Raw genomic sequence first — 67,912 nt, 5'->3', positions numbered from 1 at the left:
TTCCTTCCCCACCTTTTCCATTTCATTTTCCTCATCAACTCATAGAATTGTTTTGTTTGGAACAGACCAAGTCCAATCTGTATTAACTCTGCTGAGCCTGGCGCTAAACCATGTCCTTCAGCACCACATCTCTGCATCTTCTAAGCACTTCCAGGCATGGGGATTCAATCACCTGTTTGGGGAGCCTGTTCCAGTCTCTCTCCCTTTCAGTCAAGAAGTTTCTTCTGATATCCAACCTAACTTCCCCTGGTGCAACTTGAAGCCTTCATTTCCTTTCATCCTATTACTTGCTATTAGGAAAAAGAAACCAACCCCCACTTCCCTCCAGCCTCCTTTCAGGGAGTTGTAGAGAGCCAGATGATCTCCCTCAGCCTCCTCTTCTCCAGACTGGACACCTCCAGTTCTCTCAGCTGCTCCTCACCAGACCTGTTTTCCAAACCCTTCACTGTTGCCCTTCTCTGGACTGGGTCCAGCACCTGAAGATACTTCAGTGGGTGTAAGGACCACATCTCCTGGGCCACCTTTCTCCTAATTCCTACTTGCTCTTGGCTCCATTCCCTTCCTTGTCCTTTTTTGCCATGGTGACTATGCCAAGTCTTTCCGGGCTCATTCTCCACAGTTATTCTATAGATTGCTCTTTATTTGTCCCTTTCCCTTGGCCTGCCTCTTTAACCTCCTGTTTTCCTCCTAACCTCCGGTTCCCCTTTCACACTCCTTTCCCACACAGAGCCAGGCTAACCAAAACCCCCTCTCCACCGCCTCGGAATGTCCCTCAGAGGGGCCTCACCTCCACTATCTCCTTCTTCTTTTCTTTGAGGACCGTTTTCTCCTCAACTTTAGCCTTCTTTTCTTTCACTTCCTGTATGCACGATCAGAAAAACAAACACACACAAAACCGTAACAAAACATCCCAGCGACCAGCGGCGAGGCAAGAGGCTGACGCTTAAACAAAGAGGGTTTAGCGGAGACGCGGAACAGGAGGGAGAAAACACGTCAGGCTTTATTAAAGCTGCCCGCCCTGACAAAGAGCGAGCGGCGAAAACGCGCCCCGGCTACTTGCGCCCCGCACACACGTGGAAACCAAAAGTACGGCAGAGTTTACCGCTTTTAAAGCGAGACCCTTGTCGGTAGGATCGAGGCGTTTCCGGCCCCCCCTCCCCCCGCGGGACAGTGGCTGAAGTGCCCACACAACTCTCCGCCCTCCCGGGGGCCCCGCCGCGCCGAACCACCGCTGTCCTAACGGCTCGGCCGCCTCCCGTCCTAAGGCGGCGGAGCCCATCCCCGACCCGCCTCGAGTCGAACCCAGCCGGCCCCCGCCAACGGCGGCGCCCCCCGCCGGCCCGGGCAAACCTCAGCCGCCGCCGTGGAGCGAGCGGGGCCGCTGCCCTCCTCCGCTCTCCCCCAAGCCTTATCGGGAGCGGGCCGGCTGCCGGGATTTTGGCGGGGAGGCGTGTGCGGGGTCTCACCTTAGCGCTCAGCTCTGCCGGCGCCTCCTCGGCGCATTTTTCCGACATCCTGGCGCTGCTAGCGAAGAGGCCGGCGGGAAGCGTGCGGGAAAGGCGAGAGGGCGACGATCTGTGTGTAGAGGGGAAGCCGTCAGCGAGGAAGCGCAAAGTCCCAGCGATCCACAGGCGATGGGCTCTCGCTCCGGGGGCTAAAGTACCAGGGTCTCCCGCGGTGGGTGGGGGGAGATGCCGGAGAAGGGGATTTATACACCGCCCGGTGACGAGGAAGGAGGGACCTGGGGAGGGAGGGGAGAGGGAGGGGAGAGGGCCGCGCCACTAGGAGCGCGGCGGCTAGAACAATGTGCGCTCGGCAGGAGCCGCCGGCAGCGGGGTTTCACCGCAGCCCCCGCCTCCTCCGTCGAGGCTAGCCGTGGGCGCGAAGCACGAAAGGTCCACTCCACACCTTGCGGCGAGCCGCGGGGAAGCCAAAAGCCTCCGCCCGCTGCCCCTGCAAGCGCGGGGGAGGCGTGTTGTAAGGACCAGACACTACTTTGGCTGGGATCATGCGACCTTCCCGCCTGGAATTTTCCACTCCCGCTGGAAGCGCGACCGGCGCTGGGTCTGTTCCCGCCCCTCGCCGACGGGCGGCCTGCGCGGGAACCGACGGGCGGGGCGACAGTAGGGCCGGGGCTGTCTTTTCCCGCGCTCTGCTCGCGGGGGGGGGCAGGGAAAAGGGGAGCCCGGCTGGAGCGCGCGTCCCAGTTCCCATATTAGGAGGGACTAGGGAGTGGGCGCCTGATTGGGTTATTCAAATGAGCTATCTGCCTGGCAACAGGTTTTCTATTGGCTGTCCGGGGGGGTGGAGTTGCTGGGGGGTGTGGGGGGAGAAGGGGTAGAGGAGGCGCTGCCGCTGACACGTGGGGCGGTGAGGAAGGCGTGCGAGGGATGGAGGCTCTTAGCTGGTGACGGTGGCTGGCACTTGGCTTGTGCCTGCGACCTCCTGTGGGGTGCGGCCGGCCTACACTTCTGTGGGGGCTCCCTGCGGGGTGTGTGGGTCCTGGCTGGCGGCCGGGACCTGTTTGGAAGCAGGGGGCGTTGTGTGTATCCGCCGTTTAAAGCGAGGGAAGCCGCGGTGCAGTGAGCGGGGCCGCGCCTCAGCTCTGGTGTTACTCCGTGGTAGGTGTTAGGGAGCTTTCCTCTCGCTCCTAATCCTTGACAGTGACGCGCCGCAGCCGCCCGTTGCCAGCCCAGGTTCCGAAAGCGAGGTGGGGCTGGAAGAGCTGCGGCTCGGCCAGGCACCATATGGTGCGCAACACTGACCCCTGTTGCCTACCGCGGTGCCCGGGCCTGCCTGCCGCGGAAAGGGAGCTCTTCCTGGGTCCCCGCTGACCACAGGTACCTTGGTGGTGCCTCTGGACAGAGTTCGGCACTCTCAAAGCACTCTCCACGCGGTTCGGAGCTTGCTTCACATCAAAAGCCCTTTCTGCAGGCTGTGTCTTGCAGCTGCAGGGATTACTAACTAAACACATGTTCCTATAGCCATGCTTCAGATCGTTGCTTATCAGCTTGAGCAGACCGGGAGAACTAAATTCTGTTTTCACAGAGTCACAAGAGTGGTGGGGGTTGGAAAGCACCTCTGAAGATCAGCTAGTCCAAACCCTGTGCTAGGACAGGACTGTCTACAGTAAATCACCCAGGAACACATCCATGGGGGTTTGGAATGCCTCCAGCGATGGAGGTGAGGAAGATTTCTATTGTCCCACACTTAGTCACAGGCACACAACACAAAATCTGCATGCACTTGCAAGCCTGCATGCAAACCTGAGCGTGCAGGGAAGTACACAGCCATTCCCAGGCATGAGGAGAGGTTATTTAACTTCTGCTTGGAAAATGTCTTCAGGCGTGCAAGCCCTTCTTGTCCTGATACCAGCTCAGGGTCTGTGCAAAGTTGGGTGCTCTGAGCTGAATGCAGTGTGTTTCAGTTTGAGCGTTTCACAGGCATCGTGGCACAGGGAGAGCAGTAAGTATCTCCTGAGGGAAAGTGTGGAGGAGATTGGGGAAACTTCACTCTGTGTGACAGGGAGGTAAGAGGTCCCTGCTTTGTCATCTTGTCTCCTCTGCAGCTACAGTTGCTCCTCTCGTGATTTGACTTATCTGCATTCTCAGCTACATGCAGTACACACTGCCTGAAATTGAATTTCTGGAACTACACCCAAAAACAGGAATCAAAACTATAGAGTGGCCAGATCCTGTGCCTCGCTGCTTCTGCTTATCAGGAGACAGCGGGGCTCGTAGCCCTTCTGTTCTCTCTACCAGTCCAGGCTTTTATCCTTTCCCTCACATGCTCAAGTACTGAGAATGCAAACCTACACCAACGTGCATCCCTTGGCAGAGGCACTGTCACATTAATGCACAAACAGGCCTGGGCACCACGGCCTAGAGGGGAGAAAGCAGGGATGGTACTCAGTGCCTTGCTGACACGGGTAGCACACCCACAGACACGCACAGACAAGCAGCTGTGCACGGGGAGTGTGTGTCCAGCAGCCTGCACTTCTACCAACTACTCTGTTGTCTGTCATCTCTCCCTTCCAGTAGTTCCAGTGTGCAGCCTCAAACCTTCCTTTCCGTGTTCCCTACCATAGCCACTTTGCAGTTTTTACCTCATCTGTTGCTTCTCAACGTTTGCTTCCTGCCTGTATTCTTGGCAGCATGGCTTTCACCCTGGCCTCTCCATGTGACATCCTTTATCCCATGTACACCCCCTCTTCCATATGCCCTGTTTTGTCCTGCTTGTCTCTATCTATGCTTTCCCCATTAAATCCAGTGTGAAACTCCTCATCCCAACTCTTCTTGCCCTCCAGATCCTGCAGGTGAGATTCCCTTAGCTTCTAGTGTGCAGCTGCTTTGCTTAAGACCTGAGGGCATTCCTTAGCAGTCTCACTTAATTCTTCTTTGTGTCTTCTTCTGCTCCATCTGATTTGTACCATTCCACATTTCATCTGCTGGATTGATGTGCACGTTTTCTTTGCTCCCCTCTCCCATCTGTGTTTTTCCCTGTGTGGCAAATGTTAGTACAGTCATTGGTCTGCAGATGTGAGTCCCTTTTCAGTATCTTCTGCAATCTTTGCCTTGAGCTGCTTTGCCAAGTCAGCAGAATGTGTTCTGTCCTTTTCAGACTCTTATGTCCTTGGGCAAAATGAGGGCTGTGCAGAATCAGAATCGTTGGGGTTGGAAAAGACCTTTAAGATCACTGAGTCCAACCCTTCTCTAACTCTGCCGTGCCTGGTGCTAAACCATGTCCCTCAGCACCACATCTCCGCCTCTTTCAAACACCTCCAGGGATGGGGGGGATTCAACCACCTCCCTGGGCAATCTGTTCCAGTGTTTGAGAACCCTTTCAGTCAAGAAGTTTCTTCTAATACCCAACCTACACCTCTCCTGGTGCAATTTGAGGCCATTTCCTCTCATCTGTCACTTGTTACTAGGGAGAAGAGATCAATCTGCACCTTGCAGGCGATCCTTGAGGTCCCTTCCGACCCTGACAATTCTATGATTCTATGATGCATATTTCTCTGCTTCCAGCATATGCAGCATGCCCCTAGAAGCAAACACTTAGGCATTTCATTTTCATACCTTGCTATTCTTGTCACTGTGCTCTGCTGGGGGAGGCAGGCGTGACCCATGCACTTGAATCCCGTTACCCAAACCACCAGCAGTTCGGTGCAGACTCCAAAGGAGGTAAAAGCCTGAGCTGTATCTGGGCCAAGAACTCAGAGAATCACAGACTATTAGGAGTTGCAAGGGACCTCCAGATGTCATCCAGTCCAACCACTCTGCCAGAGCAGGATCACCTCAAGTAGTTGCACAGACACGTATCCAGGCAGGTTTGGAGTGTCTCTGGAGAAGAAGAAACAAAGGAGCAGGGTAAACAAAGGTACAAGGAGCCCCATGCACATCTCCCATTGCATGTACTGAGAATTAGCCACTTTCTGTCATCAATCTAACATGGCACCCCAAGCAAGCCTTTGAGCTTTCCCTACCCTCCCTGGTGATCTCCAGCAGCAAGATCTTTAAGCAATGGCAGATCAATTTGAGTTCTCCCTGAAGAGCAGCTGGGCTGCACACTAAGCAGCTCCCCCCCGGAGCAGGGAGGCTGCTTAGTGTTCACAGATGTTAGGCATTTAGCTTAAATGAGTGAAGTTTTAACTAGAATGAATCACTTGGAGGTGTAATGTGGAGTGCTGTAGAGTACTGTTTGCTTAGCTGGACTTGGCATGGGTAGCTGGACTTGGCATGGGTAGCTGGACTTGCTGTAGCCCAAGGCCTCAAGCTGTGAACTTCCACTTAGATTTACTGCACGTGAACCTGGCTTGGGCAAAGCAGGGCCTCCAGAATCTGCCGCCTAAAGCAGAAAGGAAGGAGTCTTCAAGGCTCCACCATCAACAGCAGGTGCAACCAGGCAGTGCCATGGCCAGAGACAGTCAAGTAGTTCAACAGGGAGTCAGAAGATGTCAAACCAAGCTAATTTTCTGGACCCAGTGAGGAACAAGAAGGCCTCAGTTTCAAATACTATTATTGAACCCAGGTGTCACGTGAGGGGCAGGTGAGTGACCAGGGTAGCATTGCCCAGGGATTTCTTTGTTCAGATGAGAACTCTGTGTGAGGTAACACTGCTGCTGTGGCACTCTGCCTGAGAGTCTGCCTTGGGAAACCCAGGACTGGAACTGAGGAGCTCACTGCCCCTGGACACCTGGACAGAAGGTGATTGAGTTGGGAATGAAAATGCTGAAACTGTGAAATCTTGGTGATGTAAAGGATGAACACATGGGGACCTTCGGCCATAAACACATCCCTTAGCCCTAAACATGCACTCTTCTAGACACAAGCACACCTGGGACTAGGAATGGATCCAGCCACACCTGGACTCCTCTCTCATAAGGAGTTCAGAAAGCAAGGGGAGTCCATTATGAACCTCAAGACTCAAGGGGAGGGTCTCCTTTACCTTTCCACAACTCCAATCCCCATGCAAACCATTCCAAATCAATTCTAACTTGGTGTTTCCCTTGTCTCATTCCTCCCTGCAGTCAGCAATGGTGAACCTTGTCATCCAACTCTACATCACACTTCTACAAATTCTCTAAGTCATCTAAAACACTCATCTGCAGCGTGAGGGGGCCTGGGGCTTCTGTTTCTGTGGCAAGCTGAATGGACTGAGCCATTTTCCAAGCAAAAGAAGAGAACAAAACTGTGTGCTTTAAAAAAAGAACTGTGAAATGAGTCCTAAGTAGTAACTACAAGAAAGACTTTGGGGTGCTGGAGCTGTGTCCAGAGAAGGGCAGCAAAACTGCTGAAGGGTCTGGAGAACAGGACTGGTGACAAGTGTGTGAGGGAACTGGGGTTGTTTGGAGAAAAGGAGGCTGAGAGGAGACCTCTCCCTCTCTACAGTTCCCTGAAAGGAGGTTTTAGGGAGGTGGGTGTTTGATTGCTCCATAGTAACAAGTGACAAGAGGAGAGGAAATGGCCTCAAGTTGTCCCAGGGGAAGTCTAAGTTGGCTATTAGAAGAAACTGTGACTGGAAAGGTTCTCAGACACTGGAACAGGCTCCCCAGGGGGCCTGTTGAATCCCCATCCCTGGAGGTGTTTAAAGAGGCAGAGATTCGGTGCTGAGGGCTATGGTTTAGCACCAGCCTTGGCAGAGCTAGAGAATGGTTAGACTCAATGACCTTAAAAGGCTTTTCCAACCAAAACTGTGATTCTGCAAGTGGTTCCAAAACTCTTCCAAACTGTTTGCTCAACAACAGGAAAGCAGAATGTTGTGTATTTGTATTAACTCTTCTCAGATTTCCATAAATACAGTCAAGAAGATTATTTGTCCTTACAGTGGAGCTAGGCAGATCTCAGGATGCAGAGAGAAAGTGTCTGAGTTCCTTTAGGTACTTTATTCATGCTGCTCATCTTTCTGTCCCGTCACCATTAAAAATCCTGGCAGATAATCAATTTTGTTGTTCTTTCATGATGCTGTATGCTGAGGCCAAGAGGAAATAATGCCCATGCAGTCTGGAGGAGAAAGGCAGAGAGGTGACAGCTGGTGACAAACTCCCCAGGAGCCAGCAATGGTCACTGGCAACCCAGAAGGCAGCTGTGTGCTGGGCTGCATCCAGAGCAGGGAGAGCAGCAGCACAGGGAGGGGATTCTGCCCCTCTGCTCTGTTCTGCTGAGACCCCACCTGCAGCACTGCCTCCAGTTCTGGTGTCCCTAGCATACAAGGGACATGGAGCTGCTGGAGTGGGTCCAGAGGAGGCTGTGAAGATGATCAGAGGGCTGAAGAATCTCCCCCATGGGGACAAGCTGGGAGAGTTGGATTGAAGCTTGAGGAGGGCAGATTGAAACTGGAGATTAGGAAGAAATTCTCTCCAGTGAGGGTGATGAGACACTGGAACAGGTTGCCCAGGGAGGTTGTGGATGCCCCTCTCTGGAGGTGTTCAAGGCCAGGCTGGATGAGGCCTTGAGCAATGTTGTCTAGTGGAATGTGTCTCTGCCCATGGCAGGGAGTTTGAACTAGATGATCTTCAATGTCCTCCAAACCCAAACCATTCTTTGAATCTATGAGTTGAACCAGTGTCAACTTTGCAGTGGGAGATGGCTTCCTGAGGCAACAGTTTTAAATAAGCCTGTGGAGGGCAGGGAAACAGGTTAGGGAACACCATGAGAGGAAGCAAGATGAGTAAAGGAGTGATGAGGTGTAACACAGCCTGTCAGAAGACTGGAGAGAGGAAGGATCTTTTCAGTCTTGATTTCTGAGAGCCTTTCTTGGCTCATAGGGCACAGATGGAGGTTGTGGTTCCCACTCAGTGTGGCAGACCTTTCTGGCAGGGGCAAAAGATTCTGCAAGCAATGGCTGCTGTGCAGTGCAAGCTGCAGCCACCACGAGCCAGCTCCTGCATCCCAAATGTGCATTGCCACGTCTGAGGATCACAGCAGAGCTGGCCTTCACTCGGGGTGAGCGGAGTTAGTCAGTGGGTGGTGGTTACATAAGGGGCACAGATGAAGGGAAGCAATGTGGACAATAGCTGTGGGTAGCTCTGACTTCTGCTAGCGAGGATTTCTTTGTCTTTGCAGGCACCCACGGGGGCCCTGCCGCACTTGGATGCGTTCAGAAGCTGCTGCTGTCTCCTGGCCAAAGCAATTGGTTCCTGGTGATGCCATAACTTTTGGGTGTATAAGGAAACCCTCAAAGACTCCAGTTGTGGAAGACAGGCATTATCTTATTGCCAAGCTGTGCAAGTTTGGGTGCAAGGAAACACACGGTTGAGGTCTGGCCTGCCAACAGGACAAGGTTTCAACTTCTGAATTCCTCAGTACATGCAGATTTCCTGGAGATTAGTCATGCATGGGATCGAGTGCACCACCAGCAAGCCTGCAGATGGCACCAAGCTGAGTGGTGCTGTCCATATGCCAGAGGGATGGGACGTCATCCAGCAGGACCTCGACAAGCTGGAGAGATGGGCCCAGGTGAACCTCAGCAAGATCAAGTGCAGGGTCCTGCACCTGGCTCAAAACAATCCTCATTATCAAATAGAGGAAGTTAGATGAGATTTAGATTGGATGTTAGGAACAAGTTCTGCACCCTGAGGCTGCTGGAACACTGCAACAGGCTGCCCAGGGAAGTAGCTGAGGCCCCATCCCTGGAGATATGCAAGGTGAGGCTGGACAAGGCTCTAAGCAAGCTGATCTAGTGGAGGATGTCCAGTCTGACTGCAGGGGGGTTAGACCAGATGACCTTTGGAGGTGCCTCCCAACCCAAACCATTCTGTGATTCTATATCCCTATAATTTCCTGGGGTCTTACATCATGTTCTTTAGCTGAAGCTCAGTACTGAGTTTATACAGTTTGCTGGGATTTCACAACTTACTTTCCTCCTTTGTGGTATCTGAGGATGGCCTGACCCAGGCTGGCCTGCTTTCCCTTCAAGGTAGCAGAACACCCCACACACACTCTGCATGGCCAGAACATCACTGGCCTGGCCCTGCACAGTCACTCCCTGTCAGCAAGGCTTCCCCTCCACTCAGATGAAACCTTCTGCACCCTTTGAAGCAGCAGCTAGCAAGGCATTTTTTTTCAGCATACCATTTGCCTTCACCCCATGGTGCTCAGTTTGCTCTTCAAATGCTTCTCCTTTGGCTGCCCCTTCGGCTGCCCACGCCTCTAAGGGCATTGGGGATGCCTGGGGTAGGCTGCCTGGCAGCAGCCAACAGTGGGTGGGAGAAAGTGGAGTTGAAGGCAGTGGAGCCATTTTTCCTGCTTCTATTTTGCCCTTCCCTCATCTCCTGGCTGCCTGCTGAGCTCCTTCTTCCTTCCCTTACCCCTCCAGCACAACCTGGGCAGCTTAAAAAAGAAAGGAAGGAAATGGAGAGACTTAGTCAATGGCTTTTACTCACAGTGAGAACAGAAGCAGCCTAGAGAATGTGACAGGAGCAAGATGGGACTCTTGCTTTTCATTCACACTTCCACGTGCTCTGTTTCTCTAACCTAGCAGATGGCCACCCCCTTGCTGCACAGCAGACGTGGTGAGTTCTGTGCAGAAACCTCTTCTCCAAACAGTGCAGTGACACAGCTTCTGCACACCTCAGAACGGTGGACTTGTCCATGTCCCAGTAAAAGGTTGCATTTCCAACTCCCTCTTCCAGGGTTTTCACACAGCATTTGCCACCAACACAATTCTTTGGAAGGTAGATTCCCCCCAGATTTGCTGAGGTGGTAGTGCAGTCTGGGGTGACAGGGCTGCCTGTAAGGCTACAGAAGTGTCCAGTGTAAGAGTCACAGCCTCAGCCCTTAGTCTCTTCAATTCCACCTTTTGGGTGGCAGGGCACTTGCAGAGGAGCAGCACTGAGGACAGAAAAAGGATCTGCAAAGCAATAGTTGTTCCAAACACCATTCTATTCCTCCTCTAGCTCTGTGTTTGGGAGGCAGCAATGCCTGACTTAGCATTTAGAAAACACTGAGGGAATCCCAGCCTCCCCAGCATATTCCAGGAGCTGAAGGATCACTGGTATCTGGGGGACAGCAAGTAATTTCATTCTAAATCTGGGGATAAAAAGAGAGGAAAAAACCCAAACCAACACAAACCCCACCAAGAGATGCTTGTGTTCTTGCCCAAGAAGCTCTTTACCTGCCTTTGAATCCTGACACTTGAGGTCAACTCCACAGACTCCAATCAAACACAAGTAGAGCCTCAGTGCAGAGTGAAAACACCCCAAACAGGAAAGGCTTTCCAGACTGGAGGCCTTTCAAGGACAATTAAAGGTTGCAAAAGAGGCAACAAAGAGGCTGAGGTTCTCAGAGGCTCTGTATGAACTTCTGTGCTCACAGATCAGCTCTGAGCTGGCTTCAGCAGATCACTTAGGAACAGTCTCCCTGAGGAATGCTGCCCAACAGCTTTGTCAGTGCTTAGCCCATGCTCTGCCACAGGATCTGTCTGCACCTCACCATCCTGCACAGCTTCCATGCTGTGGACACTATTTTCAGCCTCTGAAAAATGCACTTAGTAGATAGGACGGGGCCCAGCTGAAGAATCTTCTGCACACACACAAGCATGGATCTCCAGTGAGAGGTCTCCTTTCTGCACACCAAGCAGCTTCTGAGACCTGCTGTAGCAGGAAGGATTGCCAAGTTCACTATGCACTCCACCACCTAGAACATGCTGTCAGGTCATTTTCTTCTGTCAGACTCTGAAATCCAAGGACATGGCTCCTGACGCACCCCAGGAGTTCCATTTCTCAACCACATCTTGCAACCTGCTATTTTCAGTCCTCTGGCATGGGTTTAGCCTGGCTCCCACACAGAGCTGGCAGGATGCAACAGTCAACAGAAACACCATTAAGGAAGCGTGGCCCTGGTTTCAAGCTGGAACAAGTCAGTCCACTCTCTTCCTTTTAATCCAGAGGAGCCGGCAGTAGCTTGAAGGCAGCCAGCGCTCCCCAAGGGTGGTGACACAGCCTGTCCCCTCATGCATTTGTGGAGGCTGCCCAACACTGCTCTAGGTGCACACATCGAGTACCTGTGCTGAGTGTGGCCAGCAGGCTGAGGAAAGTTCCCCTCCCCCTCTACTCTGCCCTGGTGAGGCTTCATCTGGGATGCTGCATCTAGTTCTGGGGCCCCCAATTCAAGAGAAACAGGGAACTACTGGAGAGAGTCTAGTGGAAGGCCACAGAGATGCTGAAGGGACTGGAATGTCCACTGTGTGAGGGGAGGCTGAGAGACCTGGCGGTGTTTAGCCTGGAGAAGAGCAGACTGAGAGAGGATCTGATCAATGCTGCTCAGTAATCTAAAGGGTGGAGGTCCTGAGAATGGGGCCGGACTCTTTTCACTGGTGCCCAGTGACAGGACAAGGGCAACAGGCACCAACAGGAACACTGGAGGTTTCACTTGAGCTTAAGGGGAAACTTCTTTCCTTTGAGGGTGCTGGAGCACCGGAACAGCCTGCCCAGAGGGGCTGTGGAGTCTCCTCTGCAGACTTTCAAAGCCCACCTGGACATTGTGATCCCGGGCAGCCTGCTCTGGGTGGCTCTGCTTTAGCAGAAGGGTTGTGCTGGATGATCTCTGGAGGTCCCTTCCAACTCCTGCCACTCTGTGATTGTGTGTGGGTCTGTGAGCCCTTTGAAGCCATCCATTTATGCCAGCACAGAAGCGATGGTCGGCAGTCAGTCAGTCTCCTCTTTTGTTGTGTCATGTGAGCGGGAAGGAGGGTCCTTTGGTCCTTTCTGTCAAGTTCCAAGGGAAAATCAAGAGCTACAAAAGGTAGGCACGAAGCTAATGTCTTTGAGGAAATCAAGGCCTGGAAGAATGTGGTGATCTCTGGAGGTGCTTTGCGACCCCTACCAGCCCGTGCTTCTGTGAGCCGGTGTTCAAGCTTTCCAACAACCCGGACAAGCATCTCCCGGTTTGGCAAAGCGAGCTGCAGCTGTGGAGCAGAGGCAGGACAGCAAAGCCCCCCCTCGGTGCAGTGTGACCACGTTAAAACAATGGGGGATTGGTGGGGGTGGGAGGAGCTGATGCCTCCCCTTGCCCCACGCCCGTCGCTGGCTGTCTCGGTGCAGAAGGCTTTGTGAGGGCTGACCCCGTACGTAATGACTCCTCTGGGAGCGGTTTTCCTGCTCTGGGGGACAATGGCCTCTTGTGACAGAGGCTGTTTGCACTGCTGCCAGCTGCAGCTGGCCCTCGGGGCCGGAGCCGGCCGGGCCCAGGCCTCCCAAGGCGGCGAGCGGCGCTCGGCCTACGACCCTCCGGGCCCCGGGGCGCCTTCGTGTGGCGGACCCTGCCGAGCCCGGCCCGGGGGGGCGGGTGCAGCCCCGGGGCTCTGCCTTGCCGCGATGAGGAGGGAGCGAGGCGGGGGCGCAGCAACGTTGCTGAAGGGCAGGACCCCTGCGGTCGCTGCCCGCTGAGCGGCTGCCGCCGCCGGGCGGAGCGGGGCCGGGGTCGGTGCCGGTGCCGGTGCCGGTGCCGGTGCCGGTGCCGGTGCCGGTGCCGGTGCCGGTGCCGGTGCCGGGCGGAGCGGGGCCGGGGCCGGGGCCGGGGTCGGTGCCGGGGCCGGGCGGAGCGGGGCCGGTGCCCGCCGCGCATGCGCCGTGCGGCAGGGCCCAGCGCAGCGCCCAGGCCGCCATGGGAGCGGAGGCGTAGAGCGGCCCCGCACGCACAGCCTGCTCCTTCGGCCGCCGTTCCGCAGCCACCGGCAGGCAGGAGAAGGGGGTGCGCAGGGCAGGGTCGGGGCGCGGGGCCCGGAGCTGGGAGGGTCGCGGCCTAGGGCGCTGCCGTCAGCTGCCCGGGATGGGGGGGCGGGGGGTGGCCGGCTCTGCCTCATCCTGTCCCCGCCTTCTGCCGCCGCTCTGCTCATCCTGTCCCCGCTTCTCCCCTCCGCAGAGGGAGCCCCAAACCAAGGGAAACATGTTCCGGCTGATGAGGGATGGCGAGCCGGAGGACCCCATGTTTGCCATGTGAGTCGAGCTGGGCATCTTCCCGGGGGGCAGGGGGAGGCGGGGGAGGGGGCTGCCCGCAGACCGTCCCCGGGGGCGAGGGGGCAGCGAGGCGGGCAGGCGACACTTGCCTCCCAATCGCCGGGCTGGGGCCTGCGGGAAATACCGCAGCGCAGCAGCTGGCGGGAGGAAGGACACCGACGTTGGCTTCGGGGAATAACCTGGTTGGCGTTGCTCTGGTTTCGGCAACGATCGAGCGCCGTCTTGCAGGAAAGCGCCGTTTTCAGAGGTCCCTTCCAGCCCCGTGCCGTTCTGTGCGGGTCTGTGATGATTCAATAAAGTAGGCCAAAAGGCATTGCAGCCGGCTGAGGAGGGGAGGGCTGGGGGACCTCACCTTTTCTCTTGGCGTTAAGGATTTTTCTTCTGCAAATGAGGATTTCAGGTGGGGTAGCTGAAAGCTGCTGTGCAGTGTTTGTTGCTGTTCTGCACGGGAAACCATTAATGGAGCTGAGGAAGAACGCTAAAAGTAGTTGTCAGATTGTGAGGAACTGAGTGAGCAGGAGACGAGCAGTTGTGAAATGTGAGCCTCGAAATCCAGTGGAGGGCCCAGAACTCTTCCCAGGATTCCTTTTACTGAATGTTTTTGTTTCTAATCCACAGCCCTCTGATAAAGTCTGACAGTGAAACTTCAGTGGGCAGGCCTTGCCTAAGTGGGAATAGACTGTATTACAATACAGTAAGAGTTTGAGTATGTTAACCACAGCGCTACCAGAAGTATGGTGGAATTTATTTATGTGGAAGAATAAAGTTTGGCTTTTGCTTACAAAATTGTTAACAAGCAAGAATTTCATCATCTGTAAACAAGTCAGCAGGAGAGGAGACCTTGGTGTCCCAGTTAGTCACAGAATGACTGTGTGAGCTTGTTGATGTGGTAGCTATGAGTCTAACTTTTGTTATGGGAAGCATTTCCAGCAGAGTCAGAAAGGTGCTGGTTTGTAGTGAGTGCATTTTTCATTTCAGGAGCTGGCCATGCTTTTGTGGTTATTCACACCCAGAGGGATGAGTGCAGGCTATAAGGTGGGCAGAGAAATGCAGTGGTATTTCTTAGGCTTTTTATTACTGTGGCTGCTGTGTTCTCTGACCATTTTGTCCTGATTGTCCTTTTTCCCTCCTTGCTCCTCCAGCATGTGAATGCCTACAGCCCTCAAAATGGAGGCTGCAAAAGAAGGAGAGGAAGGAAGCCCAGTTAGGCACCCGAGTTGTGGTTCCCTTTGCCTCTTTAGAGCTTCAAAAGCTGCTGTGTTGCCTCAACCTCTTGACAGGTGTCCACATAACATTGTAGGAGGCCAGCAGATGAAGGTGACTTGGCCCAGAGAGGTGTCACACAGTGTCAGGACATCCAGGCCGTTCTGGAGGTTTCAGTCTTGCAGTTGTGTGTGTGCCTGTATATGTGGAGGGCTGACAGGACCGTCTCCAGGACTGCATGCTTTCTGGTCCCATGGAGTGTAGGCTTCTCTTTGCAGCCTGCAGAGCCTTTGTGCACCTCCCTGCACAGCAGAGAAGTGCTCTTGTGGAAGGGTTTGGTTGGTTGACAGAGCTGCTCCTGATGGCACAAGAGGGAATGTGTAGGAAATTCTGACTGTGCACGGACTGCAGATCTGGGAAGTGGCTTTTGTGTGTTAGAGCAGGGAAGTTCTGAAAGAGCTGTGATCATGCTTGGCCATAAAGTGTTAGTGGGAGCAGAACATCAAACTAGTTCTGGACAGACATCAGAGGAACTCTGTGATGTAGTGCATTCCATTACAAGAAATCAGATGGGATCCAGAGGTGCCTTTCAGCCCCAGAGGTCAGCGTAAGGAGCGAGTTCTTTGGAGGCTGGGTTTTCAGATGCACTCCTAGTCAGAATGGGTGGATTCTGTGGGACTTTTGCCTTCTGCTATGCCTTCCTTGACTAGTGTTCTCTCCTGCTCTCCCACAGGGACCCTTTTGCCATCCACAGGCAGCACATGCACCGCATGCTGTCTGGCAGCTTCGGCTTCGGCCCTCTCCTCGGCATCACCGACGGCACCACGCCCGGGGCCCGCCAGCCTGGCCGCAGGGTGCAGGTAAGGGAGGGCTGAGCACGGGGGGGCCTTTCTTAAACTGCCCTTCAGCCTCTGGCCTCCACTGCTGCTGGGTTGAGCACGTCCTTTGCCTTCACACAGATGGTGGACACAGTATCTAAACCAGTGGTGTCCTTAGAATCACAGAGTGGTTTGGGTTGGAAGGGACCTCCAGAGGTCATCCAGTCCGACCCCCCTGCAGGCAGCAGGGACATCTTCCACTAGATCACAGCCTTGTCCAGCCTGACCTTCAATATCTCCAGGGTTGGGGCTTCAACTACCTCCCTGAGCAACCTGATGCAGTGTCCCAGCACTTCCATGGTGCAGAACTTGTTCCTAACATCCAGTCTAAATCAGTTCTCCTTCCAAACCATTGCCCCTTGTCCTGTCACTGCAGGCCTTTGCAAACAGTCCCTCTGCAGCCTGATTGTAGCCCCTTCAGGTACTGGCAGGCTGCTATTAGGTCTGCCTGAGCCTTCTTTTCTCCAGGCTGAACAACCCCAGCTCCCTCAGCCTGTCCTCATAGCAGAGGTGCTCTGGCACTCTGATCATTTTCTTGCCCTTGTCTTTTCTCTGGATGCATGAATACATGGAACACAACTGCATTTGAGGTTGAGTGGGAGGAAAGGAATGTTTTTTCTCGAGGACATAAATCAATACAAGTGAGAGAAATTTAGGAGCATCATCTTGTGTGTTTGTTAGCAGTGATGTTTGGTCTGCTATGAGTCTGGTGGGGTTTTATCTGTTGTTTGGGTCTGGAGGTCATTGTCTGTTCTGTTTTTCTGTTGTCCTGGCAGGCAGGAGCTGTTTCACCCTTTGGGATGCTTGGCATGGTAAGTTACCTGCTTTTCTGGGGCAAATTGGAGGCTTTCCAAATAGTGGCTCCATGCTGAAATTCCTCAGCACTCTGCAAGTGGTCCTAAAATGTAGCTGTCTGTGAGCAAGGCCATCTATCCTGATGGGTAGTGAGGGTGGGAAAGTGTGAGGTGACCAGAATGAGCTCCAGATTTATAGCAATCAGGTGATGGGAGAGGGTATTGAACTGACAATGGAGGCAGCTGAGTTCTCTTGGACCTAGATTGCTGAGCTGCTGTATGACTGAAGGCCTTTCCCTGTGTTTGCCCTCTGGTGTTTTCAGCTAGTCTGCAAGCTGGTTTGGAGGAGAAGATTTTATTTCAGTGGGGAGGGCTTATTTGTACCCGGGCCAGAAAAGAGCCCTCAAGCTGTTATGGCACAGTATTTCATAGGAGCTGGGACAGATAATAGCTGGGAAGAGTACACAGTCTCTTAATAACCTCATCTGTCTGAAGAGAAGCTGCAGTTCTCTTTGGAGGTAATGGAGGAGCTGTGACAAGGAAAGAGACCTGGCCATCAGCAGGCAGAGGTGATTATTGAACCTCCTGTGCCAGTGGTTGCAGATGGAAAACCCACCAGAACACTTCAGGTGAACAGGACTGGAATGAGAATGGCTTTGTGGATGTGAGACTTGGAGCATGCTGATCTCCATCATCTCCTGAAGTAATGTAGTGGAAATAGATTAGCCCAGATCCAGCAGCTGCCCTGCTCTGCAGGATTGTCTCTGTGAAAGACACAAAGCACCCCACAGTGGTAGCTCAGGAAGGATTAATGACTGCAAACAGATAGACTTCTAAGGATAAAATCATAGAATGGTTTGGGTTGGAAGGGACTTCCAGAGGTCATCCAGTCCAACCCCCCTGCAGGCAGCAGGGATATCCTTTACTAGATCAGCTTGCTCAGAGCCTTGTCCAGCCTGACCTTTGGTACCTCTAAGGCTGGGGCCTCAACTCCCTTCCTGGGCAACCTGTTGCAGTGTTCAGCACCCTCATGGTGTAGAACTTGTTCCTCACATCCTGTCTACATCTGCTCTTCTCTCATTCCAAACCATTGCCCCTCATCACTGCAGGCCTTTGCAGACAGTCCCTCTGCAGCCTTCTTGTAGCCCCTTCAGGTACTGGAAGGCTGCTGTTAGGTCTGTCTGGAAGCCTTCTCTTCTCCAGACTGAACAACCCCAGCACCCTCAGCCTGTCCTCATAGCAGAGGTGCTGCAGTTCCCTGATCATCTTTGTGGCCTCCTTTGGACCTGCTTCAACAGGTCCTTGTCCTTCCTGTGTTGAGGGCTCCAGTGCTGGACACAGCACTGCAGGGGAGGTCTCCCCAGAGCAGAGAGGCAGAATCAGCTCTCTTCATCTCTGGCCACGCTGCTTTTGATGCAGCCCAGGCTGCCATTGGCCTTCTGTGCTGCAAGTGCCCATTGCTGGCTCGTGTCAGCTTCTCATCCAGCAGCATCCCCAAGTGCTTTTCTGCAGGGCTGCTCTCAGTCTCATCATCCCTCAGCCTGGACTTATATCTAGGGTTGGCCTGACCTAGGTGCAGGACCTTGCACTTCGCCTTATTGAACCTCATGAGGTTCCCCTAAGCCCAGCAATCCAGCCTGTCCAGCTCTCTCTGGATGCCATCCCATCCTTCAGATTTGCCCACCACACCACTCAGCTTGGTATCATCTGCAATCTTGCTGAGGGTGTCCTCCATCTCACTGCTGATATCATTGGTAACATTGTGTGTGAGTACTGGTCTGCTGGAAACAAGAGGCCACTAGAGGGAATGAAAAAAGCCCTGCAACTTTCAGCTGCCCCAGTAATTCTGTTTACATATTGCACAATTAACCTGTGAGACCTGCTGGCCTAGGGAATTACTGCAGCCTTTAGGTTTGCAAGATTCAAAAGTCAGGTGTCTACAGGGACAAGAAGAGCGTTTGTTACTGTGTTACAAAGAACAGAATCGGCACAAAGGTTGTGGTTTAAATGAAGAGTGAAATTAAGGTGAAGACACAGAACCATGGAATGATTTGGGTTGGAAGGGACCTCCAAAGGTCATCCAGTCCAACCACCCTGCAGTCAGCAGAGACATCCTCCACTAGAGCAGCTTGCTCACAGCCTTGTCAAGCCTGACCTTCAAGATCTCCAGGGGCCTCAACTACCTCCCTGAGCAACCTGTTGCAGTGTTTCAGCAGACTCATGGTGCAGAACTTGTTCCTAACATCCAATCTTAATCTGCTCTTCTCTCATTTCAAACCATTGCCTCTCATCCTATCACTGCAGGCCTTTGCAAACAGTCCCTCTGCAGCCTTCTTGTAGCCCCTTCAGGTACTGGAAGGCTGCTATTAGTTCTGCCTGGAGCCTTCTCCAGGCTGAGCAACCCCAGATCCCTCAGCCTGCCCTTGTAGCAGAGGTGCTCCAGCCCCATGATCATTTCTCTGGACCTGCTCCATCAGTTCCATGTCCTTCCTGTGCTGAGGGCTGTAGAGCTGGACACAGCACTGCAGGTGAGGTCTCACCAGAGCAGAGCAGAGGGGCAGAACCACTTCTCTCCATCTGCTCTCCAGGTTGTTTTTGATGCAGCTTGGGCTGCCATTGGCTGCCTGGGCTGCAAGTGCCCTTTGCTGGCTGATGGAAGATGGTCTTATGATTAGTGCATGTCCTGGGATTGCTTCTCTTGTCTGTGCTGAGTGCTCACACTCTCAAGCTCATTGTGTTGGGAGTCAGACAAAGTACAGTAACAACCTTTGCTGTATCCAGAGCTCTGGAGAGTCAGAACACATGGGCAGTGCAGCTGAGGGAATGGAGAGAACATCAGCCCCAAACCCTGGGATTTTCCCTGCCTTGCAGTAATAAAGGGAAAGGAGGAAGCTTTTTCTTCTTAGGCAGCAGGTTTTTGCCCTTTGCAGGTAGGTTGTGTTCTTTCCTTCTGTGCCTTTCCAAACTGACCATTGTTATGTTTTCTTCTTCTTAACAGGCAGGTGGCTTTATAGATATGTTTGGGATGATGAACGACATGATTGGAAACATGGTAAGAACCCTGCATCAACCAGTCTGTATTGAGGGGAGTCCTGAGGTTGCTCCTGCTCTACACTCTAATGTTTCCATCTTATTTGGGCTTCTTTGGTGTGTGCTGTGCTTGAGCTGCCAAGCTGGCAGAGGCTGCAAGCCTTGCTACATGGCCACCATTCAGTGATGGAGGGCTTGGTCCTGTGTGCCAGGAGGGGAGAGGAGCGAGAAGGGCAGTGTGGGGGCAGGCTTGTTTGTCAAGAAAAGAGGCTGAATTTCCTAGGAAGATGTGTTCTCCAGGCAGATGGACCCATGGGGTGATACTCTTCCTCCTGTAATTTCTACTCACCTTGTGTAGAGATTCAGCTGCCTTCTCCTCTTCCCTCCCATTCCTTCCTTACTCTGTTTCCCATTCTTCTGGCAGGAGCATATGACGAGCGGTGGTAACTGCCAGACGTTCACCTCCTCAACTGTCATCTCCTATTCCAACCTGGGTGACGGGCCCAAAGTCTATCAGGAGACATCAGAGATGCGTTCAGCACCTGGTGGGGTAAGGAGGAAGCTGCAGCAGCTGCCCAGCAGGAGGCTGCCGGTTTTGCTGTGGGTGGACAGACTTCATCTGGTGGCTTGGTGCTGGCCACCCGCAGCACTTCGGCTCTGCAGTCAGTTGCAGTTGGAGGAGTGGGTTGTGACTCACTGACCCGAGCTCGGAGGTCACTGGGAGGAGAGGGGAAGTGCTGGCAGATGAGGATCCGTTTGTCCCTCTGCTGTGTTGCACCTGGCATCTAGGGAGTGGTTGCCGCGGTGGGGCAGGGAGGGGTCAGAGGGACTGCTGGGGCTGGGAGAGGGGCCTGAGGTGTCGGTCCTCCGTCGGGATGTGCCCTCAGATCCGCGAGACCCGGCGGACCGTGCGGGACTCGGACAGCGGCCTGGAGCAGATGTCGATCGGGCACCACATCCGGGAGCGGGCACACATCATGCAGCGCTCCCGCAACCACCGCACCGGCGACCAGGAGGAGCGCCAGGACTACATCAACATGGACGAGAGTGAGTACCGCCCCCGCCCTCCCTGCCCGCTGCCGCCGGCCCTGCCCGCTGCCGCCGGCCTGAGCCGCTCTCCGCTCCCCGGGCACAGGTGACGCCGCCGCCTTCGACGACGAATGGCGGCGAGAGACGTCGCGCTTCCGGCCGCAGCGCGGGCTGGAGTACCGGCGGCACGACGGCGCCCGTCGGGCGGACGGGGGGCGTCTGGCCATCCAGGGCCCCGAGGACTCCCCCTCCAGACAGTCCCGGCGCTACGACTGGTGAAGCCAGAGCAGACCGTGTCGGGGGGTGCGGTACAGCCACCCCCGGAGCCGCCGATGCGCTCCTGTAAGTCTTGGCGAGTTCCTTCCTCCTCCTCGCTGCGCTGGCGCTCTCGGCCGCAGGGGTGGCTTTGCCGTGGCCCCAGGCTCGTGTTACTTTCACCTGTTGGTTGCAAAGTGGTTTTTCTACTTAAGCCAGAGAGCAGGGGAAGGTGGGGGTTAGTCTCTTCTCCCTAGTAACAAGTGATAGGATGAGAGGAAATGTTCCAGGACAGGTTTAGGTTGGATATTAAACTTCTTGACCAAAAGGGCTCTCAAAGACTGGAAGAGGCTGTGCAGGGAGGTGGCTGAGCCCCCCTGTCTGGTGGTGTTTCAAAGAGGCAGAGGTGTGGTGCTGAGGGACGTGGTTTGGTACCAGCCTTGGTAGAGAATGGGCTCGGTGTAAAGGGCTTTTTGAGCCAGAAGGGTTCTGTGTGAATTTTGAGAAGACATCTCTGTGAGGTAAGATGGGAACTGTCGAAGTTAGCTTTGTCATCAGCAGGCAGGTGTGGTGGCACCTTAGCTGGTGGTTGAACACCAGCCCATGATGGGATTTTTCGTGCCTACACAGCAGTTTTAAATGTGTCTGTAGCTGTTCTCTGTGCTGCTCTCCTGGCTGCCACTTAATCTCTTCTCGTTCTTTGGGTTTCCTTCCTCTCAGGTACAGACAGTGAAACTCTGAAGCCTCTTCAAAGCACCACCTGGACCCTCCTCAAATTTAGTATTAACGTCCCTCTCACTTAAGAATTGAAACAAAGCAACTAATCTTCTGCATTGCTCTTCTTTGCCCCATCTGGGTGCTGCAGTGGAGGGGGAGGAATCGCACTGATGTGCAAGGACCACATGAGTTGCCCGTTCCCTTTCTGCTCTCCCAGGGTTCCATCCTTTCTGCTGGTAGTGCTGGGCTTGTCCATCCTTCCTACTCTTTCTGTGCTGGGTGGGGCTGGTTCTGAAAGGTCATGTTTGAGGCCCACCCAGCTGGCACCTAAACACCAGATAGTGATTGGCTCACAGCGTGGGGAGGAGAAAAATAGAAGAAAAGATTCCAGGGTCGAGACAAAGCCAGGAGGGGAGGCTTAACTCACAGGCTCAGCTTGGGGAAACACCAGTTGAACTTCAATGACAAAACCACCCCCAATTTACCAATCAAATCACAGGAGGGTAATGAGAAATACAACCAAATCTTAGACACCCTTCCCATATCCCACCCTTCCCATATCCCTCCCTTCCTCCCAGGCTCAGGTCAGCTCCTGCTTTCCCCACCTGCTGCCCCTGAGTGGCACAGGGGGATGGGGAGTGGAGGGTTGCAGTCAGCTCATCACAAAATGTTTCTGTTGCTGGTTCTTCCTGGGAGGACTCCTCACACTCTGTGCCCTGCTCCAGTGTAGCAGCCCTGCCCCTGGGAGGCAGCCCTCCATCAATTTGTTCAGCCTGAGTGCTTCCTGTGAGCTGCAGCTTTTCACAGGCTGCTCCAGCATGGGTCTGTTCTGTGGGGTGTAGTCCCCCCAGTGATAGACTGTTGCTGTGTGGGCTTCTCTCAGAATCGTGCCCTCTTTGAGGCACAGCCACCTGCTGCAGTTTGGGGTTCTGCACAGACTGCAGGCAGGCAGCTGCCCCACCAGTAACCTCCACAGGTTGCAGGAGAGGCTCTGCTCCAGGGCACCTCTCCTTCTTCCTCACTGACCTCGGTGGCCATAGAACTGTTCCTCTCACATCCCACTGCTCTCTTCTGAGCTTACCCAAAAGGGTTTTCTCCTCTTAAATGTGTTACCACAGAGGTGCTGATGGGCTCAGCCCTGGCCAGAGATGAGTGACTTGGAGCCAGGGAAGCTCCCAGAGAGCCACCCCTGTATCCTGTTGGCCGCTGCCAGCAGATGAGGCCAACGCTTGCAGTTTGTGTTCAGTGCCCTGTGAAAAGCAGAGCAGGGAGTTCTGCTCGAGCCCTGTGTCACCCCCTCACCAGGACAGAGGCTTTGATTCCCCTCCTGCTCCTTGGTGCAGCCGTGGAGAAGCAGAAGGATGTGTGCTAAGGAAAGGAGGAGCAGGTGAAAGGCTGGATCAGCCTGCAGGCCCCACTCCTGACCCCTCTCCGGTCAGCTCCCCCACTTTTTTAAGTTGTGAAACTTGTAACTAGATGTTTACTGAATAAACAACAACCTCTAAAGAGCTCTTGAATCCTCTTTGCCTTCACCTGAACAGTGCCTGTTGGGGAATGCAGAAACCTGAGGTTCGAGGACTTGCTGAGAGGCCCGGGTCAGGGCTTTGTTTCCTTACAAAAATGGCCTTAAAGCCTTCCCCCTGGAGTTACCAAGGGAGGTGATGCTCAGTGGAAGTCCCAAACCCCCACTGGTTAATTGCTGTCATTTGGCTGTACTCTCAGAGATGATCTGGTTTCTCTTGCTGCCTGGTCATCTCTGCAGCCCTGAACTGGGCCTCTGGAATTCCTGCAGAGCCAGGAACAGGGATTGGAAGGAACCTCTACAAATCAGCTACTGCAGCCTCCCTGCTAACAGGACACCTAGAGCAGGCTGCCCAGGACTGCATCCAGGCAGCTTTTTGAAGTCTGACTGCCCCAGCCCTGCTGGTCTCACCATTGCTGGTCCAGGTCAGGATGTTGTTGGGTCTTGGCCCCCTGGGCACACCGTGGCTCAGCTTCAGCAGGCTGTCACTCAGTGCCCCCAGGTCTTCCTCCACTGGGCAGTTTCCTGCCACTCCACCCCAAGCCTGGAGAGTTCAGGGGGTTGCCCCCCCCCCGCACAACCCAGCACTTGGCCTTGGTGAATCTTTACCTGGATGTTGAGATTCAGGAATTGTGGGACCAGGGCAAGAACTGTGCCCCTCTTAGGAACTGCTGAGGCCACACCTTGAGGACTGGGTTCAGTTTTGGGGCCCTCACTACAAGAAGGTATTGAAGGACTGGAGCAGGTCCAGAGAAGGGAAACAACACTGGTGAAGGGTCTGGAGGACAGGTCTGGTGAGGAGCAGCTGAGGGACCTGGGGCTGTTCAGTCTGGAGAAAAGAACAACTCCCTGAAAGGAGGTTGGAGGTGGGTGTTGGTCCTTTCTCCCCAGTAACAAAGGACAGGAGAGGAAATGGCCCTAACCTTATTGTGAGGATATTCCACCCAGAAAGGGGAGAGAGGCTCTGACTTAGGTTGGAATTCCCAAGTCAGTATGAGACAAAGAGACAGCACCACAGTAGCACAGATCTGCACAGCTGTGTCCATAGGTCACTATGGGTTTATATAGATTTATAATATAGTTTTATATATTTTTAAAGAATCCCTTCAAAAACTACCCTCCCACCTAGCAAAACAAATACTAAACAGTCAAAGATGGCAGCTGCAGCCTGGAGCAGAGGATCCCAAGGGTCTCATAGAGCCAAAGTAATTGCTGAGCACCACCCACACTCCTTCCGAGCTTCTGTGATGCCCTGTGGGTGCAAAGGTGACTGACAGGGTCTATGGCTCTTTAAACTGACCTGTCAAGACACAGGGAGGGAAAGAGGAAAGGAGATGGCTATGGTGATGGAGGCTTGAGGGGAAGCAGCAATGCACACACCTGGAAGCTGTGAGTGTGAAATGCTGTGATGAAAAGGAGGGAGACACTGCCTGGGGAGCTGGTAAAGAGGATAAGCAAGAGAACAAACATGCAGGAAAATTAGCTGGCAAGATGGATCATGGAGAAGAGCTCAGAAACATCACACTTGGGACCCTTGCTACTCTTCCCTCCCCCCTCTCTTTCCTCTCCCCCTCCCAGTTGTGAAGGCAGACCCAACTAGTTTGATTTAGACCAAATTTTTGCACTGCCCCGGAGCCTGTGGAAAGAGAGAGAAAAACACCAAATTAATTCAGAGTGGACACTCAGGCTCATCCCAGACCTCCTTCTCTCCATGTACCCAAAGCAGAGCAGCTATGTTCCTCATAACACAACACAAGCAAGGCTTATGAACCCTGCTTTGCATCAAAGGCTGCAGGGATTTGCCCTCACGTTAGCAGCAGAAAAGCTCAACGGAGACTCCAGCTCTGACAATCCCCTGTGCAGGGAGCAGACCCCTGCGGCTGGTAACCCGGGCAGTAACCCTGCTGCTCTGCAACAGTGCTGCCCTCAGTGCACCTCCTGAGCACACAGACTGGCTCCATCCATCTGCCCCCACTCCTCACCCTTTGGCTTTGGAGGTTTTTTTGCTCGTCTGGCGCTGGTTGGTGCCAGGGGCCGGCTCCCTGAGCTCTGTGAGGTGCTGTTCTGGGTCTTGGGACGTGGCAGCTGCAGCTGCTGCTGTTGTCACTTTGATGGTCTTCTTCAGGTTTGCCACCTGCAACAGCAGAGAAGCCAGAAACAGGGAATTTCCAAGGGGTTTAGTCTGGTTGGTCTGGTTTAGCCTGGGAGGTTTTGTTGCTGTTTTTTAAAGCAAGTCCTGAAGTTAAGATCTGCAAGCTTGTGTCAAACAAAAGAGCTAAACCCGAGCCTCCACACTGCAGAGGGCTCCTGATTTAGGACTCTTCCTCAGTCTGGCCCAGGCAACAGGTGATGCCTTACTTGAGCAAAGTCCATACCAACTACAGGGTGCTGGTCCTGGGAATTTTAAAGCGAGGGGCACCGTCTGCTGCACCCTCAGCCCACTCACCTCACTCTCTATCTGCTGCTTCAGTGCCAGCTGCTGCTCTTTGTGCTGGTTGGCCCGGCTCACTTGTTCTTCAATGCCTGACAAGACAACCTCGCAGCCCTGGCACCTGGAGAGGAGACAGAACCCAACGGGCCTTGTAATTGACACAGCACTGAAAGACACGAGCAGCAGACTTCAGACTGGAAGGTGACAGCTACACAAGGCAGGGAGGACACAGGACCCCAAGGCAATAATGTAGCAACATGATTACCTGCAAAGGGGACAAGTAACAAACCAACACTAGGTTAGGAATTACAGAGACAGACTGGGAAAGCCTCCAGCCAGCAGCCAGTGCAAATGTTGCTGTGGCCTCAGCACCCCTCTAGCAACCAAGAGAGGAACTTGGAAGATTACTTTCTGTGGGGAGGGAAAGGGAGGATCAAGTACAGCGCATCACAAAACTAGCCCCAGGCAACACACAGAAGGCTGTGGGGAAGCCCTGGGGCTGCCCGGGTGTGGGCAGCGGGGGCCTCCTCCTCACCACTCCTGCAGCGTGCGGGTGATGGTGCTGAGCTCCTCGCGCCGGATGTCCCTCCCGATGCTGTAATCCACCTCCAGGCGCTGGTTGCGCTGGTCCAGGCTGCCCCGCAGCACGTCCGCGTACACGGCTTCGATCACCAGGTCCTCCAGCTGCCGCACGTTCTTCAGCTGCAGCTGCTCCAGCAGCACCGAGTAGGGGATGCACTGCGGAACCACCACAGCAACTAGCACCGGGCAAGCCCAGCAGCAGGAGAACCTGGGGGGAAACAGGGCCACTACCTTGATCTTGGCAGCCAAAGTGACGACCGACAGGTGCCTCAGTTTGTTCTTCTGAGCCTCTGTGAGGGGAGGGAGGTTTGCTGCTTCGGCTATTGTCGGGAGAAAGAACAGGGCAGAAGGATTGATGTCCCATTTGCCATCTCCCAGCCCTGCACAGAAGCATCTACGCCCTGCCCATCTCTTAAAGCGTCTGCACACCAACCCTCCGAGCCAGCGATGCTTTGTCTTGCCAAGCCATCCGCATTAAGGCCTTATCTGGGCAACCTCTCCTCCCCTCAGCCTCAAGACATCCTCCCTATCTGTCCCTGTGCCTCATTTACGCTGGCCTGCACGTTTCGGTGGGTGTCCAATTCTTTCCTCTCGCTCCTCAATAATGTCTTGTCAAGGTGTTCCTGGAAATTCCCCCTACTGCTGGCAAAACGTAGCACCAATTATTGTCAGGTACCCCCTGGGCTCCTGCCTAAACCACCACCAGACATCTGTCGAGCCCTAGCGATGGAGGCTGATCTCTCGCTGCGAAGTGGAGAGCCATTTGGCCGAGGCTCTGCAAAGCCTGGCGGCTCTGGCACGTTTTCCACACCGAGGACCCACATCACGGGGAAGGGAAAAGGCCCCTGCACCGCGCTGTGCCCCCGCCGCCCCGGGGTCCCGCCTCACCCAGGTAGTCCGCGTAGGTGCCGTAAGCGAAGATGGTCAGGAGGCGGAAAACGGGGGAGAACTCGCTGTCGGCCAGCTGCGGGGACACAGGGTCAGGCTCTGCGCTGCCCTCCGGCCCGGGCCTAGGGCAGGGCCCCGGTAGGCCTGCAGCCCGGGCCGGACCGCGGGGATCGGGCTGGGCCGGGCCGGTCTCACCTCCCGAACGGCGGGCATGTCCAGCAGCTCCCCGAAGACGTAGATGCCCGGGGCCTCCAGCACCTGGTGGATCAGGCTGGCGAGGGCGGCGCCACGGGCCGCCTTGGCCAGCAGCAGGAACTGCTCCTGGCTCTGCCCCGTCACCTTCCCTTCGGCCGCCATGGCGCTACCGCCACCGCCCCCCGCGGGGCTCGGGCCCCGCCGCGCTCGTCCTTACGCAAGGCCCCGGCCCTGGCCGAACTTCTCTATGACACTGCCGTGGCAAGAGCGGCCGCTTCCGGGTGATGACGTTTCCGGCCTCACGGCCCCTTGCCCGCATCCCACTGGAGCAGACAGCGGCAGGGCCCGCCTTCCCCGGCTTCCCATTGGCCGAGCAGAAGGCCGCGGGGCGGGGTGGTTTTGACGCCAGGTCGCCCCCTGCTGGCCGGGGTGGTTGCCACCGGCCGGAGTGGCGCCTCGTCGCCTCGCCGGGGCGCCGCTCGCCTTGGCCGCTCGTCTCCGCTGGCGTGGCGGACACAAGTGCCGGGTGCCCGCTGATGCCTCACCCTGAGCCGTTCCGTGAGGCTCTGGGTTCGGTCTGGCCTGGCCAGAGGAGGTCTGGCGGGGGCAAGCTGGGTCTCCTGGACGAGGTGGCCACCCCTCAGGTGGGCGTCGCCGCCTCCTCTCTCTCCAGCGGGCCCGGGCAGGGCTACAGCCCGGGGGGTGTGAGTGTGCCCATGACCCTGGCGTCGCGGCGACCGGGTGCCTTGGCCTGGAGCAGAGGCTGGGCGTGCCCAGGCTGGGGCGAACTGGATCGTGTGCAGCCTCCCACCGGGCTGACAGCGGCCCCTGGTCTGTCACCAGCTCTGGCTGTACTGGCCACAGGCACCAGCCAGCTGTCATCTCTCTTTTCCAGCCCTGTTTCCATGCCCTGCCCATCTCCCCACCAGCACCTACTCGTGGTTCTGTTCCTCACCACCCATCGTCAGTCATAAACCTCCCCTGAGCCACCCAGTCATGCTGAAATGTGTCCAACAAGCAGCAGCTCTTACATGGTCACAGATGCCACGTGAATATCCGTGTATTTAAGGGTCTTTCCATACCTTTTGGTGAACATCTGTTCTTTATCCATGCACTACATTAACACAACTGATCAGAAAACATACAGGCACTGCATTTTTCCCCTGTTTCAACAGCATTCATACCAGAATTAGAGGCACAGAATACCGTGTATGTGCCTACACATCACTCCGCTCTGCTGTCACACCACTGAGATCTCACTATTTTGGGCAGTGTTTTAGGGAATATGGAAATGTTAAACATCTTATGTTGCGAAGCACCATCCTTAAGTATTTAAGCTGTGCATTGCTTAAATCCCTGCATGCATTTGCTCTCCTACTGCATCAATTTTTATGAAAAAAAATTGCTTTACTAGCTGCTGAATCATTAACCATCACACTTGTCAAGGAATGCATCCCTGGTGCAGGCAGGGTATGGCCATAAAAAGACAGTTTAAACACTCCTTGAGGATAGAAATGTTTATGGTATACGTTAAGGAGCTCTTCATGGCCAAATGAGTTAGGGTAATGTGATCAGGAGGCATCACTGAGGGCACACTTTCCCATGCTAGGTGAAAAAGCTGCTTTTACAGGGATGGGACTCAAAAGTGAGGGTCATTTTGTTAAAAACACAAAACACCTTCATAGCTCTTCTTGTATTGTATAAATCAGGTTGTAGGCAGAGGTGAGTTTTGAGGGGGACTGGCAGGAATGCAGTCAGCAAAGACTTGTTTCAATAAGCATGAGCAAGCTTTTGGGCCAAGAGTTTCCAGCCCAGCACCAACAGGGTTTCCAGTCCAGCACCAACAGAGTTTCCAGCCCAGAACCAACAGAGTTTCTAGTCCAGCACCAACAGAGTTTCCAGCCCAGAACCAACAGAGTTTCTAGTCCAGCACCAACAGAGTTTCCAGCCCAGAACCAACAGAGTTTCTAGTCCAGCACCAACAGAGTTTCCAGCCCAGAACCAACAGAGTTTCTAGTCCAGCACCAACAGAGTTTCCAGCCCAGAACCAACAGAGTTTCTAGTCCAGCACCAACAGAGTTTCCAGCCCAGAACCAACAGAGTTTCCAGCCCAGAACCAACAGAGTTTCCAGTCCAGCACCAACTTCCTCACAGATGGCTTCTTCAGCAATCAGGGATGGTTTCCCATGAAAGCTAAGGAGGCAACACGTTGATGGAGTCCAATATAGTGTGTGCAGGCAGCATGGCTTTAGCATGACAGCTTAGTGCTGTCAGAGCAAGCTTGCACTCCCAACACGTGGCTGCCAGCCAGAGAACTGGTCTTCATCTTGGGGATCACTTTAGAGCATATTAGAGGGCAGCTTGTGCTTGGCCACCATTCTGTAAGTGTAATGTATTGAAATAAGCACAGCATCCTGAAGTCCTCATCTGGGTAAAAGTCTACATTGGTTAAGGTTCTTGTTGCCAGTACCAACAACTCTCTTCTCATCACTTGCTTTGACTCTAGTTCTCACACCACTGCTGTGGCTGAGTTGTAGAGAAGGCTCCTTTGGGCAGCTCCAAACACAGTTTAGAGTACTGCTCTAGACACAATTTTGGAGCTAGAAAATACAGCCCATGGTTGTCCTGGGAAGTTAGGGCATTATGCCTCCTAGTGAGAGGATGGTCCAAGCTCCTTGAAAAGCCATATGCCTACCCCTTCTCAGAGTCAGCCCCTGAGGCTCCTTCAGTGCTTGGTCTCCATGCTGAGGCTACCAACAGAAGAAGGAAGCAGTATGGACAGCAATGGTCAGTGTGGAAAACCAAGTTTCTAATGTTAATGGTCATGCCACTAGAGTTAGGTGGAGGTCACACAACACTAATTCCAGGCAGAAGGAACAAAATGCTTCTGAGTGTCTGGGCCAGAGAGGCAAACAGATGCCCTGACAGGGGAAGTCTTTGCCCTGCTCTGGCAGAGCAGATATATAGGTGCTCTAATGCTCCCTTAGCTTTGGGATGTCTCAGTCTCACTTGCCTCAAAAATCTTGAGCTGAACAAAAAGGCTTCTCTGAACATCTTCTGCTGGGGGCACAAAGCAGTGCTGAAAGGCTATCTATTAGTCTGTATTCTCAGAGCTAGCAAGACCTGGGCTCCTCCACATAGGAGGATGCAAGGAGATGCAGGGCTTACAAGGCTGGGTCAGAGCTGTGATGGCAGGTTACAAGGCAGCAGGAGCAGGAGGACTGTCTCCATCTTACTTTTCCCTCTCTGTCTCTGCAGTTAGGTCTGATTCCCCATAGCCCTACACCTCCTCCCTTCACTTAGGCCAGCACAGGGTGCATTCAAATCAGGTTCAGACGTAGCCTTACTGATTTGTAGTGGTTTGTTACGCTGTTCCCCACCCTCTCACCAGCTCTTTCTGTCTCAGTTTTATCTCTCTATTGATCTGTTTCCCTCACACTCCCTGACACACTTGCTGCCTTTCATTATTAGTCAGATAAAGCCAGGCAGCCCAAGCATCCTGGCTACATGATGCTCTCTGTCCCTCTTTCTCCACCCCAACCCTTAGGTCCTGTATTTGTGCCGGGTCCCCACATGTTTGTCGGCTCCTTTATCCTGCATAGAGCTAATAGGAGGACAAAGACCAAGAAAGTCCTTTGAATGAATGAGCTGCTGAGCACTCCAAATGGGAAGGATGTTGTTTTCCTGGCATGCGTCATCCCTCCCGAGAGCACGTTGCTACATTACCTTAACTTAGCAAAGCCTTTGCCTCGTCCCCTGATCTGGGAGCCGAGGGTTGGGATTAAATTGCAGACTCCTGGAGGCATGAATTCCCATACTTCCAATGTATTCACAAAGCAAACGCCTGCCTTTATGGTCACAGGGAAACTGTGAAATGTGATTTTCATGTAAACTAAAGAGCGGAAAGTAGGAGGCGAGAAGTGCAGCTGAAAGCTGTCTTTACAGCATTTCATCATCTTCAGATAGATCTGGTGACATGGTGACTTCTGCAGTGTTATTGCTGAATGTTTAGGATTTCTGATCTCCCTGTAACAACCTCTAGCATCATCCCTTTCTCTGATCTTGCTCTGATCTTTCCAGAAAGAAGCTTCCATTCTCCTCGTGATGTGAATCCACCTTCTTTCCTATGTGCTCGCTGTCCCACTTTAAAGCCTGGAGCTCTACTGCCTCATCCTAGGTTTCTCTCTTTGCCACCACAGAATGCAAATCACTTGTCAAAACATTGATGACACTTTCCTCCCAGTCTTTCTCCAAATGTATCTGAGCTCACATCTTCTGAGGCAATTTTTCACAACTGTGTGTAGCACAGGCTCCGAGACAGAAACCCTGCAAAGGACAAAGGAGGCCAGGGTGAAACACTTGGATACCAACATGATCCAGAAGCCTTTTAACCCTAGAACTCACGCTGGGCTAATGCACACAGGTCATGATGCCTGTACCTAAGTTACATGTAAAGGCAGCCCACTAGCACCTGCCTACAGAGGAGTTTACAAAGCAGGTAACTGCACGGAGACTCTTCTTCCAATCTGCTCGCACAGCCCTCAGTATTTTGCTGACCATGAACTGTCTTCCAGACAGGCCTCCGGTCATGATTCAAAGACTTCAGAAGACAGAGGATCTTGCACTTCACTTGGTAGTTTGTTTCTGTGATTAATCACTCCCCAGTGACTGGCCCTTGTTATTCTTTGCCGGAATACCTGTCAGACTTTTCTCCAGGAAGGAAGCACTACCGCAAGCAAGCCACGGCTCATTCTGCTTTCTGGTGCCTCAAACAGGTTGACCTCTTTAAACTACTGAGATCTCCAGCCTTCAGATCTCCTTTGATTCAAAGTTATTTTTAAAATATAGAGCATGAAGGAGCCTGCAGTCTTCCAGCACTGGACTCAACGCTGACACAGGCAGAGGTTTAATCGCCTCCTCACGTCTCTTCCTTACTTCTGCCTTTGCACGGCCAGGAATCACTCCACATCCATTGTTGCAGCCTGGCTCACTGGCCTGGTGTTGGGTTTTCAGCCTGGTTTTCATCCTTTTCAAATCACTTCTCTTCAGGACTGGAAGTTCTTCTCTGCAGATATTGACTTTTCTTCCCTCCCCCCCTTCCCTGTTCATGGTTGTACAATTTGCTCTCAGCTCTCCTGTAAGAAGTTTTATGAGGATGACCACCAAGTGCAGTAGGTCATTCTGTGCTGCTGCTAGCCTCATTATTTTTAACCCTGTAACAATATTAGTGTCCTCAGTACATTGTGGCACAATGAGCTGCATCTGCTCACTGAGCACTGAATAAAGCAGTGAGTCATACCTGGCCCAGGGCTCGTTCCAGGGCATCCATGGAAGGAACACTGCCACTCAATGGCAGGCTTCCGAGGATGACCTCCTTTGTGGTCACAGGTGGTTAAATGGAGTTAACCAGCTTGCTGCACTTCCTGCTCTGTGGGGGGTTCTCATTAGCATGCTTTGGGATATTAATGCTTCCAGAAGCCTGGATAAATCTAAGCCATCACTTTTTCCAAACAAACTTGCAGTCACATCAAAGACTGACAAGAACAAAACAAGTTCATGCAGCAAGGTTGGTTTCCTCCAAACCAGGCAGATTGGCATTAACTGGAGAATCTCATGTGAGCTCTTTGTTGCTTTGCCCAGAATCTTTCAGGTCTTCTGTTTGCTCTTTACAAATACTGGCACAGCACAGATCTCTTCCAGTCTTCTGGGATGTCTCTGATATTCCAGAGTTTATTAACTGGTTGTTCATTGAACAGTAGGGCCAAGGAAACTGGGTCCTCTATGGATTTATTTCCTATACTTCCCACTGCTGTGCCTTCAGCTGGGGTATCTTAAGGCACCATTTCCACAGTCTGCCACATCTTCAAGTCCTTGGTCTGCAGTCTATGTCACCAGGCTTCTCCTCCATCACTCTGACCTGTGCAACCTTCCCTGTATCACAGAACGTTAGAGGTTGGGAGGAACCTCCAAAGATCATCCAGGCCAAACCCCCTGCCAGAGCAGCATCACCTAGGGCAGGTCACACAGGAACACATCCAGGTGGGTTTGGAATAACCTCAGAGAAAGAGACTCCACAACCTCTCTGGGCAGACGGCTCCAGGGCTCTGGCATTGTTGAAATGAAGAAGTTTCTCTTCATGTTCACATGGAACTTCCTCTGCTCCAGCTTGTCCACATTGCCCCTTGTCCTATCACTGGACACCACTGAGCAGAGCCTCCCAACACTGCCTGTCACATCTTGCCTCCCAACACTGCCCTTCATATTTTCATCAACATGAGTGAGGTCACCCCTCAGGCTCCTCTGCTCCAAGCTAATTCTTTGGCCTGCTGGCTGGATCGCTCTGGTCTGTGGGGTTTTGTCCAGCAGCATGTCTATGGGCTTTCTTCCAGCACAGGCACTGACAGTCTCTCCTCTGCCAGGCTGCCTGTTCTGATATCACTTATTGGAGCTTATTTACTTTTTAGACTCTGGGCCTTTTGTCAAACCCATGGCTAAAAGACAGCCGGACAGGCAAAGATCTGCAGATGGCAGGGCAACCACACAGGGCTGCCTGCCCTTAGGAAACAATGCTAAACCGAGCAGCAGTGGGGACTGCTGGGTGTAAATGGTCTGCACATGGTGATTTAAAAGTGATTCTGCCAGAGGGCAGTGACAGTCTCATATCCTGCCCAGGTATGGCCAGGTGAGGAGATCATTGTCCTCACACCACACACACCGATCCTAGTCCAAATCCTGGCCAAACAGAGATGCTTTTTACATTTCCATTCTCTATCACCCTTGTTTTAACTCCTTCACAGTACCACTATAATACTTAGTGTCACTCTGGTATCCTCGTCCCACAGCTGCCCAGCTGCTCCTCCATCAGCCCACCTGATTCCATTTCTCTCCTCAAATTTCCCTATAATTCCACATCAGCTTTCCTCTGAGCCCACCCCACCCAGAGCACCTGAGCTCCAAACCAGCCATTCCTTTCATATCATGTCAGAGTGATGCAAGAGTGACATCAGTCCTTGCTCTTGCTGTCCCTGTCACCTCGATGACTTTCCTGACTGTCCCCCGCATCTTCTAGGATTTTCTTGGTCCCTCCTGCCTCCTGCCTGTTCTCTTTTCTGTCACTGGCTCCTTTTGCTTCCTTCTCTGGTTCTGCTCTTCAGGGGGATTTTCAGTGTTTGCGTCATTTGGATTTTCGCCCTTTAACTGACCTTTCCCCAGTTGAAATTTCTCATCTGTTTTGTGCTTCCCAATTATACTAAACACATTTGTCAGAACTTGAAAAGGTCAGAAAGAGCCCATGTGGCTGATGTAGCCCCTTCCAGAGCTTTCTACCTTCCGCTAACCCCAGGTGAGAAGGCAGGGGGGGAAGCTCAGAGAGCAAGGCGGGCTGAATGCTGGCCCTGTCCCCAGCCATGCCTCTGCCGGTGGTTTTGGGGTGAGTGTGTGAGGGCTCACTGAGCAAGCTCCGCAGACATCCTCTGTACAAGTCCCATAAGGGCTAGGGATGAAAAGGCTGGAAAATGTGACCAAAGCCTGAATAAGCTGGGATGTAAAGCCCTGTGCATGAGGGAGACAAAAGGCAGGGGGCTCAGGCGTGTACATGCCTTGTGACACACAATGATGCTGCGTCTCGCACAAACCCAGGCTGTGACATCTCCCCCCAAAGCACTGCCCTCCCCTGTCCCGACCTCCCACAGACCTCAGTGCAACCACCTCCCCGTGCCAGTACACATACCCCGACGTTGCTCCTGAAGGCACGAAACACCTGTTGACTCTCCCAGACACGCTCACAAAAACACACCCAAGGCTCAAAGGTCCTGGCATAGGAACGCTCAGCTCAGCCCGGTTCATCAGGGCGGGAGCTCGCAGCTGGCCTGAGGCAGCACAATGGACTCAGCCCCCCCAGGTGTCTGTCCAAAGTTGGCAGGATCTGTTCCAGGCATCCTGCCGTGCTCGGCTTTGGTACTCTGTGTCCGTTCGTCACCTACGCCCATGCCCGATGCAGTGCAGGCTGCTTTACAGCTCAGTGCTATCTCTGCTATTTGTTGCTGGGGTTTGGGTTTTTTTTTTTCCCAGGGTCAGGCACAGTTTTTCCTCATTGCTTTATGATGAAAAGTTTGATTGTTTCTGAGGATCAGAGGAAATTACTTTCTTGCTCCCTCATATTTCAGACCCTGGAGTGGAAACTGTCTTTCTGTCATTGACTTTCTTCTCTCGCCCGCTGGTTGCTCAGCTGCTCCCTTCTGATTTGGACTCTGCTTTCTGGTTGGTGCTTGATGGTGGAGGGAGATCTTCCCTGTGAAACACACGGCCTCTCAAAGGCACACCGACTTCTTTCTTCAATTCCACTGCCACATCCCTACACTTCCAGACGCATCCCGCTGATCCCTGGGCAGAGACACGCTTGGGGTACAGCCCCAAACGACCTGGGCGATCCGTTGGTGGGCAAACTCACCTTGGGCAGATCCCCCTCATTGCTCCCACAGTACCGTGTGCTCCCACCCGGGCCACGCGTGGGCGGCTCGGCTCTGGCCATGAGCCTCAACTGCACCCGGCTGCCCGCCCGCCCAAGCTGTGCCCCCTCGGGAGCATCCCCCTGCTCCTTCCCATCTCCCACACCCCTCCGGTACCACGGCTCACAGGGGTACCCGGGGCCCGGGATGACGGATGCGGGGATGCAGGGATCGGGAGGCGGGACCGGCGTGGCGGCGAGGGGCGGCCGTCGGGGTGACATCTCCCCGAGGGGACTGCGGCGGGGGTAAGCCCGAGGGAAGTGGATTCCGGGGGGGAAGCGGGGGCCTCCGTTCCTAAGGACGGACCCGTCCGGGGGTGGCATTCGCCGGAGCGAGCTGGAGCGACGGGTCCCTTGGAGACACCCTCTCTCCATGGCAACCTAAATCGCTTCCTGTGAAGAGCCCGAAATAACCGAGGAGTCGGGGGAGAGGAGCGGAGCCGAGCCGAGCGGAGCCGAGCCGAGCGGGCAGCGGCGGCGGGGGGGGGGGCAGGTCCGGCGGACGGCGGACGCGGGGCTGCGGGAGCTTAGCGCGGGCGGGCAGGGAGCGGGAGGAGCCTTCGCGCCCGGCTGCCGGGGCAAGAGGGGTTCCCGGGCCGGGGGTGGGGAACCCGTCCGCTGCCTCCCACCCGACTCCCCCAGTGCTTCCCCAGGGCTGCAGCGGGGGGCACGGTGCCGGACGTGCCCGTGCCAGCAGTCATGGGGTTAACGGGAGGCAGCGAGCGAGAGAGACAGAGACGGAGAGAGAGAAAGAGGGGCTGGACCAGTGCTCGGCAGCTGTTTATTTCAAGGCATCTCTCGCTCCCTCTCCCTCAGCCAGGGCTCAGCCTCGTCAAACCTTCCTCCTCCTCTTCCTCCTCCTCTTCTTCCTTCGTCCTGGCCATGAGAGGCACGGGTAGCAGCAGCTCTGCTCCTCCATCCCCCTGCTTCGCCGCCCCGGCTGTGCCCCACTCGTCTCCCAGCAAGGTAAGTTCATCCTCTCATCCCGGGCTTGGGGGACGGGGTGGGGATGGGGCTGCAGGCGAGAGGAGTAGGGAAGGATTCGTGCCCGTCTCCAAGTCACCTCTCCCCGTCTCCTTCCCTGTGTCCTTTCTCCCCCTTCTTTTTTTCTCCTCTTCCATCTAGGTGTTCTGCCTCGTTCTACATGGCTGCCTCTTTCCCCCCAACCCTTCTTCTCCTTTCAGTCTGGGGCAGGGGATGCCCAAGGGGCTGGGAGGGAGGGGGCAGAGCCGAGGCATCGCTGTCTTTTGCCCTCCAGCTCTGGGCTCCATCACAGACCTGTTGTGCTGGAGCACTAGAGCCTGCACTGAGGAAAGGCGACTTCAGCCAAATTGGTGCAGCTGGAGAAAGGAAGCGGAGGGGTCAGTACCTCCTGCCTTGGCCAAGGGTGCACGGTGCAAGAGAGAGCAATTCGTATCTGGAGACTCAGCAGCTGAAGCACTTAGATGCCCAGGAACAGTAGGAAACTGAGAGTCAGAAGATTGGCAGACTCATGACACGTATTGCAGACAGGCACTAGATATCAGGGGACTGGCATCCTAGAGAGCTTCTTGGAACGGGGCCACACTCACAGTTCCCAAATGCAGGGAGACTTGAGCTCATAGGACTACTGATGGGCTTCACACACTCATTCCTTAGCTAACAAAATGTTCAAATGCACCATCCCCCTTCCAGCCTAGGATTCTGCTCCAGACTAGGATTTCCATACCCATCCCATAAGGGTTCATTCTGGTACCCTATAACAGGAATTCCCACTGGCACTCACCAAACGCTGCAAGACCTTCACTGACACAGGGCAAGCAGTGTCAGCCTTTCCCAGCTGCTGCCACCAACGCTCTCAGCCTCAGACACCAAGCAGAGCAGCCTTGACGTGCGCTGCTGCATTCAGACTGCAACCCCCCACATTCAGCCCCCTGTGTGTGCTGTGGGCCCTGGCCCCGTGCACAGTGAGGGCTCCTTCCCCAGATGGGCTTGGCTTGGCTCCCCGCAGGGTACCAGCATTCAGATTCACACTCTGAGCTGCTGAAACTCCTCCGAGTGCAGCAGAATTAACTCCCTGGGGCAACTGCTCCAGGAGTCCTCCCTTTGCCCATCTCCATCCAGCCAAGTGCAGCGGCATCGGGCTTCATGCTTCCTGCTCCTAAACCAGTGAGGACTGCATCTCTGCCTCTTGGAGCATGAACTCTGGGATCTTCACGGCCACCGATTAAAACACAGGCGTGGTGTGTCTGGGGCAGCAGACAGCGTGTGGGGGCCTCACCGCCAGCGCCCAAACTTGCTCTGCTCGATTCTTGGGAGGTAGCTGCTAGGTTCCACAGTCCCACATCACAGTCTGGCATCAGTAGCCATCACCATAACCCTTAATTCTGACCGGGAGTGAAAAAATGATGGCCAGCCTAGTGTTCTTCCGCGGCCAGGAGGGCTGGGTCCTCCTCGGGTTTGTTTTGAGTATTTTTTATGACCATTCCGAGCGGGATCGTTGCGGTGGGGGAGCTGGGCAAAGCCAGGATTTGCATGAAGCTCTTGGCACTGCGGGGTTGCTTAATGGCAAGCAGTATTTCAGCCAGCAGTAAGTTTCATAATCTTGGCCCAGCTCCTGTAAATGTTTTGTTCCTCAGGGTCATGAGCCTCTCTCCCCTTCTTCCATCCTTTCCCTCTCTTCCCAAACTGGTTGGCAATTTCATTGTTCCAGCGGAATGTGAGGTCATCACTGCATAAGGAGAGGTGATTGATTGCTTAGGTCACTGGGTCCTGTCCCTTACTGGGCTTTGAATGCTGGCTTGCAGACCTTGAACTGGACTCTGTGCTCAAAGGTGAGGCAATGTGGGGTGCAGGGGGGCACGGTGGTGCATTCCCAGCAGCTTGAGTCACTGAGCAAACAGAGTGCTGCATTCTGAACTAGCTGGAGTGCTCAGAGAGCAGACAGCTTCAATCCTAGAGGCACAGTATCACAGCAGTCAAGCTCGAGATGTTACAAAAATACAGATAGATCATCATCTGCCAGCTGAGCCAGACAGAATCAGATGCAACCCTTTTCCTATCCCCAGATGGAAGGAGGCTCTACCCACTTCTCACTGACAAGGCTTGTGTGTGCTCAGCTCCATTCAGTTGCTCTCCAGTCAGGGCTGATGTTGGCCAGGCATTGAGAAAGCTGTGAGATTCTCAAATTTTAAGGCCAGAGGGACCATTTTGATCACTGACTCTGACCTACAGCAGAGCACAGGCCAGAGAATTTCACCAATCTCCTTTCCTGCATCAAGCCCATAACTTCTGATTGAACTGAAGCCTCCCTGTTAGAAACAGGGCCAGACGAAGTCTCCAGGCAGCTGGGACCGGGTCACTATTTAGGTGGCTTCTGCTGGCATGTGCCCCTCCTCAGTCACAGTTTGGTTTCTCTTCTGAATTTGCCACACTTCAGTGTTCAGCATTCTGCAACAGCAGGTTACAGCTTGCATTTGATGTGAGGGAGATGCAACATGGACATTGCCTGTGCACGGCTTGCACCTTGGCTCTTCTATATGCCAATAGGATTTGTTTTGGGGATCGCGGTGTTCAAGAGACCTGGACACAGAGAAGGAGCTGCCAGCAGCGAATCCTAGGGCTTCCTAGGGGCGTGGTAGCATCCAAACACTGGAGCTCAGGATGACACATTCAGGGTGTAGCCTGTGCTCCCCGGTCTGAGCAGAAGTGCAGCAGGCTTTGCTCCTAGGCAGCAGTTAGGATGTAAATCTCCAGCCCCTCCTTGGTGAGCTGGGTTACCTGCTTTGGGGCATGGCTACTGAGATCTGCTCTCTCATGTCCCAGCAGTGCTGGGTCTGTGCTGTGGGAGACTTACACAGAGCGAGGAAGCTGGGGAACAGCAGCAGGATTCATGCTTCCATCCTGCAAATGTGATGAGAGCAGCTCTAAATAGATTAACCCTCAGGGATCTCTGGTCTGGATCAGTAGTGAGGTCCATATGCAGCAGCAAAAAGTGGTGTAATTCTTACTCACAGCTTTCAGGCACCAAGATTCACAAACGGAGCTCAATGAAGTGCCCTAGGGGAAACAGCTTTGTCATTCACACTCTTGTCATCTGTGCTTCAAAGGACTGGAAGGCTGCGATGAAGGCTCTCTACCTACAGTGAGAATTCACAGGTCCATCTTTGGATGCTGGGAGCAGCCCTGGCTGATTTTCTCACGATTAGACCTGGGAAACAGATCTGAAAGCAAGAGCCATGCCATGTGGTACCGTTGCAGACATGCAGTCTCTCTGCTCTGGCACACGAAGGCTTCTTGAACTGTGTAAGGTGTGTGGATACTGGGATTTGTAAGTTCAGGTAGTAGGAGCCTTAGTGTCCCCTCCTTCTTTCTGAAGACCTCTTTATTCAGCATCCACACTGGGAGCTGAATTAAGGGCATTTGTGACACTTGCCTTCCCACACAGCAGCATCTGGGCCCAGGACACAATCCCCCCCACCAGTGGCTAGCTACAGATGCCGCAGAGGTGGCTTAGCTACTGCTTTGTCAATAAGCCACAGGGACACCTGTGCTTTGTGCTCCATGCAGAGTGGACACCAAGCCCTCACCAGTCAGCATTTCCACCTGAAACCCTCCTTTGCTCTCATGGTGTTTATGCTGTGGGAGACATCTCTGTGCTTCTCCCAACCCCTCCACAACCTCTCCTGTGCGTGCTAATGCAGGACATGCTCTCAGGCTCTGGCCACAAGATGATTAGCAAACCAGAATGTGTAGAAGAAACTTCTGGACTGAAAATGTTCTCAAATGCTGTAACAAGCTCCCTAGGGATGTGGTTTAATGCCTATCCCTGGAGGTGTTTAAAAGATACTGAGATGTGGTGCTGAGGGACATGGATTAGCATCAGAGATGGCAGAGCTAGAGAACAGTTGGACCAATTCTATGATTCCATGATTCTGTGACCAAGACTGACTGACATTGCCTCCTTCCTGCACTCACCACCTTCGGGATAGAGGCACCAGTAGTCACCTGCTCTTCACCATTGGCAGCAGAACCTGTGCACAGCAGTGTCTCAGGTCTGAGGCTTACACCTGATGTCCATGTTGTCACCTCCATGGCATTACGTGCTCATGAGGAGGTCAGTGCTGGGTCTTGCTCCTTCCTTTGACTCCTCTTACAGCTCTTACCTGTGGCAAAAGGCTAAAATTCAGACTGCTGGGGATTGAAAGCAATTCAGGATTAGGCTCTGTAGGGTTTCTTATACCCAGGCCTCAGACCCTGGGAATCCATGGTTTTGGGGTGCTGTTGCTGGAGCTCACAATCTCAGCTGAGCAGTACAGCAAGGTCTCCCTCATCAGACATCCCAACAAGCAAGAAGAGCACAGTGAGATGAGTGATCCAGCACACTTACCCACCTACACCCAAGCGTGTTTGTGCTGCTAGAGCCATCTGCCTTAGGAGGAGTGCTGGTAGTTGCATGTGCTCTAAGGTCTACCTGCACCTGGAAAAGGTCTCCACTCCTGGGGTGGTACTGGATCCACACCTCCTGCTGCCTGATGCAAAACAGCCCCTGAAGAGCAGAGCTGTAACAGGATGTCATGCCACAAGCAGAACAGGCTCTTCACCCCAGGGAACCACTGTCCCTTGATGAGTCCCAGGCACTCCAAGCCACCTGGAAAGCACTCGAGCAGTCTGTGTGCTCTCTAGCCCAGGGACTCACATAAGGAGGTCCCTGACACTTGAAATTCCCTCCCTTTCCAAAGTCCAAAAGAAATTGTGTCACAGATTTGTGTTGCCAGACGTGATCCTCCACAGCATCGTGATCATCATCCAGATGGCCAAGATCTCACCAGCCTCTGGCTTCAGAAGAAACTTGCTACGTTCTGCTGCCTCTCTGAAGAACTGCATTTTAATATCGAGTTCCCTCCAAAGCTTAGGGGTTCAGGAGCAAAGTACAAAGAAATGCTGAGAATAGCTGCTCTTTTCTCCTCATCTTCATCTCAGGATCCCTCCAGAGATCCCTCTCGCCCCGAAGGGAAGGGCAGGGCACTAGCCGACAATTCCTTTTCTTTTTTCTTTCTTTCTTTCTTTTTTTTTTTTTTTTTTTTTCTCTCTTCTGTGAACATTGTTTAAATATTTAACAGAAGGAAACTAAAAATATCCCCAGTTAATGCAGCAGGAGCTAGACAGCTCCTCACTCTTGGTGCCCTTCCTCCCAGCCCCTCTCCTCAGGTGTACCACGGGGGCATGAGTCCCCTTACCACAGCGTGCAGTGGGCCCTTCCCTCAGCAAGAGGAAGGGGAGCTCTGGAGGGGATGCAGGTTTAGGTCAGGGCATGGGCTGAGCCGGAGGGGGCGGCAGGAACACCTTGGGAGCCAGGAGGTGCAGGGCTGCTGCCCGGGGGCTGGAGGTGCAGAGTTTGCCTCTGCGTTGACTCCCTCGCTCAGCATCCCCCCATTTCTCTGTCCTGGCAGGTGCAGAAGGGCATGACCGTGGAGTTGTCAGCATTTGTCCTTTCCCCTTCGAGGATGAAGGAGGAAGCTGAATATCTTGAGTGACTGTGTGTGTGCGTGCGAAGGCAAGCACGGGTCAGGAGCATAACAGCTCACAGGGCAAAGCTGGCGCTGCGCAGCGCCCGGCCGAGGAAAGGGGCAGAGGTATGAAGGGCAGCTCTGCCACTGCCAGACTGGTGCCAGAGGGGAGCGTGTGGCCAGTGCAGAACTCCAGCCATTACTCTGTGTTACTGCTGCTGCCTACTGCTCAGCCATGGCAGGTGGGAGAGAGAGGGGAGAAAGGGAGAGACGGAACAGAGCAGAGAACATTAGGATAAGCAGGATGGGAAGATAATTCCATGCTAGCCAAGAGGAAAGCAAATACTAAATATTTGATAGGCTTATTTTTGCTCTTAAATGCTTTAGTGAGGCTGGACTTTTCTCGCTGATTCGCTCTTTCTTGCTCTGCTTGGTTTCTCACTCTCATGCTTCCCCTCTTGCTCCCTCACCCTGGCACACAATGAGGAAGCTCCTTTTTTAATAAATGGATCACGGGCTCTGGACTATAAACAAGCACAGTCCAACTTGTTCCAGTGATAAGCAAACAAAGATGCCAAATCCTCCTCTGGCCCCAGTCAGGGGAGTCCACAGGGAAGCTGTGCTTGTGCTTCTGCATGTGTGCTCCAGAGACTGCTCCTTGCTTTTGCATATGTGTGCTAAGATCCGTGTTTCCCTGTGGCACTGGGGTCAGGGGGATGATGCACCTCTGTGCAGGGCAGCATGGAGGCACGGGGGCACAAGTGCAGGAGTGGGTCTCCACTGGGGCTGGGAGGTTGCCTGCAGTGGCACACACTGCTCCCAGGGAGAGAGCAGTTGCTGCTGGGTGAGGGGACACTGACACCTCTCCTTTTTGGTTCCCAGTGAAGATGAGAAAAGATCCTCAGTGAGCAAAGACACTGCTGCATCTGAGATGGAGCCCAGTGCCTGGTAGGTTCACAGCTTCCCACATTCGCTGGCAACACGGGAAGGCGACAGGAACGTAGGTGGCAGGCTGCTCCCGGCTGCTCCGGGCTTGGCCTTTCAACGGGAGGGACATTTCAGATAAGACTCTCTCCTTCCTCCCTCCTGGCCTGCAGCAGGATGCCTCCACTCCTCTCCTACATCCACTCCCTGCAGCTTTGGCATCTCCTCCTCCTGGTCTCAGCTGTCCCAGCTCCTGGCGTCTGGTCTCTTCGCTCTCGGGGCCCGGCGGCTGCTCGACCTCTCTGCACCCGTCGGAGCTCTTCAGCCCCGCGTCCTATTTGCATCTGGGACAGGACCTCAGTGCCGGAGAGAGATTCTCGCTTTGCCGTGCCCCGCCAGCGGGCCCCGGCGCAGCAGGCAGGAGAGCTGCGGCACGTCATGAGGCTGCGGCGCCAGGCGCCGGGGGCTCGCCCCGCCACCCCCTCCGGCTTTGAGGACGGAATGCCTTCCTCCCAATACCCCTGGGCCATTGTTTGGGGCCCCACTGTGTCAGACGAGGACGGAGGAGACACCAACTCGGCCAACCCAGGCTTCCCGCCGCTGGGATACACCTTCGTGTCGCCGCACGGGATGGCAACGGCGCAGCCCAACTCGCACTCGCTCCTGCACAATGCGGGGCTCAACCTTCGAGAGACGCCGGCCACCCTGCGGCCCTTCTTGTTCGGGCCCCGGGGGGAAGGTAAATCAGCCCTGTGCTCCTTTCACCCCCTCCCTGTCCTCGCAGGAGCAGCTGCTTCTGCAAAATATAGGAGAGCCCCAGCAGGAACCTGTCCTTGCACTGCTGCTCAACAGGGACTGGTGGGGACGGCTGTCGCACCCCCCGTGTCACCATCTGTCTTGCAGGTGTGGACCCCCAGCTGTACATCACCATCACCATCTCCATAATCATTGTTCTGGTCGCCACTGGGATCATATTCAAGTTCTGGTGAGTAGTGTTTGGGCTGATGGAGACTGTCACCACGCCAGTATCTGCAGGTGGGTGGGCAGGAGGACTGTGGGCTTGGAAGCCATTTGTCCCAAGGGAGCAGATCCCATGCTGTAAGCCCCTGCTGGGCTCTAACACCAAACATTGTGGGACCCAACGAACCTCTGTCTCGTTGAGCACTGGGGAGAGAGGCTGCTCTTTCCCTCACCCCTTGTCTCTTTCTCCAAAGCTGGGACCGTAATCAGAAACGCCGGCGGCACTCCGGGCAGCAGGGCAGTGGCAGGCAGCAGGAAAGCCAGCAGCCCCTCACGGACCTCTCCCCCACCACCATCAGCATCCTGGGGCCCTACAGCGACTCACTGGCCCCCACACCCAAGGCAGAGGAGTCCAGGCAGGGCCAGGAGGGTGTGGAGAAACTGGGGGACCACAGGAAAAGCACAGCCTTCCAGCTCAACCGGTGAGTGGCTGGGGAACTGGGGTGGGAAAGGGTGGCGAGGGATGGGGGCAGAGGCACACTGAGGCAGGACTAAGGTGCCAGGTGATTGGAGTGGTGGGGCAATGTGAGTGCCTATTGCTAATTAATTTCTGATTCCCTTTTCCCCCCAGAATCCCACTGGTGAACCTGTGACACTCACAGGAGAAGCAGAGCTGGCTCCATTCACCCTCCTGTCACAGCCAGCGAGCACAGGCTCCCGCTGCCCCTGCTGCCCCAGGAACAAACCACCTCCCTGTGCCACAGCTGCCCACCACCACCACCATGATTAACCAAGGCCACCAGGATGTGCCTGGGCAAATGGACAAGCTGGGCCTCCTTAGCTTCCTGCTGGGGGAAGGTTGGGGTACCCCCCCAATCCACACAGGACAGGGTGATGAGAGAGCAGAATGGTGGGAGGGAAGGCAGCTGGTGGTGGTGGTGTGAAATCTTGTCCTGCCCAGCTCCTCTCCTAGCACACACAGACACATACATGGATCTCTGTGACTCTCCCACCAGTGCATGCCTGACGCCGGGGGTAGGCGAGGTGGAAAGGCGTACTCCTGTCCCTGTGGGCCCTCACCCCTCTGTGTGCCCCTTCCCATCTCGTGTGCTTTGAAGTGAACACCTGGAGTTCAGTGGCTGCAGGATTACCTGCCAGGGCTCAGTCTCCCCTGAGCTGGGACTCAGGTGGTTGCAGGTTCTTCTGGTCCTGAGGCCTTGACCCCTCCCAAGGGGAGGTGAGGCTTGGGCAGAAGAGGCTCGCTCAGCACCTGGCTCCTGTCAGCAACCCATTCGCTTTAAAGAAACATCACCTCCCCCTCCAGATGGAAGATATTCACATCTTGCCATTTTCTTGCTGCCTAATACTCTGTTTTCACTCTTCAGTTTGCATCTTTCTTCATCCCCTTGTCCCCATTTTTTTCTCTCAGTTCCTCCCACCACCACTTCTCTCGCCAGTTAAGTTGGAAAGGTTCCTTTGGCTTTCCTAATGTTTTGATCTCTTGGGAGCCTCCTTGCTGTCCCATTCCACCTCCTTGCTGTCCCCCTCCAATTCCCCAGCCTCCTACAGCAAAGCTTTTCTGAAGAGCACCAGTGTATGGTGATGTTCTTCTGAAAATCTGAGGTGAAGCTCTCTGCCTATCATGTTGTTTAGCTCTTGTGCCTCAGGACACTGCCGGAGCAGCTAAAGCATGGCGTGCAGATACAGCTGAGGAACTTGGGATTTGCTGGGCCCAGCTGGAGAATTGCTTCCAGGCACTCATGCCACAGGCAACAAGCAGCAGACTTGACTCTCTGGGAATGACAAAGAGCAATTTAGGCTTGACCTTGGGAACATTTGTAGGATTGCCCTCTGCTGCTGCTGGGAGTCTCCTGGAATGCAAGGTGACTGGAAGCACACAAGGCAGCGTTCACCGAGGGCATGAGAAAGGGGATAGCTGGGATGTTCACCTCCAAAACTGTGTTGCCCCAGCTGGTTAGGGACCAAAACCAATGGCACAGGTATCAGTGCAAAGCAGTTGCCTGAGCATACATTTTGGTGCTGTATGGTCTGGGCGCCAGGCAGCCAAATGTCAGTGAGCTGTGCGAGCAAGGCCAGCACATCTCAACCTCTTCCTATGTACTGACTCATGGCTGTGACTCTGAGGAAGTGCAAAATGGCCAATCTCAGCTAAATTACAACAGTTGCTTTCCCCTGGCTTTTGTGGAGGCATGAAAAGCAATTCACAAGCCCCACCTTGACAGCCACTGAGCTGAAATTAGGTAGATTTAGGTAAAGGTGCCCCTATGTTATACAAACACCTTGCTGGACTGATGTGGCAAGCGGCAGGAAATGCACCCACATTTTGAAGGTCCTGATGCACCAGAGAAAGTCTCTGACAAAAGTCACCTTGGAGAAAAGAAAATGGACCTTTCACTCTTCATCTCTGCAGTAAGGGCCTGTTCTTTATAGGGAGTTTCACTAGGTGCCTGGTTCTGCCCATGTACCCAGCTGCGTTGTTAGGTGATCTCAGGCCCCATCTGACTCACCACAAAGGACGTTCCAATGAGAGTGCAAATTGCAATGAGCTTTGCAGAAAAACAGTAGAGACTGGGAGAAAAGGACAAGTCAAATAAAGTTATTGGCTTATTAAAAGCACAAAATAGCTGGGAGATGTAGGTGGAAAAGAACTCTGGAGGTCTCCAGTCTAAGCACAGGCAGAGTCTCCACACAGAGCAGAGGATACTCTATTACTTTACCCTAGATCCACCTATCACTGAGCCTTTTCTTCATCCAGACTCCATTCAAGGCTTTGGTGGACATTCAAGCTGCAAATGGACAGGACAGAGAAGATGGAAGATGGCTGGTCCTGCCTGCTGCCCCATTCACCACCACCTCCAACAGCTTGAGGGCATCTCAGGGCTGTTCCTCTTCTTGCTGGCACACCAGCACTGGGGAAGGATATCTGCATGTGGTCTGCAATAGGCTGCACTGCTTATTGCTGGCAGTTTACAATGGCTTGAATTGGTTTCAGTAATCTTCCAGATCAGATTAATTAGATTGCTCCTTGATCAATAGTCCTCGTTGAAACAATGCCAGAGTTTAGACTCTACCACTTCAAGGGCTGCCCTTGGACTTTCCTTTCTACATGCTGCATGGAGAGAAGGTCTGTAACAATGTGGCAGGGTGTAGTGAATACCATGCTCCAACACTTGATGCAAGGAAGCCCTGTGTTCTGCTGGCCAGGCTTTTGGAACCTCCACAAACAAATCTGGTTTTGATGGCTTGGGTTGGGTTTTTGTCCCTCTTTTACACCTCTCTGGTTTTGTTAAAAGTATCACCAGGGAATGAAGCCTTTCATGGCTGCTGTGGTAAGGGGGAAGCTGGGCAACACAGTGATGGACAATTGGACATGCTGAACATCTTTTCCAAGGCCACTGTTTCCAGCCAAATCTGTCTTTGTGGCAGTCATTCACCCTCTTACACAAAACAGGTTAGATACATGAAGCAACTTCATTGTGCTGCCCAAACATGCATTGCTACACTTTGTCCCCAGAACAAACCAGTCCAAGCACCTGTGGACACACAAGCCTCTTCCAGTCAATAAACAATCTCACTGGGTCTGCTTTCTTCATGGCTGGAGCCTTCTAAAGCATCATCCCCCATGCAGACTGGAGCCAGACCATGCCTGCAACCTCTTCCCTGTGGACCGTGCACACAAGACAGTGCATCAAGTACCAGGTCAAGGTAGAGGCCAGCACCTTTTCAGTCACAGCCCATCAGGTTTCCCTGTCTTCTAGGTGACTGGAGGAGAAAGATCTGGATCCATTTTGTTCCAATGAAAATTTTACAGAGAGAGAAGTGAGTGTGAAAACCAGCTGCAAATGTTGATGGTCTTGGGCTGAGCCTGCCCAACATTTCTGTGTTATAGAGGCAACATCCTGACAGGCCAGTGGAGTCAAAGGCACCATATCTGTGGGGAGCTCCTGGGGGAACATGGCTTGGTTAATGCAAGGGTGAGCGCAGTGGGAAGGAGGGAAGGTCTCAGGACAACCTCTCTCTTCCACTCTGTATTGTTTCAGGACAAGAACTGAAGTCTCCCCCTGGTTACCCAGCAGAATGTCAGGACCACAAGGCCAAATCCTGCTTTGGGCTTTCCTATTTGCTCAGTTGAAACTGGTAGGCAGGGGAGCAGACCTCCAGTGTGCACTTCACGACAGGGACTCACATCCAGCCAAGCATCCCATGGCTTCAGAGAGGGCTATCTACCTCTTCCTCAATGGCACCTAAGTGCCCTTGCAAATCTGGTCCCTTTGTTCCCCACAAGGAAAAACGTTTAGAAAAGAGCTGTTTGCTCATTCCCTGCAATTCCCAAACACAACCACCTTCACACTGCCCAGAATGAAACCACAGCACAGCCTCAGAGCCCAGCCCTGCAGCACAAAACCCCTGCACCACACTCCAGCTGCCAGATTGCCCCCCTGCTGATGTCTCACTCTAGTCCTCACCCTGCCCTGGCGAGACCACACAGGTAGGGCTCCCCTTTTTTTCCACCAACTGCTGGCTCTCCACTCCTTTTTTCCTGTTGTTTCCCTTTCCCAATGTTTTCCCACTTCCTACTCCTGTCCTGTACCATGGTTTCCCTCCCAGTTAACTCTCCCCTCCTGCTGTTTCATTCTCCCCACTCCTCTCTTGTTCTCCCTTCACCACTCAGTCCTGTTCTGCGGCTCCCATCCTCCCCTCCGTCCTCCCTCCTGCTTCCCTGCTCAGTCTTGCTCTTTCCCCTCCTCTGCCCTTGTGAGCTGTGATATATATTTTTTGTAGGATTTCTCTTCTCCTCGTGGTGAACTATTCAATTCTTGTGGGATGTTAGTTTCAACATTTTTAAATAAATCTTTGCAAAATACTGCAAGCAGAGCTCTTAGTGCTGTGGAAGAGGCTGTGATGGAGATTCCAGGGTGGGATGAGAGGCACTTCACTCTGGGCAGACCCCAGTGTGAGCTCAGACATCTGCCATCCCACAGTCTCTTCTTGGGGGGTAGACAGGGCGGTGTGGCCCTGCATCCCTCTTGTCTTGGTCTTCTTGCTGGCCAAAAGAGGCCCTTTGACCCTCCTCTGTTCCACAGAGCTGTTCTGCTTCCATAAGCTGCTGCCTCCCAGCCATGTTTTGGGGCAGCTTGTCACATGCTGGGAGCCACCAGTATGTCTGGGAGAGGTGTAAGAAACTGCGAGGGAAAGGAAGGGAGATGGAGTGATGCCGGCACAGGAGCCTCCCGCACTCTGTTCCCCGCGGCTGCCTCCGCACTTTCTATTTCCAGCCCTGCTGCCTCCCCTCCTGGCCACAGTGCTGCTGCTGCTGCTGCTGGTTTCCAGGGCTGCTCTGTAATTAAGCATCTTTGTCTCCTGCAATTCCCCCACTTCTCAAGCTCTGGTGGTGGCTGGTGCTGGGCTGGGCACAGAGGAGCTGCTGTAGACCAGTCCCAAGACACGGTGGCCGCCCTGAAAGGCTGCTCCTGCTGTCTGAGTCCTTCAGCCACAGGAGGTGTCCCTGAACCACTGCTTTACTGTTGGAGGAAGGAGCAAGCTCTCTGGGCCTGGCTTGATATTGGACTCTGCCCTGGGGTGTCTGTCCACTGGAAGGACCCAGGACCACCTCCTGTTGCAGGGCCGGACCACATGGCACCTTGCACCCTGGACAGGGTCTCTGTGGGTCCATTGGAAGCAGACACATGAGTGGCTGGCCCAGGACACCCACGTGTGAGAGGCTGACCCACACCTCTTCTGCCCCTGTGCCAAGTGTGAGAGGACTATCCCTTAGCCCTGTTGTTTTAGGTGACTGTCCACCTGTTCCCTCTGCCTGATCCTCACCAGTAAACCACCTGCAGCTGGGCCTGGGCAGGCTGGAGTATTTGACTGAGGAGGTGACAAATTCTCCCTGTGCTGAAAGTTCAGATTCATGTACTCATTGGTGCAACGAGATGTCTTGCAGAAACCTCATCCTCTTCCAGCCAGAGCTTCAGCCCTTCCTGCTGATTTGTCATCAGATGTTTTTCTCAGCAGAGGCTACAGATGCTCAAATGTTCCACTTCTTCACCAGGATTTGCTCTTTTCCTTTCAGAAGACTTGTGAGCTGCCCCTTCTTCTTCTGACTTCCTGGAACACTGACTCCCTAGTCCAGTCCCTTTCCATCACCACTTGCCACAGCATCACTCTTGCCCTCCTGCCCATGCTGACTTCTTACTTTCCAGCCTGCTTCCAGTCCTGCATACCTTCCCAGCATCTCCCCAGCATCTCCCCAGCATCCTGGGGAGGGAGCTCACCTGAGCTGAGATTTCACCTGGAGTGCTGTGTCCAGCTATGGGGGAGGCAACACAAGAAGGTTGTCGACCTGCTGGAGAAGGCCCAGAGAAGGGCCACGAAGATGATCAGAGGGATGGAGAACCTCCCCTATGGGGACAGGCTGAGAGAGTTAGGGCTGTTCAGCCTGGAGTAGAAAAGGCTCTGGGGATACCTTAGAGCAGCCTTCCAGTACCTGAAGGGAGCCTACAAGAAAGCCAGGAAGGGACTTTATTACAAGGGCTTGTGGTGATAGGATAAGAGGGAATGGATTGAAGCTTGAGGAGGGCAGATTGAGACTGGAGATCAGGAAGAAATTCTTTCCAGTGAGGGTGGTGAGACACTGGAACAGGTTGCCCAGGGAGGTCATGGATAGCTAGTGGGAGGTTTCCCTGCCCAATGGCAAGGGGCTTGGAACTGGATGATCTTTAAGGTCCCTTCCAACCTAAACCAATCTATGGATCTACGAAATTAAAAGCAAATAAATCGGGCAGCTGTGAGCACAAAGGTACTGGTAGGAAAGCACCATGGGCCTTGCTGTGCTCCTCAGGCCTGCAGTCTGACCTGGGCACAGCAGCGTGGACAAAGTGGAGTAGCTCCTGTGCAAGCCCTGATGCAGAGGGAATGGACAGCCTCAGGAAGAACGCAGCTGTGTGCCCTGCTCAAGGATGTGGCTGTGGGGAGGGCCATTCAAGCAGGAGCACAACTGGAAGCTGCCATGAGGAATTGCCCTGACACGGGCAACCACCCACTTCAGTGCCATGTAAAAGAGTTAAGTAGTTCCCCTGCTTCATTCCTGCTTTGATCCTCGGAGGCAGAATTGAATCTTCATTGAGGGCTGCTGTGTCTCCAAGTGCACATTGCCCTCAGTGAGTAATAGACCATTCAGTGACGCATTCCACATTGATCCGAAGCCCAGCGTTCCCTGGGAGTGACCAGAATGCAAGCAAAACCATCTTCAACTTCAGATCAATCCTCACAAGGAAGCTGGCAGGGAAACAAATGTCACTCTCTGCTCCAGGGACCTGTCCTGCATCTCTGTGGCTCCTAGTTAGAGCTCCAGTGGCAGCAGGGCAGATGCTCCAGGGCAGCCAGGCTAGTCTGGAGGCCAGACTTTGTCAACTGCTGGACACACCATGAGGGTTCAACAAACAAGATAGCAAACAAACCTAGAGTGACTCCAATTTTTGAATGTCAGAGGAACACAGTTTGATGTCTACAGCATGCACTGGTCAAATCTGCACTGCAGCCTGGCCTGGCTGAAGGGATGCTAATTTCTCAGGAAGGTCACCGAAGGAAGGTAGCATCCAAGCCTTGCTAAATGATCTAGAAGGTGGAAGGTTTCTGAGCCATTCCTAAACCAAGGAGTTGTGTCCTCTGCTAGTGTCTGAAGAATGAATTTAGTCAGGCTAGTGTTTTGTGAACACAGCTGAACATCATCATTAACCAAAACAAGTGGACCAGTTAAACACACCTGCAGTGGAGGTATTTGAGTCACACCCATGTGGTGATGGGCTATATAAGCCTGAAATGGCACACAGAGGGACTTGGATGGGTGGGCTCAAGCCAGCCTCATGAAGTTCAATAAACCCAGGTGTAAGGTCCTGACCCTGGGTAGAGGCAATCCCAAGCACAAATGCAGGCTGGACAAGGAGTGGCATCCACAACTTCCCTGGGGAACCTGTTCCAGTGCCTCACCACCCTCACTGGTAAGAATTTCTTCCTGACCTCCAGCCTCAGTCTGCCTTCTTCAAGCTTCAATCCATTTCTTCTCATCCTGTCACTCCAAGCCCTTGTAAAAAGACCATTCCCAGATTTCTTGTAGCCCCCTTCAGTACTGGAAGGCTGCTCTAAGGTCTTCCTGGAACCTTATTTTCTCTTTTAGTACAAGGAACTGAAGCTGTTGTTCATGTTAAAGAGAGTGATGAGAGAGGAGGAACATGAGGGAGGGCAGAAAAAGACAGGTTGTGGTTGGGATTCAATGATGGGCAGGAAGAGGAAGCAGAGGAAGAGATCAGGATGGAAATCCAGAGCTAGAGGAGTTTAAAAAGAACTGGGTAAATGAAAACAAGACAGGTGAAGCAGGGGTCTAGGAGCTCATGGGTACCAGGCTGAAGCCCTGGTTTAGCCTGAGTGCTCACATAGCTCTCTGGTCCTTCTAGCTGCCTCCAGAGCAGCAGGAGGGTTTTGCTTGCTCCCCTTCTGGGAAAGAAAAGGGAAGCAGGTGAGACTGTGGATATCCATGGCTCATTCCTTAGAGCTCAGCCTCGCTGCTGCACTGCGGACCCAGCCCACGTGTCAGAGATGCAGGATTGTCCTAAAATGTAGGTCAGAGGGTGAAAGTCTCCTCAGCAGGTTTAAAGGCCTCAGCCCTCCTGATGTGCCTGCCAAAGGATAATGCAGTCCCACTTAAAGGATGTTGTTGGCTTTTGCTGCCAGCCCATTGAGAGAGAGGTTGCATCGGCTGATTTACAGAAGCACCAAGAACTAAGCCATGAAGGTTGCACTCTGCACAAGCACAGCCCTAACACCACCAAGAGTTAGGCTGTCAGTGCCTGCCCCTGGGCTCCCAGAACCAATATTTCAGCCTCTGGCCTTTACCACTATGGGGCAAGAACAGGACCACCTGCAGTGGTACTGAGTGAGAGAGGAGTCACTCAGACTGGGAGATGAAGGCACTACAAAGCCCAGAAAGTATGACATGTGAGAAAGTGTTTTGCTAAGGTGAAACCAAGGATACAAAAGTGAAGGAGAGAGTAGTGGCATGGACTCAGAGCATTGCTTTGGTTGGAAAAGACCTTTAAGATCACTGAGTCCAACCATTCTCTAGCTCAGCTGAGACTGGTGCTAAACCATGTCCCTCAGCACCACATCTCTGCCTCTTTTAGACATCTCCAGGCATGGGGATTCAATCACCAACCTGGGCAGCCTGTTCCAGTCTTTGAGAACTTTTTCAGTTAAGAGTTTTCTTGTAATAGCCAACCTAAACCTCCCCTGGTGCAGCTTGAGCCTATTTCCTCTCCTCCTATCACTAGTTACTAGGAAGAGGCCCAACACCCACCTCTCTACAACCTGCTCAGCCTCTTGTCCTCCAGACTAAATGACTCCAGTTCCCTCAGCCACCCCTCATCAGACCTGTTCTCCAGACCCTTCACCAGCTTTGCTGCCCTTCTCTGGGCCTGCTCTAGCCCCTCAATGTCCTCCTTGTAGTGAGGACCCCAAAACTGAACCCAGTCCTCAAGGTGTGCCGTATCCCCCCGCTGTGCTGAGTACAGGGGCACAGTCCCTGCCCTGCTCCTGCTGGCCACACCATTACTGATCCAAGCCAGGATGCTGGTGGCCTTTTTGGCCACCTGGGCACACTCTGGCTCATCTTCAGCTGGCTGTTGACCAACATTCCAGGTCTTTCCCTGCTGGGTAGCTTTCCTGCCACTCTGCCCCAAGCCTGGAGCCTTGCATGGAGTCTGCACCAGAAAGGACTGGTGGATGAGCTCATGGCATGATAATGTGAATCCAAGCAGCTTTCAGGATGGTGGATGAAGGTAGGTGTTTCACAAGTTCTGAGCTGACTCTGCATCCTGGGTGCTTGCAGCCATTTGTTTTCTTCTGCTGTGATACTCAGCTGTCGTTTCTCTGCACAAATGGCTTAACACACCCGCCTGGGCTGCGCTTGGTTGCTTTGCTGTTTAAATGTGCACAGTCCTGTGCAGCTCCACGTGACACCTCATGCAAATTGCCCCTTCTACTGCTGTGCACATTTGAAATTAATTTGGGTATGAACACAGCTCGGACTCTGAAGGCATTGTTTAGGCTGAGTGCTCACCCAGCTGCCCTGATCCCTCCGCTTATCTCGGGAGCAGCAGCGTGCACCTCTCCTGCCTGTCTCAGCCTTCAGCTAAAGGCACTGTGTGCTGGAGGTGATGTGCCTGAGATGAAGGTCAAATTTCAGACCTCTGCTGAGTTTGCCAGTTGGTGCAGCCAGAGGATGAGTATTTAGTGGGGAAGCTGGAACACGGAGCCGATGTCTCAGATGGGTCTGCAGCCATGCATTCGCAGTGAGCAGTTTTGAATCCTCGCAGAGCCAGGCTAGACTCTGGGCAGTGCCACGCTCTCCAGTGGTTCAGCAGCTTGCTAAAGTGCCCACAGGCATCTAGGCTTAGGAAAAAGCACTGGTATTGTCACAGCAGGAACTGAAGCTGCCTTCTGGAGAATCTTGTCTCTTAAAGATCAGAGATTCACAGAACCGTGAAGGTTGGAAAAGATTGCCAAGGCCAATGGCCAACCCAGCACCACCATGCCCACTAAACCATGTCCCAAAGTGCCATATTTACACATTTTTTTAACACTTCCAGAGATGACTCCACCACCTCCCTGGGCAGCCTGTCCAAAGCCTGACCACTCTTTCAGTATAGACATTTCTCCTCATATCCAATCTAAGCCTTCCCTGATGCAACTTGAGGCCATTTCCTCTCATCCTATCACTTATTATTTGGGAGAATGGAGCAAACCCCTACCTCACTTCAATCTCCTTTCAGGGAGTTGTAGAGAAGAATGGGGACTCCCCTCAGCTTCCTTTTCTCCAGACTAAATAGCCCCAGTTCCCTCAGCTGCTCCTCACCAGACCTGTTCTCCAGACCCTTTACCAGCATTGTTGCCTTTCTCTGGACCCAGTCCAGCCCCTCAATATCCTTCTGACTGAATCCAGTCCTCAAGGTGTGGCCTCCCCAGTGCTGAGTACAGGGGGACAATCACTGCCCTGGTCCTGCTGGCCACACTATTCCTGATATAGGCCAGGATGCTCTTTCTAGAAGTGGATTTGAAGATAGTCAACTGCTCTACGTATAAGTGACCCTTGTTCTTAAAACCATCAGATCCCAGTGAAACCATCTCCTGAAGAGCCCATCTGGATCACAGGCAGCAGTACATTGTCTGCCCTCACGCACTCAAGTCAGTTCTGCAACATTCTTTATGCCAATGTTTGCTTTCCTCTTCCTCCTGGCTATGAGTCAGCAGCTAGGCTTGAAACCCCTGTCCTTCATCTCTGGGGGAGATGTAGACATCACCCCAGTAATGCCTTAATCTTCCATAGAAACCAGAGCAGAGCCTGTCAGGCACTGAGTTTGCTGTGACTCCCGTTTGATCCCCGGCTCGTATAATCCACTGTGATCTGACAGTGAAGGATTGCATGCCAGGATTTCTGCTTTGGGCAGCTGAGTGCAGACAGGTGCCTAGAGGCAGAGGTAGCTGGGAGCCATGTTCCATGCCCCAGCAACTGCCAGTGTCCAGGGCTGGTGGCAGGACTGAGTGAGCCAGGAGGTACTTCAAGGCAGATGCTGCTGGTTCACCAGAGCACTCAGCCTGTGGCTGCCCTTTGCCCTCTGCTTCCCTTTGCCAGCTGCTCCTGGGGCACCCCTTTCTCCCATGCCCTTTTGCCCTCCTGTGTGAAACCCTGGAGATGTTAAAAAAAAACTTACAGGCAAGGTGCTTTGGGCCATGGTTTAATGGCCCAGGAGGTGTTATGCTGATGGTTGGACTCAATGGTCTTAGAGATGTTTTCCAACTGCAACAACTCCATGATTCATCCCTCTGACTGCCCTCTCTGGCCCAGGCTGAAGAGGAGCAAAGATAGCAGAGGAGCTGGCCTCAACCCCCGCAAGTGCCCAGCTCCCATGGGCACACTCTCCCCTGGGCTTGCAGTGTGAAGCTCATCAGAAATCCCCTCAGATCTCCAAGACACCCAGCTGTCACCTGAGGTAATGGGTCCTGGGCCTGCCTGTCACTCGCTGTCCCCTCCAATTTCCCTGCTAGCTGTCCTCATGCTGGAGGCAGCCAGGATGCAAGTCCTGTGCTCCACGGGTAATTACAGCCCTCCAGCTCTCTCTACAGCCTTTCAGCCTCAGACAGCCAGCACTATTTCCAGGCAAGCCCTGGGCACCCCAGCTTGGCTTCTGCTGCTTTAAGAGCTAAGTCGTTATGAAAATGTCCTGCATTGCATAAGAGGAGAGGACCAGCAGAGATCTCTTGGCCTGTGGCAGGCAGCCCCACTGCACACTCTCGCTCAGAGACTTCCAGTCCCAAAACACATTCAGCCTCCTGGCTTCACTGCTGCTGCTGAGAAGCTGTTCCAGGTCCCTGCACTGGAAGGTAGGAAGCTCCTTCTAATTTCCTACCTCAGTGTACCTATGTCCCAGCTTGTGATAATTCATTCTTGTGCCAGCATTGTCCTCAGGCTTAAACTCAATGTCAAACCCCTTTGTTAACACAGAGTTAATGTTGCTTGGTGATAGCTCATTCCCTCCCAGAACATTATGTTCATCAAAACACAGACTTGTGGAAACCCAGGACATTCAGAGTTAAAGTACATGCCCAGGCAACCTTACTTCTGCTCCTTCTGGCTGCTGCCAGCTCTCTGCATTCACTGCATCAAGTGTAAAGTGTTCTGGGTGGATGAAGGAAGCATTACATGGGACATGGTGTGGGACTGGGAGCACCGGGGGGGTGAGAAAGGAGGGGAGAGCAAGGGGGAAGGAGAGACAGGGCACAGACAGTGAGGTGTGCCTGACTCCCATCTCTTTGCCAAAAGGCAAAGTGTTTCTGTCCATGGGACAGCCAGACACTCTCAGTGCAGTGCTTTCAAGGACAGAAGCAGGGGGATCCTGTAGCAGAAACAGTGCAGCTAGTGAAGTGATTGTACCCCTAGGAAGTGATCTTCCTCAAGGGTGAGGCCACACCACAAATGTTGGGCTCTGTATCGCTACAAGGACACTGAGATGCTGGAGTGTGTCCAAGGAAGGGCAATAAAACTGGTGAAAGGTCTGGAGAGCAAGCCTGGTGAGGAGCAGCTGAAGGAACTGGTGTTGTTTAATCCAGAGAAAGGGAGGCTGAAGGGAGACCTCATTGCTCTCTACAACTCCCTGAAGGGAGGATGGAAAGAGGTGGGGTCAGTCCGTTCTTCCAAGCAGCAAGACAGGAGGAAATAGCCTTAACTTGTGCCAGGGTGGGGTTAAATTGGATATTAGGGGGAAAAAAAAATCACTGAATGGGTTGTCAAGCCCTGAAAGAGGCTGTCCAGGGCAGTGGTGGAGTCCCATCCTTGGTGGTATTTAAACCATATTGGTGTGGTGCTGAGAGACATGGTTTAGTGGTGACCAAGCAGTACTGGGTTGAAGGTTGAACTTCATGATCTTAAAGGTCTCTTCCAACCAAAATGACTCTCTGATTCTGTGGTTACAACATCCTGAGGTAAAGATTTCATCAGGCACTCCTAGAACAGAGGAGGTTTTACTTAAAATAAACTTCTTCACTTTGAGGGTGATGGAGCTCTGGCTTAGGCTGCCCAGAGAGGTTGTGGAGTCTCCTTCTCTGGAGACTTTCAAAACCCGCCTGGACAGTGCAATCTTGGGCAGCTTGATCTAAGCAGACCTCCTCTGGTGGTGGTGGGGGGGTGGACTGGATGATCTGTAGAGGCTCCTTCCTAGCCCTACTATTCTGTGCTTCTGAGAGACCCCCTTAGGACATGGCAGGCTGAGGCTGCTCCCAGTTATGGCTTGTGCAACAAAGGAAGGGTTACTCCCCCATCCCAGGCTGAAGTGAAACAAGGGAAGGATGGAGGTGGTAAGGGGAAGAAAGACATGATGGTGGGGAAACTGTAACTTGCTCTCCTCCTGAGGAACTGCCTCCTCCTGCTGTATGGCTACATGCCTTGCCTGCTGGAGAAAAAGTGTCTGGGTATGTGATATAGGTTGGGAAACAGTAGAAAGCTTGCAAGATGTGCTGTGACTAGGTAACACTGCTGCTGCTGAGCTTACTTTGGGAACCACAGCATGAGGTAATCCTGAGAGATAAGCTGTCCTCAGTACAGGGAGAGGAAGTAAGGCAGCTGGTGAGTTTTCTGTGATGGTGTTGTAAACAAATGTGAAAAATTACTTCCCTGAACATTATGTTTACCTGGAACTTGGGAGCTCTGCCCACAGGGATTTGCTCCAGACACTGGGAAAGCTCTGGGATACAATAAAGGGGCAAGAGCTGCTGAAACCTGAAAAGCCACCCACGGTGATGAAGGCCAAGCCTGTTACTCTGAAAACCTCTCAGTGTGTCTGAGTCTGTAATGAATTCCAGAGAGGTTCAAGGGGTACAGACTTGATGCATCCCTGATGTTATAGACTGTTGAACCACTTGTAGCAGACTCTCCTTCCAGGCTTCTGGCACTTGGCCAACATGTTCCTGGCAGTCCCCAGAACCCCAACAGCAGACTGTTTGTCCAACATTAGAGTTTATCCTGGCTGGATCTGCTTCCTGCCCCTTCAGCTTGTACAGCCCCAAGCCCCTCTCTGGCAGCCTCTTTTCTCATCCCTGTTAGGTGGATGAACAGGCTTCCCCTCCAATGTGTGCTTCAACCCTGAAAGTACCCCACTCCAACCTCTATTCATCAGGAAGATCACATCAAGCCCATCACACCTCGCTGCCTGACAGGGTAACTGCCCTAGCAGACAGAGGAGGATGGAGCAGATGTGACACATCCTGACTTTGAGGCTTTTGATGCAGCACAAGGCACAGAAGTCTCATACACAAACTGTGGAAAACCCCACGGCTGGGGCTGCCAAAAGGTGCACGCGGTTGCCAGGGAGGATGTGCATCTGTCTGGGGAGATTGCGCTGTCAGAGTGCAAAGGCACTTTCCAACGGGCTGTGGGTATCAGCAGATTCATTTTCATCAGTGAAAGCTTAAGCTGGGTGATAGGAAAAGCTTTTTAAGTACCGAGCAATAAAAGGCTGGCCTAGATTGGCCAAGGGAGCCCTGTCACTGGAGGCTGTCGAGAACAGGTTCAACGAATATCTGTCAGGGATGAGTTGTGCTTATTTCATCTTGTCTCTGGGTCAGGAGGATGAATTAGATGATTGCCCAAGGTCTTGTCCCAATTTCATTTCCCACAATTAAATTAAATAAATCTCAGAAATCATTGGCAGCAGCAAGCCACAGCAAGCTGCACTCACTGTGCTCCCCCCACCCTGGGTCGGGCATTAGAGCAGCGCTGCCCAGGCGCTGTCCGGGTGTAAACCAGGTGTGAGATCAGGCCCTTGTCCCTCTGCTTCTGAGAACCATCATGATGAAACCCTGTTGGCTCTGCTGCCTTCACAAGCACGTGTGGAATGTTTAGTTCAGACAGGCTTTGGTGCATCATGTGCTGGTTACCAGCTATGAAACCAGCCTTGAGCTGCCTGGTCTAGTGGAAGGTGGATGTTGGGAATAGAATAGAATAGACCAGACCAGGTTGGAAGAGACCTTTGAGATCATTGTGTCCAACCCATCATCCAACAATATCTAATCAACTAAACCATGGCACCAAGCATCCCATCTAGTCTCCTCCTGAACACCTCCAGTGATGGCAATTCCACCACCTCCCTGGGCAGCACATTCCAATGGGCAATCACACTCTCTATGAAGAATTTCTTCCTAACATCCAGTCTGAACCTCCCCTGATGCAGCTTGAGACTGTGTCCTCTTATTCTGGTGCTGGTTGCCTGGGAGAAGAGACCAGCCCCTGCCTGTCTACAACCTCCCTTTGGGTAGTTGCAGAGAGCAATGAGGTCTCCCCTGAGCCTCCTCTTCTCCAGGCTAAGCAACCCCAGCTCCCTAGATGGATGTTAGGAACAAGCTCTTTACCATGAGGGTAGTGGAACACTGGAACAGGTTGCAGGGAGAGGCCCCATCCCTGGAGATATTCAAGGTGAGGCTTGACAGGGCTCTGGGCAACCTGATCAAGTGGAGGATACTGCAGAGGGGCTTGGACTATATGACCTTTGGAGGTCCCTTCCAATCCAAGCCATTCTATGAATCTCTCCAAAGGACCAAGTCTTTGCTGAGATGTTGGGTTTTAAATTTCCTTCCTCAGAGGGCTGATGGCAGTGGGTGTTATGTGGGAGAGACAGCAAGAAGTCACCTGCATAGAGAAGACAGGATTTTTGGAGTGATCTTTTTACCCTTTATGGAAAAACTCTTTGGGGGATGGAGCAGGGAAATGTGGGCTTGTGTTCAGCACCTCTTTTCTTACAGCGCTGTGTTTGTGGTGCTGAACTTCTCTGCCTGCCAAGGAACTACACTGCAGGGAGAGGTAAATCTATGAAGCCTTAAAAAGAGCCAAACTCAGAAGGGAAAGGGACAGCGTGGCTCAGTAATGGCTGAGCTCCATCCCTTCTGTAATGGCTCATTTCGCTGGGCACAGGCCCGTACATAAAATGGATTTCCAGAGAGAAGCCAGTCCCTCTCCACATCCACTCACACAGCAAGTAGGGGGAGGCACGGAGACAGCCTTTGTTATTCTGAGTCCCCTACGCTGCTGCCAGCCCTGAGCCCACTCCTGAACACGGGTGACAAATTGTATGTAGCATCCCAAATAAGATTACCATAATGATCTCTTTAAGGCTGTTGTCTTCGTGAGCGCGTCACGTCGCAGCTTCATAATCACCTCATGAATGACGAATGCACCCAGAGCTGCCTTTTCTTCTGTCATTTCCAACCACTGAATCTCTGCCTGTAAGAGACATTGCTGCTAGCAGGAGCAGAGAACAGGACCTCATACTTCTCTGCTCCAGACTGTGAGTAATTCTTCTAAACGCATTTAATCAGCAAACTTCCTCTCCGTGCTGCTTTTTTTGCTGAGCCAGAGCCATTACTACAAGTGGAATTATTCCCAAGGCCAGTAACATTCCTTAAAAGTTCCCTTTTGACTCTACACATCATCTGCCTTTCCCCAGCATTTTGCCCATCTACAATTCTCCTACTAATTCCTTTCGCTTCTCCTCACCCAGCTGTCTGCAGCCTCTGCTGTATCAAATGCCCTGCCGAAAGGCAGCAAGATTAGATTTACTGATTTCTTTGTTTTCATCCAGGTGAGGAAAAGCAAAAGGAGGCAAAGAAAAGGATCAAGTTAAGGGCACACAGTGCCTCTGTTGATAAACCCCCTCTGTATTTGATTCCATTTTCCACTTACTGCTCTAGCTTTAATTTTGTTTTCCTTCTGTAATTTGTTCTTAACCTTACGCTCTGTTGAGACTAGACTAATGGGTTTGCCACTGCCCAGAGTACTTTGTTTTCTCTCTCCCTGAAATATAGCTCCCTTTTTCCTGCCCTGGCATGCTTACCCTTAATTTGATGGATATGCTGCAAATCTTTGCTCCCTAAACTGCAGTTTCCTAAGCCAGTTTTGAGAGAACACAAGGATGGAGGTGAGCTGGCGAGCTCCAGTCTTGCTGCAATACAGCTTCTCCAGCCTGGCTCCTGCCTTAATGAAATGATCTACTGCTCTCCACCTTTTCTTCTATGCTCTTCTCCCACCTTTTTCAACCTCACCTTTGTCACTGAGAAATTACACAAGGCAGCTGTAAAGACCTGGAGGTGCTTTAGCAGCACTATGGGGAACATCAAAGGTGGTGTGAGGAGGAGCGCATGAGCCAAGCACCTATCCCTGTGCTGGGCTGGGCCACTCAGTGCTCTGCATTAGGCTAGCAGAGAAGTGTGGTTCACAAGGGGAACTTGCAAAGTGACTCAATGAGAACAGAGATCTCCTTAAACTCATGACAGGCTTTCTGACTGCAGGGCAACATGCAGACACCCAGCTCAAGAATGGGAAGGAGTTAAAGTTTGTCTGCTCCTGAAGAGGTGAAGCTGGGGTGCATGGGGTGTCTCCCCACACTGCAGTATCAGTTTAGATGACATTTCAATGATTGCTGCTGTTCAGAAGAAGGTGGATGTCCCAGCTTAAGGACTCATACAATTTAGGTTTAGGTTGGAAGGGACCTTAGAGATCATCCAGTTCTAACTCCCCTGCCATGAGAAGGGACATCTTCCACTGGACCAGGTAGCACAAGCCTTCATCCAACCTGACCATGAACACCTCCAGGGAGGGAGCATCCACAACCTTCATGGGCAGCCTGTTCCAGTGTCTCCCCACCCCCACTGGAAAGAATTTCTTCTTCTCTCTTCTTTAACTGACTCCAGCATTGATGCCTCCAACAGCTGTGTTTACCTTCTTCTGTCCTAATCTCCAGTCTCAATCTGCCCTCCTCAAGCTTCAATCCATTCCCTCTCATCCTGTCACCACAAGCCCTTGTCAAAAATCCTTTCCAGGCTTTCTTGTAGCCCACTTCAGGTACTGGAAGGCTGCTCTAAAGTCTCCCCAGAGCCATCTCTTCTTCAGGCTGAACAGCCCCAACTCAGCCTGTTCCCACAGGGGAGGTTCTCCAGTCCTCTGATCACCTACATGACCCTCCTCTAGACCTGCCCCAGCAGCTCCATGTCCCTCTTATGCTTGAGGCACCAAAACAGTGCTGCAGGTGGAGCCTCAGCAGAGCAGAGAGGCAGAATCCCCTCCCTGTGCTGCTGCTGTCCTTGTTTTGGATGCAGCCCAGCACACAGCTGCCTTCTGGGCTGCCAGTGACCATTGCTGGCTCCTGGGGAGTTTGTCACCAACTGACACCCCCAAGGCGTTCTCCTCCAGACTGCGAGATTCACCCCCAAACCCAAGAGGTCCTGTTGTTAGGAGATTTAGCTATTTAGTTAGGTGATTTGGCATAGAATAAGATGGGTCAAGTAGGACTACAGAGAGAGCAAGCAAGCTGGCAAAGAGATGTTCATGCAGGAGGGCATTTGAGATGCTGAGACTGCTGTCAGCATAAACACAGGGGCTCATGGCAGCTCAGCAGCACAGAAACACCCACATGCAGGGGGGAAAAAAAAAACAGGTGGGAAGAGCTCTGCAGAAGTGCCTAGTCCAATACCCTGCTCACAGCAGAGTAACCCCAAATCTTGAACTGGTTGCTCAAGGATTTGTGCACCCTTCTGAACACAGAATCACAGAATACAACCATAGAGTCACTGAGGCTGGAAAAAAGCTTCGAGATCATAGAGTCCAACCATCAACCCAAACCCATTAAACCATGTCCTCAAGTCCCATGTTTACATATCTTTTGACCACCTCCAGGGATGGTGTCTCCATCACTTCCCTGGATAGCATGTTCCAATCCTTGACCATTCTTTCTGTAAAGTTTCTTCTAAGGTCCAATCTAAACCTTCCCTGGCATAACTTGAAGCCATTTCCTCTCCTTCTGATACTAGGGAGAAGAGACAAACCTTCACCTCACTCCAGCCTCCTTTCAGGAAGTTGTAAAGAGCCAGAAGATCTCCCCTCAGCCTCCTTTTCTCCAAACTAAACACCCCCAGTTCCCTCAGCTGCTCCTCACCAGCCCTGTTCTCCAGACCCTTCCCCAGCTTTGTTGCCCTTCTCTGGACCCATTCCAGCCCCTCAATGTCCTTATTGCAGCGAGGATCTCCAAGGATGGAGGTTCCCCATTCTCTCTAGACACCTTGTCCACTGCTGAACTGCTTTCATAGGGAAGAAATTTTGCCTTATGGATGTTTTGAATTTCCTTTGTTGCCACTTCTGTCCATTGTGTCTCACCCTTCCATTATGCTGCCTTCTCAGAGGCTGGCTCCAGCTGCTCCACACGCTTCTTTTAGGTAGAAGCAGACAGCCATTAGCTGCTCCCTTGGTCTTCTCTTTTCAAGCGATTCAGCTCTTCCTGCCTTCTCCATTTTGTGCTGCAGCCTTCTACTGGTGAGGCCCTTTTGCTGGCCATGCTGCAGTTTGTCACCCTCCCTGCTGTACTGAGGAGTCAGTCCTGGGCATAAATCTTCTCCGTGGGGCCTCACAACCTCTCCAGTGAATGGGAATAATCATTCCCCTTGATCTGCTGAACACACTTTGCTTAATGCAGCGTAGGCTGCAGGGATACTTCACTGCTTGAAGGACTCACTACTGAATCATGTTCAAAATGCTTCTTCAGACTTTTTGCGGTGATCTAACAAAATCAATTTTGGCTTAAGCCTTTCGGGGTTAATGCTGCAGAGAAGCTGCTACCCTACTGGAACAGGCTGAGCCTGTGGAGTGCTTTGGCTGTGACCATGCAGGAGGGATTCCCCCCAGGCACTTCTGATGTGATTGTGATTTCTGCAATGTGCTGAAGTTCCTGGGGCACAACCCTTCTGTCTTTGCACATAGAATCATAGAATTGTTTGGGTTGGAAGGGACCACCAAAGGTCATTCAGTCCAACCCCACTGCAGTCAGCAGGGACATTCTCCACTAGAGCAGCTTGCCTGAAGCCTTATCGAGTCTGACCTTGAAGATCTCCAGGGATGGGGCCTCAACTACCTCCCTGGGCAACCTGTTGCAGTGTTCCAGCAGCCTCAAGGTGCAGAACTTGTTCCTAACATCCAATCTAAATCTGCTCTTCTCTCATTTCAAACCATTGCCTCTCATCCTATCACTGCAGGCCTTTGCAAACAGTCCCTCTGCAGCCTTCTTGTAGCCTCCTTCAGGTACTGGAAGGCTGCTATTAGGTCTGCCTGGTGCCTTCTTTTCTCCAGACTAAGCAACCCCAGCTCCTTCAGTCTGCCCTCACAGCACAAGTGCTCCAGCCCCCTGATCATCTTTGTGGCCTCCTCTCGACTTCTCCATCAGGTCCACGTATCTCCTGTGTTGAGTGCACCAGAGCTGGACACAGCACTGCAGGGGAGGTCTCTCCAGAGTAGAGCAGAGAGGCAGAATCAGCTCTCTCCATCTCAGGCCATACTGCTTTTGATGCAGCCCAGGCTGCAATTTGCCTTCTTGGTTGCAAGTGCCCATTGCTGGCTCATGTTCAGCTTCTCACCCAGCAGCACCCCCAAGTGCTTTTCTACAGGGCTGCTCTCAGTCTCATCATTCCCCAGCCTGGACTGATATCTAGGACAGCCCTGACTTAAGTGCAAGACCTTACACTGTGCCTCACTGATCCTCATCCAGCAAGATGGTGTTTTTTTCACTCATCCAGTAATACTTTTTCCTCCTTCCAAATGATGGGTTTTGTATTTGTGGCACATCAGCAGAAGGTTTGCTAAGTAGTTGCCCTTACTGAAGTAGCCAAATGAACTCAGTTTGTAGCTAAGGTTGCTCAGTCCTGGGTTACTACATTCCTGCTCAACAGAGACTCCCACGCTCTGGTTTCCAGAGCAATCTACTACTTTCAGTGAAAAAGCCTTTTAATTTTTTCACTTTTCAGTGAAAAATAATGTTGCCACACATGCTTCTACATCCAAAAGATGTCCAGGTGCGTGGTTCCTGCTCTTTGCCCACAAGAGTGTAGATGCCACTGCAATGCAATGGCTCGGGCAGGACACAAGCGCAGGATAATGCACACTATAGCTCTCTGCTGTCTCCAGGCACATCAAGGATAAGAAGGTCACTAGGAGCAGTCAGCATGGTTGTCCCAAGGGGATGTCATGTTTAACCAACCTTACAGCCTTTGATGAGCAGCCAGCAATGTGCCCTTGTGGCCAAGAAGGTGTGGATTAGAAGGAGTGTGGTCAGTAGGTCCAGAGAGGTTCTCCTGCCCCTCTTCACTGCTCTGGTGAGGCCACATCTGGAATATTGTGTCCAGTTCTGGGCTCCTCAGTTCAAGGACCTCAGAGAGCTGCTTGAAAGAGTCCAGCACAGAGCCACAAGGATGCTGAAGGCAGTGGAACATCTCCCTGCTGAGGAGAGGCTGAGGGAGCTGGGGCTCTTGAGCCTGGAGCAGAGAAGCCTGAGGAGTGACCTCATTCATGTTGATCAAGATGTGCAGGGCAGTGTGGGGAGGATGGAGCCAGGCTCTGCTCAGGGATGTCCAGTGATAGGACAAGGGGCAATGGGTGCAAGCTGGAGCAGAGGAGGTTCCACGTGAACCTCCTTCCTGTGAGGGTGCCAGAGCCCTGGAGCAGGCTGCCCAGAGAGGTTGTGGAGTCTGCTGCTCTGGAGACATTGCAGACCCAGCTGGATGTGTTCCTGTGTGACCTGCCCTAGGTGATGCTGCTCTGGCGGGGGGGTGGCCTGGATGCTCTTTGGAGGTCCCTTCCAACCCCTGACATTCTGTGATCATGAGTTACCATGTATTTCACAACCCTTAAACAAAACTAACCAGAGAGCTGCAGTCTATCTCCATGCAGAAGAATGAGAGCCAGAAGGACAGGCTGAAATGCTTTCTGCTGCATGCTGCCAGGGGATTTAATCAGCTGATAGCCAAAGAGATGACAGTTCCCTGGGACAGAGAGGACAACACACCACGCTCAGGAATGTACTCATGAGATTAAAATACCAGCTTCAGGATGAACCTAATACTATGCCACAAGCAGATGAACATCTGGGCAAGGATGAACAGCCACAGTCCTTGAAAGCTGTGTCACTACATCAGCACCAATCCCAAGCCTATCTCTGCCTCTTGGTCAGGTACCCCCCACTAATTCAGCTGCCACTCCAGGCAACTTACTGAACACATCAGACCAGGTTTACCATCACCTAAGTACCAGGCAAGCAGGATCTCATGAACACTCCAGGCTTGGGGAAGAGTGGCTGGAAAGCTGCCCAGCAGAGAAAGGCCTGGGGGTGCTGACTGACAGATGTATGGAGATGAACCAGGTGGCCATGAAGGTTAGGATCAGTGATAGTGTGAACAGCAGGACCAGAGCAGGGATTGTGCCCCTGTACTCAGCACTGGGGAGACCACAACTTGAGGACTAGGTTCAGTTTTGAGGCCCTCACTCCAAGAATGACATTGAGGTGCTGGAGTGGGTCCAGAGGGCAACAAAGTTGGGGAAGGGTCTGGAGAACAGGTCTGATGAGGAGCAGCTGAGGGAGCTGGGGTGGTTTAGCCTGGAGAAAAAGAGGCTGAGAGGAGACCTCATTGCTCTCTACAGTTCCCTGAAAGGAAGTTGGAGTGAGGTGGGGGTTTGGCCTCTTCTCCCTAGTAATAAGTGATAGGAGGAGAGGAAATGGTCTCAAGCTGTCCCAGGGGAGGTTTAGATTGGGCATTAGAAGAAAGTCCAGTCAAGAGACTGGAAAGTTCTCAAAGACTGGCACAGGCTGCCCAGGGAGGTGGTTGAATCCCCACCCTTGGAGGTGTTATAAAGATGCTGAGGTGGGGTGCTGAGGGAGCTGGTTGAGTGGCAGCCTTTGTAGAGCTAGAGAATGGTTGGGCTTGATGATCTTAAAGGTCTTTTTTTTTCCCTACCAAAACAATTCCATGGTTCTGTGAGGTATCACCAATGTTATTGGGACAGCCACTATGAACACCTCAGGCTGCACCCAGGCTGCAGTCACAAGGTGTTCAAACAGAGCAGCAGTACCAAAAGCTGGTGGTCTGTAACCAGTATTGATGGTCCAGAGGTGGGGACTCCACCTTAGGCTGGTGAGGAGAGGGAGATGAAGAAATCAGAGAAACAGAAAAGGGAAGAGCTGAGGTAGGAACAGGATGTGATTGTGGAGAGGTAAATCAAGGATGGAAGATGGAACAGGCAGCCCCCTTGGAGTTGTGTGTTTGCCACCCTCCCAGGTTAAAGCCGTGGAGCTTGTCACAAAGGCTGTGAGAGCACAGCTGCCGTGGCAGCTCTGGGCTTAGCTGGCTCCCTGCACACCCTCTCTCCTGAGCCGGTCAGGAGCCGGTGTTCTCAGCAGGCGGTGGGCACCCGGCTGTGCTATTTGCATGCTCCTGCTGGCAGGAGGGAGGCCCCGCTCCCCTCCCTCCACCTCCCGCGTCCTCCAGGGCTGTTACCGCGCACAGCTGCCTCGTTTTCTTGCCGTACAATTGCAAACCTCCCTCAGTGCCCCCCTGCCCAGCTGCCAGCCCGGGCTGCAGTGGCGCCGGGTGAACTCCATGGCTGGTGCAGCCTGGCTG

General features: G+C 53.1%; 4 protein-coding genes across 7 annotated transcripts in view; 2 read left to right on the top strand and 2 right to left on the bottom strand.

Annotated features, from left to right (window-relative positions):
• Positions 1-1,875, bottom strand: part of PTMS (parathymosin) — a 3,672-nt gene extending 1,797 nt beyond the window's left edge. Inside the window, exons 1-2 of the mRNA XM_068142036.1 lie at positions 1,467-1,875; positions 788-859 (exon numbers count right to left, since the gene is read on the bottom strand). Coding sequence (XP_067998137.1) covers positions 788-859; positions 1,467-1,514 — 120 coding nt within the window. The 5' untranslated portion in view covers positions 1,515-1,875. The remainder of the gene's footprint in view (positions 1-787; positions 860-1,466) is intronic.
• Positions 1,876-12,088: 10,213 nt separating this feature from the next.
• MLF2 (myeloid leukemia factor 2) lies at positions 12,089-22,868 on the top strand. Of its 3 annotated transcripts, none has more exons than XM_068142033.1 (9): positions 12,089-12,242; positions 13,362-13,435; positions 15,393-15,519; positions 16,314-16,349; positions 19,330-19,383; positions 19,786-19,911; positions 20,249-20,408; positions 20,497-20,732; positions 21,366-22,868. In XM_068142033.1, the coding sequence occupies exons 1-8, from the start codon at positions 12,135-12,137 to the stop codon at positions 20,667-20,669; spliced, it is 858 nt and encodes a 285-aa protein (XP_067998134.1). In that variant the 5' UTR covers positions 12,089-12,134; the 3' UTR covers positions 20,670-20,732; positions 21,366-22,868. The 3 variants fall into 3 exon arrangements, with proteins under 3 accessions (XP_067998134.1, XP_067998136.1, XP_067998135.1); XM_068142035.1 differs by lacking the exon at positions 12,089-12,242 and adding an exon at positions 12,543-12,564; XM_068142034.1 differs by lacking the exon at positions 12,089-12,242 and adding an exon at positions 13,069-13,190.
• A 1,045-nt stretch (positions 22,869-23,913) lies between these two features.
• Positions 23,914-27,281, bottom strand: COPS7A (COP9 signalosome subunit 7A). The gene is made up of 7 exons (XM_068142031.1): positions 26,981-27,281; positions 26,786-26,861; positions 26,129-26,217; positions 25,851-26,053; positions 25,331-25,436; positions 24,867-25,018; positions 23,914-24,520 (listed from the first exon to the last, which is right to left on the bottom strand). The coding sequence occupies exons 1-7, from the start codon at positions 27,140-27,142 to the stop codon at positions 24,481-24,483; spliced, it is 828 nt and encodes a 275-aa protein (XP_067998132.1). The 5' UTR covers positions 27,143-27,281; the 3' UTR covers positions 23,914-24,480.
• An 8,430-nt stretch (positions 27,282-35,711) lies between these two features.
• On the top strand, positions 35,712-48,741 carry PIANP (PILR alpha associated neural protein). Of its 2 annotated transcripts, XM_068142029.1 has the most exons (7): positions 35,712-35,732; positions 36,303-36,452; positions 42,857-42,922; positions 43,072-43,637; positions 43,802-43,883; positions 44,113-44,340; positions 44,490-48,741. In XM_068142029.1, exons 3-7 carry the CDS (start codon positions 42,906-42,908, stop codon positions 44,509-44,511), a joined length of 915 nt encoding a protein of 304 aa, XP_067998130.1. In that variant the 5' UTR covers positions 35,712-35,732; positions 36,303-36,452; positions 42,857-42,905; the 3' UTR covers positions 44,512-48,741. The 2 variants fall into 2 exon arrangements, with proteins under 2 accessions (XP_067998130.1, XP_067998131.1); XM_068142030.1 differs by lacking the exon at positions 35,712-35,732 and having other exon boundaries at positions 36,243-36,452; positions 43,075-43,637.
• Positions 48,742-67,912: the final 19,171 nt, after the last annotated feature.

This window comes from Melanerpes formicivorus, unplaced genomic scaffold, assembly GCF_026170545.1.
Source record: "Melanerpes formicivorus ecotype bairdi unplaced genomic scaffold, bMelFor1.0.p_v2 SCAF_8, whole genome shotgun sequence".
In the NCBI taxonomy this organism is placed as follows: domain Eukaryota; kingdom Metazoa; phylum Chordata; class Aves; order Piciformes; family Picidae; genus Melanerpes; species Melanerpes formicivorus.
The sequence above is the reverse complement of the archived record's forward strand: the minus strand, read 5'-3'. Positions and strand labels throughout refer to the sequence as shown.

Excerpts from the sequence above, each read along its gene's own strand:
- MLF2 (XM_068142033.1), top strand. The coding sequence starts at position 12,135 with ATGGTCGGCAGTCAGTCAGTCTCCTCTTTTGTTGTGTCATGTGAGCGG. Across the intron at positions 15,520-16,313 it reads AGCCTGGCCGCAGGGTGCAG|GCAGGAGCTGTTTCACCCTT; the intron begins GTAAGGGAGGGC and ends TTGTCCTGGCAG. Across the intron at positions 19,384-19,785 it reads ACGACATGATTGGAAACATG|GAGCATATGACGAGCGGTGG; the intron begins GTAAGAACCCTG and ends TTCTTCTGGCAG.
- COPS7A (XM_068142031.1), bottom strand. The coding sequence starts at position 27,142 with ATGGCGGCCGAAGGGAAGGTGACGGGGCAGAGCCAGGAGCAGTTCCTG. Across the intron at positions 25,437-25,850 it reads ACCCGCACGCTGCAGGAGTG|GTGCCAGGGCTGCGAGGTTG; the intron begins GTGAGGAGGAGG and ends TCTCCTCTCCAG. Across the intron at positions 24,521-24,866 it reads AAAACCTCCAAAGCCAAAGG|GCTCCGGGGCAGTGCAAAAA; the intron begins GTGAGGAGTGGG and ends CTCTTTCCACAG.
- PIANP (XM_068142029.1), top strand. Across the intron at positions 43,638-43,801 it reads GTTCGGGCCCCGGGGGGAAG|GTGTGGACCCCCAGCTGTAC; the intron begins GTAAATCAGCCC and ends TCTGTCTTGCAG. Across the intron at positions 43,884-44,112 it reads GGGATCATATTCAAGTTCTG|CTGGGACCGTAATCAGAAAC; the intron begins GTGAGTAGTGTT and ends CTTTCTCCAAAG.